General features: G+C 39.5%; 1 protein-coding gene across 2 annotated transcripts; it reads left to right on the top strand.

Moving 5' to 3' along the window:
• Positions 1-13,071: 13,071 nt before the first annotated feature.
• LOC311081620 (uncharacterized protein) lies at positions 13,072-39,575 on the top strand. 2 transcript variants are annotated; one of them, XM_084112196.1, is made up of 3 exons: positions 13,072-13,164; positions 13,751-13,905; positions 36,258-39,575. In XM_084112196.1, the coding sequence occupies exons 2-3, from the start codon at positions 13,821-13,823 to the stop codon at positions 37,094-37,096; spliced, it is 924 nt and encodes a 307-aa protein (XP_083968322.1). In that variant the 5' UTR covers positions 13,072-13,164; positions 13,751-13,820; the 3' UTR covers positions 37,097-39,575. The 2 variants fall into 2 exon arrangements, with proteins under 2 accessions (XP_083968322.1, XP_083968321.1); XM_084112195.1 differs by lacking the exon at positions 13,072-13,164 and adding an exon at positions 13,472-13,576.
• Positions 39,576-72,089: the final 32,514 nt, after the last annotated feature.

Below are 72,089 nucleotides of genomic sequence, written 5' to 3' on the forward strand. Positions count from 1 at the left end.
TGACTAGTAACTAAAAATAATTACTAGTTACTAATGGAATAGTCACTATTAACAAAAAATTAATTACTAGTATGTAATCAATTGTTACTAGTAAAACGGGGATAGTTACTAGTAGCGAATAAATAAGTACTAGTAGTTTTTAAATAGCGACTAGTATGTTTTAAGGAATAAATGTTTAAATGGCTTTCTATAAAGGTTTAAGATAACAGATTGGGATGATACACCTCCTGTGCATTTCATTAGCCAACGCAAAGTCATATCATTAAACCATCATATAGCCTAAGTTAACATTAAAGTTCGGCAGTTAAAATACCGTGCACAACATAGTATTTTAAATCATATCTTATATCAACATATTCTGAATCACAGTCAACCAGTCGTGAAATCTATGGAATTAGTCTTTGTGTTTTGTGGCCTTTTTGTCATGATCCTGGTTCTTTCCTTCTCTTTTTCTTTCCTTTGCCTCCCTCTGCTGGTTGTATTACGCCCTACCCTCTCTCTTCTCACACTCTTACGCACACACCCATTATCTCGCCCTCTCATTACCATCAGCTGGCTCTCATTCACATCTCATCATCACACCTGTTCCCTATCTTTCTCTTTTGTCCACGCTATATCTAGCTCTCTTTTTCGTGACTGTGTTGTCGGATTATTGTTTGACCTTGATGCACGTTGAAGACTGCTACCGTTACTTCTCAGTTGTCTTGTCTTGTCTTGTCTTGTCTTGTCTTGTCTTGTCTTGTCTTGTCTTGTCTTGTCTTGTCTTGTCTTGTCTTGTCTTGTCTTGTCTTGTCTTGTCTTGTCTTGTCTTGTCTTGTCTTGTCTTGTCTTGTCTTGTCTTGTCTTGTCTTGTCTTGTCTTGTCTTGTCTTGTCTTGTCTTGTCTTGTCTTGTCTTGTCTACTGAGCCACAGTTATCTGCTGCTGTGTTTTACCACTTCTGTGCTGTATCTAGTTGCCCCTGTGGACTGTAGCAGAGGGCTCCTCATCTCTCCAGTTGTCCAGTCCACGCTGCTCAAGAGCCGCCCGGATCTACGGCTAATATCATCTATTACTGTATTTAGAGTGAGCAGCGAAGTACCCCTTGGTTACATTTTGTGAAGTGGCTTTGCCTAATTTTCTCATGAAAAAGACTGTACCTGCTTTCGTCTCTGGACCCCTCTGTTTCTTGACACTTTTAACCATGCACATCCAGATAATATTTGTAAATTAATTCTGTGCATTATTGTTTCAACTTAAATATTTGACATGAACTTTTTATGTATTACAGTGGTTACCTTTAGTTTACAGAGTTGTGGGTGATTCTGATGTAATTTCCGTCCTGACAGATGGGATGAGTCCCACAGAGGTCTGCTGGCAGACCCTTCTGGCCATGTAGCCTATACCATGCGCATGTATACCTAATAATACCTAGCCTATATCTAAAGCTGACTAATATATTTTCTTGCTTGTTCCCGTAACTTTAACCCAATCCCATTTAATGCTGAGTATATGGGACACAAGATGCACATGGACCAAAATGAGAAATTGGTCATGTTTGGAGTGACTCATGTGATTGCTGTAGATGGATACAGCAAGAAAATTGTTGCAAATGCAACTATGCCTGTAAAAAACAATCTAGCCATCTATGAAGAGGTGTACAGGTCAGTGTTGTATGTTATGTTTGATCGAACATATTTTATCAATTGTAATAATATTAATAATTGAGCATTTCATATGTGTTTATGTAGACCTGCAGTAACACATTATTGGATGGGGGATCAACTTTGTGTGGATCATGGCAAAGAGTTTTACCTGTGCCTCTACATGCAAGAGAGGCTGTCAGAATATAGACACAACCAGCAAAGACAGCCATACCTACAAACACAGTCAACAAGGGTAATGTCAACCATCTGCATCTACATTACACCATTGGTGAAAAGTAACTAAGTATATTAAGCCAAGTAATTCACTTAAGTACAAGTCTGAGGAACTTGTACTTTACTTGAGCATATCCATGTCCTGCTACTTTATACTCCACTACATAATGAGTAATCTAATCATTTCAAATATATCAATAACCTGGGCCAATTGTCAAGAGTGGTTACAATCAGTACTTCAGATAATACTTATTCTAGGATTTTGAATACAGAACTTTTTCTTATGACATTGTGTGGTCTTGGGGATTTTACACAACAAGGTTATTCTTAAGTCTATTCACTAGTTCCCAACTGTTAATAACATAGAAACACACAGACCTCTATCATCTCCTTTTTTTAAAAACCCACACAGAATCACACAGTGGAAAGGATGTGGCCAGAAATTAACAACAGAGTGAATTATCCACTAAAGGAGGCCCTCATCCAGCTACAAGATCAGGAAGCAATAGATATGGAGGACAGTCTGACAAGGTTCTGCACATCTAATCTGACCAGCCGGATGTGCCAGATTGGCATAAACAGATTTGTGCAATCATGGAATGCTCACAGGATTCCAGGTATGTCACATTTCCCTTACAAGTTATTCAGTTTAAGTGTTTTATCATTGAACATCACAACTAACATTTCTTGTGTTGTTAAAGAGAGAGGGATACCAAATCACCTAGCAGGGACTGGAACACCAAGAGAAATCACAACCGATCTTCTACCAGATGCCACAGTTGCAGCTGACATGTATGACAGGGACATGGGATCCTCCCTCACCAGAGTATCTTCATTCGGAAGTGAACCCTTTCTGTCTGAGGCAGATAAAGTGAGAGCAGAGCAGCACTGTGCACATTATTACCCCGACCTTTCAGTTATTTTTGACAGTGCTATCAGTTACAACTATGCTCCCTTCACAGAGGCCTTGATCTGCCTCATTGATGTAACAAAGACTTGTTCCTAATTTCATGTGCACTGGATTGTGAGGAGCCTTGTTACAGATTGCTGGACACCTGTGTCCATGGACACCATTATGCAGTTACTACCACAACATTAGAGGGTGTAAGTGTACCCTGATAGTATTTACCATATACCATATACCAAGTTTTACTTTATATGCGTATATAAGTGTCACTATAAAAATGTCAACTGCCTATTTTGTTACCATTAATAAATCATTTTACTGTCATTGTATCCATATTCGATATTATTCACAGGGTCGTTTTATGGAGAAAAAATATTTATTTTGCTTTTGTACAGAAAGAATAATCAGAGACACATAAATTGTGTAAACAAAGTAAGTCCAGCTTTGCAAATCTCCACGGAAGAGCCTGTTATGAAGGACTAAAAATGACAAAAGGAAAAATAAATAAATAAATGCATAAATAATAGTGAAAATAAATACATTTTGGTAATATAATGGCTATTTCTGTATTTTTGCATTTATTTATTTATTTATGCATTTCTATATGTATTTATTTATGTATTTATATATTTATGTATTTCTACATTTATTTATTTATTTATTTATATATTTATATATTTCTACATTTATTTATTTCTACATTTATTTATTTCTGTATTTCCACATTTCTACATTTATTTATTTCTGTATTTCCACATTTCTACATTTATTTTTCCCTGCACCTGTATGCTAATTGTGTGGGGGGTGCCAACATCAGTCTGAAGAAGGATTGGTTAGCTGGAGGCCGCATCGCTAACCAGACAGAAGCAAACGATCCATCTATCAGGCTACCTATGAATGCTGCGGTAACATGGCGGTCGGGTCAGGAACTTTCCCATTTTAGAGGTAACAGTACACTCAAATATATTTCTGAAAAGATTTAAGTCGAGAAATAGACAATCCAGCAACATAATCTTGATTCATATTTGATCAACATTGCCTAGTTTTACAGTTTGTTGTGACCCTGATGCTTTGCTTTGGACAGGTCCATCATGCACTGCGCAGTCGGATCTACTGATTGATTGGTGACATCCATCAGCGGATCCCGTGTGTCTCCAGCATTTTATGCATGTGGGATCTCCAGCTGGAGAGACAAAATGGCTTCAAGTGGGAGGCCGTTGGCGGACCTATTGCGCGATGTGGCTGACCAGCTCGAAAGAAGTGAGTTTCTAACTTACTGTAACTTCCTTTAAGATCGACCCCAACACCCAGTGCAACCACATAAAGTGATTTTACGTTAGCAAACGTTAACAGACACATTTTAATGACGTTAACTACCTAACTTATAATATCGGCAAATGTATTAACTTTAATCAAATTTACCAACCATGTGACGTTCACTAAGTTCACATTGCATATCTTTTTGTGCAGCATCGGGTGGTTCATCTAATTCATCACCTCAGCCACCAGATAGGCCTAATGTTAACGTTACACCCAACGTTACACCCAGACACCCAGTGGACGGTAGGTTTCTGCAAGAACATTTTACTTAATTTCAGACTTTAATGCACCCACACTGAAGAATTTGTCCATTGAATATAATGTTAGAAAAATTAAACCATACACTGTCAACTAATGATCTGTAGACCATCGTTCTTTTGTTACTCAGTATAGTTTTTATTAGGGAATGGTGATCGAGACCCGTTTCTGAAAGGACCCAAACTTTCTCTAAAGTCAATAAGGTCCCAGCTTATCGGATACTGCTATCAGTGTTTCTAATGATGGCACCGAAACTCGGTATTAAACGGGCCCGGGACTGTTTATTATCAGGCTGCAGCTTCCGCCTCCATTCTGTCGCGCACACAGCGCCCTGCAGAGACGCAGACGCCGCTTCATCGCTGTGGAGACGGGGAAGTTAAGTTTGCTCCAAACTACTCAATTTGCCGAAAGCTACGCTCCTTATGTGCAATAAAACCTTCGTGAGTAAAAATACTTTTTTCAGTACACCTGTGTGTAAGGTAAACATGTAGAAAGGATTAATTATCTCTGTCCCCAGTCTCTCATCCTGTGTGTTATTTACAAGCACAGCTAACGCTAGCTTGCCAATTAGCCAAACGTTAAGAAATAGAAAGCTGTCTGTAGTCTTAAAAACTCAGCTGCTGGCTGAGACAAACCAGCCGCTTAGTTCTACCTGGTAACATTACCTGCAGCCAGTGAATAACAGCAGAGAGGAGGGAGGGACTGATACAGACTGATTTCTAAATGTCACTCAGTATTGTGGTGTCAGATATTAAGTGACTTTGCTGTTGTAAACATGAATGTGCTGCTCTAGAAACAACATTTAGCTGTATTTAAAACATTAGTCTAACAAGTCTAATCCTATAATTAATTTAAAAACAACCAGGCAGCTAATATGCACACTTCAATACTGTCACATGCCTGTCCTGTCTTGTGCTGCACATGGGTGTTTTGCTGTTTTGTGCCATGTGCTCTCCTGTCTATTGTCTAGCCCCTCCCATCTTGTTATCTGATTATTGGTTAATTTGTCCCACCTGTCTTTCTCGTTACCCTCCTTTGTTTGTTCCCCTATTTAGCCTCCCTGTGTTTGTAGTCCTGGGCTGGTTCGTTCTGTCATGGAATAGTTGAACGGAGACGAGGATTCAAATCCAGAGGAAATTTATTAGACACTGGCAGACAAGATACAAAAACTCTGGTAGCAAGCAGGAAGGAAGGAAGGAAACACCAGGAACAGGTAACTTGGACAACGAACCAGCACAGGACTACAAACACAGGGAGGCTAAATAGGGGAACAACAGTCCTGTGTAGTCCTGTGCTGGTTCGTTGTCCAAGTTACCTGTTCCTGGTGTTTCCTTCCTTCCTTCCTGCTTGCTACCAGAGTTTTTGTATCTTGTCTGCCAGTGTCTAATAAATTTCCTCTGGATTTGAATCCTCGTCTCCGTTCAACTATTCCATGACAGAACGAACCAGCCCAGGACTACAAACACAGGGAGGCTAAATAGGGGAACAAACAAAGGAGGGTAACGAGAAAGACAGGTGGGACAAATTAACCAATAATCAGATAACAAGATGGGAGGGGCTAGACAATAGACAGGAGAGCACATGGCACAAAACAGCAAAACACCCATGTGCAGCACAAGACAGGACAGGCATGTGACAGTACCTCTCCCAGACTAACAGTCCTGGAATTCAGAACAACTAAATTTAGGTTCATTCAAAATTTTGAACATACAAGAGAACATTTATATTTATATTCTATTGACAAGGGCATGGAAATTGAAAAAAAATGTGCCTTACCTTGTAAAGTATTTCAGGGATTGAGCCCTGGGTGGCACTGAGGGGCTTGCTGAGCTAGCCAACCTGGAGAAGCGAAACTGGCTGCTCGTGGAAGGAGTAGGTAGTGGCCCCGCAGCAACGTTAACACCTGCATCCAGCACAGCCCCGGCCCCGTGTACTTCGTAATGGGCCCTGTCCCTGAGGTCGAATGAACTGAAGTGGCCCTCTGCTCCAGGGAAAACTGCCACATTGGTATCGTCAGTGGGGTACAGGCTCTGGCTGGTTACCTAAAAAGAAGTAAGATTTAGGCAAAATCCTGGTAATGGAATTCAATAACCGTATCCACTATTGTTAGGTGCATAAATCCAGTACTACTATTGGTTGCTAGTTTATTAGGTTCACCTAACGTAAGCTAAAATTAATGTAATCCAATACAACAGTCCAGCAAAAAAAGCATGTACAGTAAGTTATTATAATGCATAAGTTATAATGACATAAAGTTATACATTTTTGTTGAAACTGTTTTAGAGAGGCATTCCATCAACTGTATGATCATTTTAGGGGATGGAGCTTGTGGTGCTATTGAACTGTATTGCCTTAAAGGGTAACTAAACCCTAAAACAACTTTTTTTTAGTTAATGTTCTGTAAGACTGGGGCTTTATTAATGCTGTTCATTGATTCAAGTAATTTTTTTGACATTTGGGTATAAAGTGTTTTAATTCTACAATATATGGTGTAAAAACGTCTGAGTGCTGCCCTCTTCAGGCTGAACGGTGGTTACTGCAGTTGAATTTTCCTATTGGAAGTTGTGGTGCCCTGTGATGTCAGAGGGCACCAGCTGACCACACCCTTGCCTACAGAGAGACGGGTCTCATGTGCACGCCCCCTTCCGCTGGGCTCCGCCCACTTTTCCAGCATTTTTCAAATATTGCCAGTGGGTGGAGTCTGACCAGGGGTTTAGTTACCCTTTAAGTTACAGAATACAGAAAGTTACAGGTGATACAGAAACACCTAACTTAACTTATATGTCATTGAGCCTATCCTAATTGACACGATTACGGGTTGGAAAAATAATAGAAACGCCTCTCTGTACAACACAATACTTCAACATCACCACTAACTAACACCTATGCGGCTTCCAACTAAGTTAGCTGTCACAGTTACTTAACAGTTCACCCAATGTCACACATTCAAAACATACTGCTAGCAAACTAGCATTCATTAACTTTAGTTAGCTAGCTAACATTACGTATCTGTGGAAGATAAACTGTGTGAGAATAATAAGCAACATTCGATTGCCATACCTGAAATCTTTTAGAAATCTTTTCCACCGTCATGTCCTCCTCTCTCAGCGTCACTCTTTTGGCGGCGCTGAAAAGCACAAACGATGGATCCATAATATAGCACCACTGAGTGACACTGCTTCGTAGGCTTGTTACCTGTTCCACACGGTTGGAGATTATCCACTGTGCATGCGCAAAACAGAATTGTTGGCACCATGGGAAATGGGAAAACAAATAAAGAAAAAATAAAGACAATTTGATCCATTATTTCATTTTGGTTTCCTTGTTTTTTATATTTCCCGTTTCGAGCTGAAAGCAATGAAACAAACATCAGTTTTCATATTTGGCTCATACAGAAAAACAAAATATTGATTCGTTATTGCGTTTTTGGTTTGCCAGATTAAATGCAATAATTGAATGATCGGATGATACATGGACCTTCTGATTTGTTCAATGTATGGATCTGTTTTTCTTTCGTTGCTATTGCCGGGTATCACAATTTCGTGAATGATTCACAAAACAATAATTTAGCAGATTAAAGACGAGCTTCATCATCATTTTCTGGTGTGATTGGATGATAATCTGCCTTCATCAGCACCTTCGGGTTTTGTCAACTGTGCAGCGGCTCTACTGGAATGTAGCAAATTTATGCTGTAATGTCCATTAATAATTAAACAAAATGCTTAATAAATTGTTACCTGTTTAAGCATCAAGAACGGTAAAACATAAACGCTGACGGCCAACATCGGTTAACAGCATGTATAGCTATAGGGTCTACAATGTTATCGTCTAAACGCGCATTAATAAAAATGACAGACAATGAATAACAAAGCTCCGAAAAGTGTTTAGAATTAAAAAATGCACATTTCAAAAGTTGGATTCTTTGTTTTCGAGAAATATTAAACTTAAGACAAAATTCTGAAATTAGTTTATAGAGCTGAGTTTTGAATTCAGAACGCTTGAAGCTCCGCGAGTTGAAGTGTTGACCACAGAACTATCGTCTTAACGCTCACATGAGCATGAGCTTAAAGGCTCATGCAAAGCTAAAACACAAATGATGCCGACTAACATCGGTTAGCAAGTCCTGATCAATGTTTTAATTTAACGATCATTTAGTTTAATTTATTTTTACTTATGTTTCAGTTAATAAATCTACTGACAAATTAAAATAACACAAAGCAAACTATAATACCTATTATATAGACGCAAAACCTATTGAGATGTATAGCCTTTATAGAAAAACTGGACACACAATGTTAACGTTTAGCCTACTTTGCTTAAATTTGATGCAATAATAGAAGCCTACATTTGTTTCAGTTCTAAATGTGTACTGTAATTTCAGTTTTGTGATTATGAATTCGTTTAACTACAATGTATTCACTTGAATTGATCTGGTATCACAGCTCTCAATGCGGCGCATCAGATCACACAATAGAGAGAATAAACTGACACTTTTCAAAGTCTGTGATTATATTTGCCCTTATAAACTGAGATGAAATAAGGTGGAAATATACATTAATATACGTTAATCAATTACGGCCAAAAGTACGATTTCTTTCTGATCACAAATGTAATTTTTATATACAAATGTTTTATTAGTTTAAAATGTTTATAAATAATTATATTAAATATTTAAATAAAAATATGAAATTAAAATATTTAAGTATTTAGTTCTTTTCATTCTTTTGTAGTATGAAGATCAAAAATAATTTATTCATTGACTTTATTCATAATTATGAATATCACAAATGCTCTGTAATTGGAATCATAATTGGGTCATTCTACGAAAATGGTGGCTTTCCTGTCCCGGCCTCAACCACCAGGAAAAACACTTAAAAGTGTCAGATAATGACACAAAATATATGTGTTTTGTTTTAATTGAAGTGTTTTATTGTTAATGAAACATATGTAAGACAGTTATACAGTATTGCAAACCATTTTTTATATATATTGTAGAACACGGTCAGTACCATGAAATTGGCTTGTCCCTCGGGTCAGGAGTCGTGGTTTAGTGACATATTTTGAGTTAAAAAATATATATTTTTCTCCCCCTTTAAATGTCATAATACAAAGGGAAGTAGTATAGTTATTTAGTGGACTACTTAAAAAACTAAAATACCAACTAAATATTATAAATAATTTACAGGGAATACCTGTCCCTCAATTTCATGTCACTGGTGTTAAAATTTATAAAAACCACCACTTTGAAAAAAATCAACATCCTTGCCAACTTCTTCCTGGGTCAAAGGTTCATTGTAGGCGCATGGTGAGTGTGCACTCTCTCTTCATCTTTTAGCAATTTGATAAATAATTTGATAATTTCATGCGAGGACTTAAGATGTGTCACTGGTGTTCTACAGTTTATAGTAAGGGGAAAGGAAATTTTATTAATATAATTTTTCAAATTGCATGATTAAGTGATTTATTTACAATTTAAGAAGTGTGGTTTGAGCTACTGTGGCCGCCATTTTAGATATGCCATTTTGTCTGCAGATTTGTCACTGGTGTTACTGTTGCTGCTGGTAACACCAGTGACAATCAATAACACCACTAACTTTTTTCTCAACATAAGGTTTCATAAAAGCCTCAACAATTATATTAATAAAGACTTGTTAGCATTTCATTGCTGTTTTAATATTGTAAACACATAATATTGCTTTCCTTTTGACAGATATGGCGAAATTAAGTGCTGCTGAAAAGCAAAGACTCTACAGGCAGCGCAGGGATGCTGACCCAGACCGCAGAGCAGCCTACCTTAAACAGAAACACCAGACTTACTTAAAAGATTTGGAGAATCAAAAAAGAAAGAGAGTGAAGGATCTCACAGAAAGGGAAAAAAGACAGGAGCAAAGGAAATGGCGGGTCAGACAGGCAAAACACAGAGAGAGATTGAGAGCAGGAAAGACAGTGTTGTAAATATACTGACAGGAAAGCTGATAAAGAAATACAAATTCAAAAAGTTGTGCGAGCAGATGATTGGTTTTTCATACAAAGCCTGGAAGCCACAAAACAGAGTTCGACAAACAAGCTTGGCCGAAATAAACAAGAGAGCTGTAAGACAGTTCTACCTAAGAGATGATGTCAGCAGGCAAACCCCTGGCAAGAAAAACACAATCACACTAAGAAAAATTAAGAAACAGAGAAGGCTCCTTTGTGATTCCCAGAAAAACCTTCACAGGAAATTTGTTGCTGAGCATGGGCAAAACATTTCATATGCCTTCTTCTGTAGGGAGAGACCATTTTGGGTGGTGACACCGAAGGAGAGAGACCGAGAAACTTGCCAGTGCAATACCCATGAGAACCTACAGTTTATGGTGGAAAAAATTCACAAACTTGGTCTTTCACTGTCCAGCAATCTGAAGGAGATGGCAGATAGCACAGTCTGTAACAATTCAAAGACATGTGCTTATGGTGAATGCCAAAAATGTGAATACTCCACTGTACCACCGGCCAGACAGCAATCCAACAAAGAGGTGACGCTCACCCAGTGGTGTCTGGAGAAGATAGAGCACACCAGAGCAAATGAAGAACAAGAGAAAAGTAGCTTAATCACTGTGAAGAAGGATATAACCATAACAGAGGAAGAGCTGGTGACCCAATTCCAAAATAGGCTCTTTAAATTCAGGAGACATCTGTTCAACATCAGATGGCAGTACAGCATCTACTGGACCCTGAGGGAAAACCTGACCAATGATTGCCTGATCCATATAGACTTTAGTGAGAACTTCACTTGCAAGTACGCTTCAGAGATCCAGTCAGTTCACTTTGGGGGGTCACACAAGCAAGTGACGCTCTACACTGGTGTCCTCTATGTGGGGGAGGAGCCCCCCCATCTCCTTCTGCACCATCTCACCCAGCAGAAGGCATGATCCAGCAGCCATATGGGCTTACCTGGCCCCCATCCTGGACATGATAAAACACCTGTACCCTGCCGTGCAACACCTTCACTTCTTCAGTGATGGTCCAGCCACACAATATAAACAGAAGGGCAACTTTTACATGGTTTGCACGGAACCTTACAACAAGGGCTTCCAGGGGACTATATGGAACTTTTTCGAGGCCAGTCACGGAAAGGGTGCCCCGGATGGAGTGGGGGGTTCATTAAAGAGGTCAGCCGACCTCTTGGTCCGCCATGGGAGAGACATAACGGATGCAATGTCTTTCTATCAGGAGTTGAGGAACTCTGGCAGTCAAATACAGTTGTATTATGTCAACGAGGAAGAGGTGGAAAGAAAGGCACAGATGATGTCTGGGGTACATCTGTGGAATGTCCATGTTATGGACTCCAAGAAGTCACCCTCCCGACAGTGTTGGCTAATGGCCGTGATCTCTCACCTCCACATCAACCAGGTGTCATCAACCCGGATACCTCAGCTCCACTTCGTCCAGATGTCATCGAGTCTCACCACAGTGGACAGTGGTGCATCGTGAACTATGACGAACAACCATACCCTGCCGTTATACTGGATGTCGAAGAACATAATGTGAAAGTTAAGTGCATGCACAGGAATGGAGTAAACAAGTTCTACTGGCCAAGCCCAAGAGATGATATCAACTGTTATGGAGATGACCAGATTGTTTGTCTGATGCCAGAGCCGCTGCCAGTGAACAAAAGATTGGTTCAGATTGACCACAGTATCTGGAAGTACTTGGAGGAGCACCTGAATGTATGAAAGTGTCAGATGTGAACTGGCTACTAGTGAAGAAGCCATCAGTGGCTTCAATGGAGACTGGCTCGGAAATGATAACAGACGGATGCGACACAATAACATGGCAAAGACAAACATATCTCAGGTAAAAGTGAAGAACAGTTAGTATAGGAAATATTTCATGAACATGTTTTACTGCATACAAAATGTTCGTATCAGTGCTGTTGGGAAAACAGTTTTAGTTTTGCGTTCAATGTTAGTGTTTCTAATGTTCTAGTGGACATGTTTTGTTTGTATGACAATGTTGTGTTATGAAAGACACATTTTAGTCAAAAGGCTTCATCTTTCGGTCTTAATCTGACCAATAACCTTTATTTTATTGTTCATATTAAATTTACACATTTTATGAAATATGCAATTATTTGTAATGTAAAATATTACTAATAAATGTATAAAAAATGTTTTTGAAATAATCTTATGTTTTGTCATTGGTTTCACTTTGCATCACTGGTGTTACATTACGTCACTGGTGTTACCGCATGGCATAATGGTTTTCTGGCATCAGAGTTGCCCAGTTTCATAGAATATGTTTTTTGTATCTACCTAACTGTTGCTGCATTCATTAGTAAGCATTTTAAGGATATGATCATTTAATTTTGATCACTCAACCTCAATTATTTCTAATGTTACAACAAAAAACACAATGGTAGAAATAGAAAAATGTCAATATGTCAAAAAAACATTAAGCTGTCTTTTAAGTTGATTTATAATGTTAAGAGGTTAACTATTATCTGACTATAAGTTTTGGTATAAAAAAAAGAATTACATTTTTAAAAAGTTGTCTGTTCAAAAAGCCACCATTTTCATAGAATGACCCAATTGCGATCTCTTCACACTTAAAAATAATTATATTTAGATACACACCAGAAGCTTTTAAAAAAAATCTCAGTAGTATCAATAGCTTTGGAGATCTGTAATTCATCCTTTAAATAAATCCTTTATCTCTAATTTTAATGTGTTGGCAATGTTTTGATATAATTTCTATTATTTTGAACAGGACTTTTATTTTGGTGTAGGGACTTGATGTCATAAGGCTGCGCCGCGCTCCTGCATCTGTAATTCTGCTGAAGAAAGGTTTGTGCTTTCATTCATTTAAACTAAGATAACCCAAAGACCATTTTATAGAGAACTGTGCAACCAGTTAATTACATTTAACACTATGTTTCTAATAAATTTAATAAACAGTTTGTGTGAGCGCATCCACACGTGACTAACAGAAACAGTGCGTCTCATTTCGCTCCCTATATTTTGAATCAGTTCATCATAAACACGCTGTTTGTTCTCTGGCAAGTTATGACAGAGAAACGGAGCTTTTCGAAACCGGTTCAGATTCAATTGAATCAAATGATTCAGAGTTTGTAAGCGCTCGAATCACCGAATCACGCTGACGACTCCTGCAGTTCACCAGTGTAAATGCAGCAACAACAACAACACACACATGTGGAATGACAACTTCTACAAATCAACTGACAATGTTTTCATCACAGTGAGTTTTGAGTGTTTTTAGTCTAATCAGATCATTTAAGTCCATTAACTCTCTCTCTCTGACTGACTCTCTTACCAGTGAACTGAACTACTGAACTAGATCTGACTGACACACACTCAGAGATTTAGATTTGAGTGTTTTTCTGTTTCGGTTAATTATTCTCCTCTTAAACAGGACAGAGTGTCCAAACACACAGAAAAACTCCTGGTGAAGCGACTGAGATCAATGTGACACTATTATAAAGATGGCGTTTATTAAAGAGGAGAGTGAAGACGTGAAGATTGAAGAAACATTCAGAGTCAAACATGAAGATACTGAGGAACAAACAGGTTAGTCTTTCTTTAGTCATTCTGTGTTTTGTGTCTCTTTATCTATATTTACTACATGCAACTCGTGACTAAATGAATGGCGTCACACATTAAACTTGTGTAACATCAAACCCAATATTTACTTCTGAATTAAAAACACTGAAAATCGTTTATTTCTAGCACTTAATTATGCAACAGTATCTAACAAATACATTTATTTTTGCAAATGTGACTGATCAACTTTACATTTATTGTCTATTATAGATTTTTTACTTTGTCATCCTCAAAATCACTTTATCAAATCAGGGTTTGTAATCATAGCTTTCTTTACAGGCATAGAGATGAAAACACCTTTAACTCCTCAAAATATGAATTGCTGTAATGTAATATGATGTTTTAAATGTTTGGAAGCCACACATGGAAGCTGACAATATTCAAAATTCTTCATAAAAATGTTCTGCAAAACTGAACACAGTTGAGACACTATTTGTCTTATATTTTATAGGTTAATGGCAGATTTGAGATCTGTCTGTAAATAACCAGTTCGCCTGGGTCAGACTGTGGGTTATAGTCCTATAGGACTGTTTTCTTAATCCCACTTATCAACTGGCCAGAATTTTGAGATCCGACTCCCATTTGACAAGTGTTTGACTGAAGTCAAAGGCTCTTAAATAAGAAAAGGATCTTGATATTTTTGGTATTATCAACTGGCCCGGAATTTTGAGATCGCAATAGACATGAAGGATTATAATACGTACTGAGCAGCTAAACCATTTAGTGCTTTGTAAGTAATCAGCAAGACTCTGATTGGTTGTGTTTGATCTCTTCTAAGAGAGGTGAAAAGTAAGCAGATCTAGCAGGTTTTAAAGCCTTTCTGTATGCAATAACACTTTCCTTCCACAAAATGCGATAAACCTCTAGATTTGATTTATTTTAGCTGCACACATTTTTCTGGCAGCTTTCTTGAGGGCCTGAGTCTGCTAATTGTACCATGCCGTTGGACTTTTCAATAGTTTCTGTTTATTTATTTTATTTATTTATTTCGATCTCCATTAGCTGCACACGAGCAGCTATTCTTCCTGTAGTCGATACAATCCAAGTCGTAAGCGGCATGCTTACAAGACTTTTACACCAATATTCAATGCATTACATTTTGCAAAACAAAACACTAATGCAATTAAAAACACCACACCCCTACTCACACATACCTACATACAAATCCAAACACACACTTGTAGCGTTTATACGCCCACGTATAAATATTATTAATTATTATTCATAACGAATTATGATCAATAATTAATAATTTAATTATTTTCAATTATTTACTGTAACAGAATCAATAATATGATAATTTATCAGTTCATCCAATGAACAGAAAGCATAAACAATTATTAACTCTAGGAAATATAATATCTTCCTGGCCAAGAAAGAATAACCCCCTAACAGTAAATTAAGAAATAGGGTAACAGCATAGGTAACTTTTGATCGAAGTTCAAGACAATAAAATTTGATAAGCACATACACAAGCAATCTCTTTTCAAATACAAACAATACTTTATTGATTATATACTAACACGTACAGCTAATGTCTAACACAAACACACACACACGCACACACACACACACACATTCATACGAGTTGCAGAAAGGAAGAGAGTGAGGAAAGAGTGGGTTTAAGAGTGAAAGGATGAAATCTCACGATTCCATAATGCACTTAGACATGACCTGAACGAACCATCAAACATTAATTTAACCCTTCTATCGTTTTAGGCAGGTTATTAAAGTTATATAAATACACCAGTTTAGCTTTCAGTCTGGAGGTTACTTGCTTGTCTTCTCGTTCCTTTTTGGGAATTCCCTTCGTTGCGTAACAGAGGGTTCCCCCGGGTTCGTTCGTCGGCTGTGGTCTCCTTGTGCATGGATAGATGGGGCGAGAACCAGTCACGTGTGGCTGGCGGTTGCTGATGGTTGAATGAGTCTTTGAAGTTGAAAGCGTGCGTTGCATCCGCGAATCGTGGAACGAAACTTTGCAGCAAAACTTAACTTAAAACCGAGACTTTCAATCGGAAAATAAAGGAAGACTTAGAAAAGAAAAGAAGACTTAGACGAGAGTAGTAAGACGGCTTGAATGAAACTGTTTAACCCATGTTCTACAGATCTTGATTTGGGTTATTTCTGCTCGTTTGTTACATGGTACTAGTCTGCCGGAACTTAGAGAGCTTAGAGCTTTGAGCAGCGAGAGAGCTTCGAGAGCAGCGAGAGAGGGAGCTTAGTTTTTGGGTTGTTTTAACTAAAAGTTTGTCCCCCCTCCTGAAGAGAGCGGACCAATTAGACACTGGCTTTGTCTCATCGTAAATCTGGAGTGTTGGTGTGTTCTCTAACTTTTAAGCAGAGAGGACAGAGGCCACAGTTTAGACATGATTTCTAATTAAAAGAAGATCAAAACATATTACACCGATATCATTCAAGCCATCTTGCTAGTTGTGTTCGTAAGATAGCATTGATATGAAACAGTACACACTGTCATTCACACACCTAATAATTATAACAATTACATGAATTATATGGGATTAAAGCATATCTTATTAGAATATGCATATAAGTGGTGGAAACACACAGGATTATGTAGTTGCGTGATTGTTTGATTGTAAGTCCATTGAGAATTGTTCTTAAATGATTTTATGTAGTTTATTGGTAAGAATCAGTTCTCTGGTTTGAAGAGACAGAACACTGTTTGTTCTGTTCAGAGGTCTTAAGGAGGAGGGGTCAGGAATGCTGTGGTGTCATTTCTGAACCAATTTGTCTTTTAAAAACCCCCTCATATTGACAAGTTCTTCCTTTAGCTGGGCTCATAAAAGTTCTTAGTTGGGGGTTTTCGTTGGTTTGGTCATTAGAAGGGTCTTTTGCAGACTCTGTGGCGCCAGGATGGGTGAATTATGGCTCTGGACTGTGAGGACACTGTCTTTATCTTAACCAGTCCGTAGTTGGCCACAAAGCTAGCCATTGACCAGTTATTTAGTTAGTGTTGGGGGAGGCTCTTTTAAATAGCCAGAGTGATGAGGATCATTTGACGTTCTGAACCAATCTTCTGTTTTGTTCGGCAGGAAGTAGAGAGTTTGAATTAATTTTCTGGAAGAAAATTAGTCTGTGGTTGATTTCTTCTCATTGTCGTTACATATCCCCCCTTCGGTCGACGATGTGTTGAGTAGAAGACATCGGTGAACGCTGGAGAAATGGGTAGAGGAAGCAAACACAAACAGCAAACAACAAGACAACACCTCCATGACTGGTCACTTTACTGGTGCAGGGCATTAGATTACCTAGGCATAAACAGGTTCACTCTCTCAATATAGTTAATCACGTTGACTAAAGTTTAGTTCAATTTTAGGACGTTATCCTAATTTGTTTTGGGACGGTGATTAATTAATTTTGTGACTAAATTTGATTTGTTTGTTTTATTCTCTTCTAAATTGTTCTAGGTTTAGACCAATTTACCTTTCAATTTGTGATTCGAATGATGCAGGGAGTTCTCTGGCTCACATTCGTTTTGAGGTGGCTTACAAATATTAGGCGTGGTGTGTCAATCCTATTATTGTGACCTTGACCCTTATGGGGCGGACAGGCATTTTACCTAATAAAAGAAGAAAAGGAAGGAAGGAAGAGGTAAAACAAAACAAAGCAGTTGAGTGTTCCTCCTGATATGAATTGTAACTACTGTTGCACAGCTAAGGTGTCAGGGATCATGATGTAATGATAGGTGTTCTCAGGTGTACTTGTTGGATGAGTAGTTAGTTGCCATGTTTCCTATGGTAAGTGTAGCTAAGTTGTTAAGCTAGTTTCTGAAGTTAGTTTCTACCTGTGGGGGAAAACATGTTTGTTGAATGTTTTGCACAGTAGAGGCGGTTAACTTCTGTATGTTAGTGAGTATGTTAGGGATGTTGTGTAGTGTATGTATGTATGTATTAGGGATGTATGCATGTATGTATGTATGGTCAGATCTGTTTCAGTCTGTTTTGCTCCCCCCTTTGCTTGATGGCTTAGCTTTGATGAGCTTGTTGCCTCTTTGCCTTGGAAAAGGGATCTTCTGTGATCTGCTGGGAGTCAAACCAGTAAGGCAGGAAGTTCTCTGGCAGACATTGGGAGGCAGTTTGGCATGGCTGGATGAAGCTGTGGTGCAAAACTTGGTCTCCGTTGTTGCATTCCTCCGATGATACCTTTTGGTTGTGACAGACTTTCTGACGTTCTGGGCTTACTGTCGTTTCTGTAGCACACATATGGTTCTTGAGTTTGGAGCTCGTTTGGTGGTTTCTTTATGAGTGATGGGTAGCCAGGATGGTGTTTTCTGGTACCTCTGGGTGTTTGTCAGTGGTTGACTGTGAGAGACCACTCTGTTCTGTGTTGTTGTAGAACAAGTGGTTGTCATCTTCATTATGAAGGTGCATCAGATGAATCAGTGGTCTTCCGTGTTCAGCCTGTTTTCTAAGAACACTTCCAGTCGCCTCATTAGTTGCTCCATATCTTCTGAGGGTAAACTGTCTTGTTCTTGGGCATACTCAGTGCTGTGCTTAACTGAGTTGTGCCGAGGTGGGTTTCCTGAGAAGCGTGGCTGGTCCCATGGCTTTTCCATGTGGTTGGTGTGGTATCTGTCATCAGCATGGGAATCACGTTCTCTGTGCTTCTTACGAAGAACTGTGGTGTTGTCATGCCACTGGTTGTCTTCCAGTGCAAGGCTTGTGTCTTGGCTGAAGGAGTTTGAAACTGTGGATGTTTTCAAACCTTTCTTTGAGGACATCTTCTGTTTGATGTGGGCCTTGTGCGTCAGGTCACGTAACTGTTGAATTGTCATTGTGTCTGCGCAGGCCTCGAGACCAAGATGATGACTTAATCCGGGGTGCAGGTTTCTCAGAAAGAGGTTTTTGAAGTTCACATCCTCTTCTTGTTCAGGTGAGTTATGTGCACCAAAGAAGGCTTGTCGAAAACGGTGGTAGTATGCTTGGGGAGTCTCGTGTCGACCTTGTTTGGTTTCCAAGGCGATTAACACACCGTGTTCTGACTCTGGGCCTATGAATTCTTTTATCAGTGTCTTACATAGCAGTTGGTAGTTTGACTTGACATGAGCAGGTTGTCGGTCTAGGAAGCTTCGTACCTCTGAACTGGATGTCGATCTGAGGAGGTAGAACCTGTCTCTGTCAGTCACATGAGGTCTCACCTCTAGGTGGAAGTTGATATCTCGGATGTAGGACTGGATGTCCGGGCATTCCGTGGAGTTCGGGTTGAACGGAGTGATATTCTTAACCAGCTTGTTGAGATCTTTAAAGGTCATCGCCGGTGCAGCTCTGGAGTCTGCCTGGATGAGCTCTCGTTGCTTGTTGGCAGTGAACGATTCTGTGGTGAAGGCCTGTGACGTTTTGGGTTGTGGCCATTCACTTCTTTCACTGTATGGCAGTTCTTGGATGGAGGACTCTGTCCTGCTCGGCAGTGGTGATGCTGAGGGAGGTCTCTCCCTTCTTGGCTCTGGTTTCTGTTGGAAAATGTGCTGGAGTTCATCTCTGACCGCGTAGAGCTCGTCGTTGACGTCATCTCGCTGTTGGGTCAGATGGTTGATTTCAGCATTGCACCTTTCCAGGTGGTCTTTCAGAGCATTAATTTCAGAGTTCTTATCTTCAATGTCAGCTTTAGCTTTCTCTAGCTGATGTTCAGCAGACTGGAGTTGGTTTACCAGGTGTTTCTGGACAGTCTTTAATTCTTGTTTGTCACTTTCAGTGGCTGCAAGGGCTTCTTGGAGCTTGTCAACTTGTTTCTTTGTTTCTTGCTCCACTTCGTCAGGCACTTGAGCTTTCGCTTTGAGCTGGTCTGTGCAGCGTTGGGTGTGCATCAGCTCCCTCAGGAACTCAGTGGTCTGACGCTTGAAGTCGTCCTGGACTTTCACTTCCAGCTTGTCCATGCGGCTCTGGGCACGTGTCAGCTCCTCCCGAAGGTGGGTGATGTGCTTGTCGCTTAGTGTCAGCTGGGCTGTGAAGGCATTGCTTAGGGAACAGATAATCTTGGTTAGTTCCACGTGGTTGTGGTTTTGATTCTGGCTTGAATCATGTGTCAGGAATCTTCTCAGAATTATGATTATTATTAAAAATAATAACAGTTCAATTGTCTTTGGTGTGAGGCAGTCCGTAATGCCTCTGAGCCAGGCGTCCACGTCGGTGGGGTTTGTCGTCCACGGCATGTTGGCACGCTGGGGTGAAGAGACTGACACAGATCTGTGTGGGGTGTAAGCCTATGTGGTTGAACAGCTAAGTGTCGTCTCAGTGACTGTACAACAATAGTGAAGTGTTGTAATGTCTAAGTGTTGGTCTCAGTGTAGACAGGTAGGCTAGTGATGTGGAAACTTTGTCACTCAACTAAGTGAGGAAAAGAGAGAAAAAGGTTAAAACAAATCTCAATTGAAAGAAATTTTTTTTTCAATGGGAGAAATATTTTTTTTAATATTTTCTATCAATGAAAAACTGGTTTAAACTCGTGATGTGTCACTCAACTGAGTAAGGGGGTGGAGAGAGAGAGGTTAAAACCAATTTCAATAAAACAAGAAAGAAAATTCTTAAGTAGGAGAAATATTATTTTTCTCATAAATGCTGCCTATCGGTTAGAATCTGTTTCCAGAAAGGTAAACAATATTATTGTTTATGTTTACAAGGAAAAATAATACAATAATAATGCTGATACCTTTTTCCGAGTTTTACAGGATTGACACCACACACCGTCAGTTGGACTGCTTACAGCTGGGATGCTATGAAGGCGACAGTTGCTCAACACTTGTCTCTGTTAATTTATCTTGGATAAGATGTTAAATTGTAAATTGTGTTTACAAAACAGAGAGAGTATGGAGAACAAGAGAGGGTTTGATTACAAATCAAATACCTATTCATTGTTTTCTTTGGAAAAATTATCTTTCTCTTTCTTTAGACTCGATTGATGGTTCTTCCAGGTTTGTTTCCTACAAATGTGAAGAAAGGGGATGGAATAAAGCCGGACAGAACAGGAAAGACGTGTAAAGGAGGAAGAGGAAGGAGTGAAAGGAGATTGGGTCCACAAATGGCTCTGAAGCCTTTGTGTCGAACTACGAGTGTAGAATTGATAGTTGCCAACAACTAAACATTCAAAAATAAAACTTTGTAAGAGAGGGTTATCTCTGATTTATTTGACACTTGTAGTGAGATACCAATGTCTCCTATTGAGGCTCAGGTGTGTTACTCCCAAGCTTTCAAAGTTCAAAAATGTATTCACCTGAAGTGATTAAATCTAAAAGAGAATTTTAGAAATTAGGAAAAATTATGAAATTAGATTTATTAAAAATAAATCGAGAAATCATTAGAAATTACCCGTTTAGGAAAATAGAATTTAAACCCTTTTTAAATCAAATTAAAATTTGACAATTAATAATCATAAACCAGTATTTTCTTTTCAAGTAAAATGCAGGTAAATGAAATTAATAATTGTGAACCGAAATTTCCTTTTCGCAGAAAAATATGGGTAAAGTATAATATGAGACAGGTAAAATAGGAAAGAAGAAAAGACCAACAGGTGTAAACATCAAGGTGTTTAAATGGTTAAATCCCTTTAACGTTGTTCAAACAGACACTGTATTTAACCACTGTCAATGACAACCGTAAATAATGCTTAAGGCTTTAGTATAGGTTAGGCCTCAATGTAAACAACTACCTAGCTTAGCTTTAGCTTAGCTTAGCTTAGCCACAAATGGGTTTGTTTCAGTTTGTTTACACTGTGGCCAGACGGGCTTTGCTGTGGGGTCCGAGTTCCCCCGGAAGCGTTGGTTAAGACTTCCGTGTCACGATTGTAACTATGGCGACAAAACAAACTCTAGTGGGCGAACTTGTGAATTGCAGCTCGTAAACAGTAATGCATGTTAAGTTACATGAAATTTCGGCACATTTCAAACAATGTTCAAAGAATATGCACGTCGATCATATTATATGAAATGTCGGCGCATTTCAAAAATACAAATAAAGGACACCACTCGTAGCTGTTTTTACGACGTGGGGCTTCACTCGGTTGTTTAAGAGTGATTAACTTTAAAGGACAGCTTTGTGCTGTAATAGATGGAACAAACGATCTCGGCGGATCGTCTCTGTGCAATGTTATCTGAGCACGCAAAAACAACAGGGTTTTTAACTGTTGGTTGAGTTTCAACGTCAAGCTTTACTTGAACACAACTTTAAATAATGCCTATTCAACTACACTCGGACATACGCAGTGTTTACATGAGAATTAATTGAACAGACACAGATAAGCTTATAGTTTATCACGGGGATTGCCGTGGGACACGCACAGACAACCTGATAAATAAAGACTAATCTGTGAGGAGAATATTCGTCCCAGTGGAACACGCACTGAGTCAAAGGACTTTTATGAGGAACACGCTCATTCGTCCTTTACAGGGTTATTTTAATTACTGCAGTTTTAATTTCATTCAGCTCTCTGACTGATACAAACACACATAACGTTATAGCTATTTGAAAGACTCTGGAACACGCAGATGTCTTAAGCTATAATTAAAGTATTTCGGAATCGAGGGACACGCTCAATTGTTACCTTGTCGTTGTGTGAGATCTTATATCTTGGGTTATTTTACTGCAGTTTAAAATAAAATAAAAATAGGCAGGCAGCCTGGACTAGAGTAACAGCTCTCTGTGTATTCACTCAGCAGACAGTCATTCAAACAGAGCGCGCGGCGCGCGCTGCATACGTCACACACAGACTCAGAGGTCCGGATCTCTCTCGAAAAGATAATTACTTCGTATATGCTTACAATTTTAGGTTAAACTTCCCGCATTCGTCTCCACCATAAATGTAGCGTTTATACGCCCACGTATAAATATTATTAATTATTATTCATAACGAATTATGATCAATAATTAATAATTTAATTATTTTCAATTATTTACTGTAACAGAATCAATAATATGATAATTTATCAGTTCATCCAATGAACAGAAAGCATAAACAATTATTAACTCTAGGAAATATAATATCTTCCTGGCCAAGAAAGAATAACCCCCTAACAGTAAATTAAGAAATAGGGTAACAGCATAGGTAACTTTTGATCGAAGTTCAAGACAATAAAATTTGATAAGCACATACACAAGCAATCTCTTTTCAAATACAAACAATACTTTATTGATTATATACTAACACGTACAGCTAATGTCTAACACAAACACACACACACGCACACACACGCACACACATTCATACGAGTTGCAGAAAGGAAGAGAGTGAGGAAAGAGTGGGTTTAAGAGTGAAAGGATGAAATCTCACGATTCCATAATGCACTTAGACATGACCTGAACGAACCATCAAACATTAATTTAACCCTTCTATCGTTTTAGGCAGGTTATTAAAGTTATATAAATACACCAGTTTAGCTTTCAGTCTGGAGGTTACTTGCTTGTCTTCTCGTTCCTTTTTGGGAATTCCCTTCGTTGCGTAACAGAGGGTTCCCCCGGGTTCGTTCGTCGGCTGTGGTCTCCTTGTGCATGGATAGATGGGGCGAGAACCAGTCACGTGTGGCTGGCGGTTGCTGATGGTTGAATGAGTCTTTGAAGTTGAAAGCGTGCGTTGCATCCGCGAATCGTGGAACGAAACTTTGCAGCAAAACTTAACTTAAAACCGAGACTTTCAATCGGAAAATAAAGGAAGACTTAGAAAAGAAAAGAAGACTTAGACGAGAGTAGTAAGACGGCTTGAATGAAACTGTTTAACCCATGTTCTACAGATCTTGATTTGGGTTATTTCTGCTCGTTTGTTACATGGTACTAGTCTGCCGGAACTTAGAGAGCTTAGAGCTTTGAGCAGCGAGAGAGCTTCGAGAGCAGCGAGAGAGGGAGCTTAGTTTTTGGGTTGTTTTAACTAAAAGTTTGTCCCCCCTCCTGAAGAGAGCGGACCAATTAGACACTGGCTTTGTCTCATCGTAAATCTGGAGTGTTGGTGTGTTCTCTAACTTTTAAGCAGAGAGGACAGAGGCCACAGTTTAGACATGATTTCTAATTAAAAGAAGATCAAAACATATTACACCGATATCATTCAAGCCATCTTGCTAGTTGTGTTCGTAAGATAGCATTGATATGAAACAGTACACACTGTCATTCACACACCTAATAATTATAACAATTACATGAATTATATGGGATTAAAGCATATCTTATTAGAATATGCATATAAGTGGTGGAAACACACAGGATTATGTAGTTGCGTGATTGTTTGATTGTAAGTCCATTGAGAATTGTTCTTAAATGATTTTATGTAGTTTATTGGTAAGAATCAGTTCTCTGGTTTGAAGAGACAGAACACTGTTTGTTCTGTTCAGAGGTCTTAAGGAGGAGGGGTCAGGAATGCTGTGGTGTCATTTCTGAACCAATTTGTCTTTTAAAAACCCCCTCATATTGACAAGTTCTTCCTTTAGCTGGGCTCATAAAAGTTCTTAGTTGGGGGTTTTCGTTGGTTTGGTCATTAGAAGGGTCTTTTGCAGACTCTGTGGCGCCAGGATGGGTGACTTATGGCTCTGGACTGTGAGGACACTGTCTTTATCTTAACCAGTCCGTAGTTGGCCACAAAGCTAGCCATTGACCAGTTATTTAGTTAGTGTTGGGGGAGGCTCTTTTAAATAGCCAGAGTGATGAGGATCATTTGACGTTCTGAACCAATCTTCTGTTTTGTTCGGCAGGAAGTAGAGAGTTTGAATTAATTTTCTGGAAGAAAATTAGTCTGTGGTTGATTTCTTCTCATTGTCGTTACATATCCCCCCTTCGGTCGACGATGTGTTGAGTAGAAGACATCGGTGAACGCTGGAGAAATGGGTAGAGGAAGCAAACACAAACAGCAAACAACAAGACAACACCTCCATGACTGGTCACTTTACTGGTGCAGGGCATTAGATTACCTAGGCATAAACAGGTTCACTCTCTCAATATAGTTAATCACGTTGACTAAAGTTTAGTTCAATTTTAGGACGTTATCCTAATTTGTTTTGGGACGGTGATTAATTAATTTTGTGACTAAATTTGATTTGTTTGTTTTATTCTCTTCTAAATTGTTCTAGGTTTAGACCAATTTACCTTTCAATTTGTGATTCGAATGATGCAGGGAGTTCTCTGGCTCACATTCGTTTTGAGGTGGCTTACAAATATTAGGCGTGGTGTGTCAATCCTATTATTGTGACCTTGACCCTTATGGGGCGGACAGGCATTTTACCTAATAAAAGAAGAAAAGGAAGGAAGGAAGAGGTAAAACAAAACAAAGCAGTTGAGTGTTCCTCCTGATATGAATTGTAACTACTGTTGCACAGCTAAGGTGTCAGGGATCATGATGTAATGATAGGTGTTCTCAGGTGTACTTGTTGGATGAGTAGTTAGTTGCCATGTTTCCTATGGTAAGTGTAGCTAAGTTGTTAAGCTAGTTTCTGAAGTTAGTTTCTACCTGTGGGGGAAAACATGTTTGTTGAATGTTTTGCACAGTAGAGGCGGTTAACTTCTGTATGTTAGTGAGTATGTTAGGGATGTTGTGTAGTGTATGTATGTATGTATTAGGGATGTATGCATGTATGTATGTATGGTCAGATCTGTTTCAGTCTGTTTTGCTCCCCCCTTTGCTTGATGGCTTAGCTTTGATGAGCTTGTTGCCTCTTTGCCTTGGAAAAGGGATCTTCTGTGATCTGCTGGGAGTCAAACCAGTAAGGCAGGAAGTTCTCTGGCAGACATTGGGAGGCAGTTTGGCATGGCTGGATGAAGCTGTGGTGCAAAACTTGGTCTCCGTTGTTGCATTCCTCCGATGATACCTTTTGGTTGTGACAGACTTTCTGACGTTCTGGGCTTACTGTCGTTTCTGTAGCACACATATGGTTCTTGAGTTTGGAGCTCGTTTGGTGGTTTCTTTATGAGTGATGGGTAGCCAGGATGGTGTTTTCTGGTACCTCTGGGTGTTTGTCAGTGGTTGACTGTGAGAGACCACTCTGTTCTGTGTTGTTGTAGAACAAGTGGTTGTCATCTTCATTATGAAGGTGCATCAGATGAATCAGTGGTCTTCCGTGTTCAGCCTGTTTTCTAAGAACACTTCCAGTCGCCTCATTAGTTGCTCCATATCTTCTGAGGGTAAACTGTCTTGTTCTTGGGCATACTCAGTGCTGTGCTTAACTGAGTTGTGCCGAGGTGGGTTTCCTGAGAAGCGTGGCTGGTCCCATGGCTTTTCCATGTGGTTGGTGTGGTATCTGTCATCAGCATGGGAATCACGTTCTCTGTGCTTCTTACGAAGAACTGTGGTGTTGTCATGCCACTGGTTGTCTTCCAGTGCAAGGCTTGTGTCTTGGCTGAAGGAGTTTGAAACTGTGGATGTTTTCAAACCTTTCTTTGAGGACATCTTCTGTTTGATGTGGGCCTTGTGCGTCAGGTCACGTAACTGTTGAATTGTCATTGTGTCTGCGCAGGCCTCGAGACCAAGATGATGACTTAATCCGGGGTGCAGGTTTCTCAGAAAGAGGTTTTTGAAGTTCACATCCTCTTCTTGTTCAGGTGAGTTATGTGCACCAAAGAAGGCTTGTCGAAAACGGTGGTAGTATGCTTGGGGAGTCTCGTGTCGACCTTGTTTGGTTTCCAAGGCGATTAACACACCGTGTTCTGACTCTGGGCCTATGAATTCTTTTATCAGTGTCTTACATAGCAGTTGGTAGTTTGACTTGACATGAGCAGGTTGTCGGTCTAGGAAGCTTCGTACCTCTGAACTGGATGTCGATCTGAGGAGGTAGAACCTGTCTCTGTCAGTCACATGAGGTCTCACCTCTAGGTGGAAGTTGATATCTCGGATGTAGGACTGGATGTCCGGGCATTCCGTGGAGTTCGGGTTGAACGGAGTGATATTCTTAACCAGCTTGTTGAGATCTTTAAAGGTCATCGCCGGTGCAGCTCTGGAGTCTGCCTGGATGAGCTCTCGTTGCTTGTTGGCAGTGAACGATTCTGTGGTGAAGGCCTGTGACGTTTTGGGTTGTGGCCATTCACTTCTTTCACTGTATGGCAGTTCTTGGATGGAGGACTCTGTCCTGCTCGGCAGTGGTGATGCTGAGGGAGGTCTCTCCCTTCTTGGCTCTGGTTTCTGTTGGAAAATGTGCTGGAGTTCATCTCTGACCGCGTAGAGCTCGTCGTTGACGTCATCTCGCTGTTGGGTCAGATGGTTGATTTCAGCATTGCACCTTTCCAGGTGGTCTTTCAGAGCATTAATTTCAGAGTTCTTATCTTCAATGTCAGCTTTAGCTTTCTCTAGCTGATGTTCAGCAGACTGGAGTTGGTTTACCAGGTGTTTCTGGACAGTCTTTAATTCTTGTTTGTCACTTTCAGTGGCTGCAAGGGCTTCTTGGAGCTTGTCAACTTGTTTCTTTGTTTCTTGCTCCACTTCGTCAGGCACTTGAGCTTTCGCTTTGAGCTGGTCTGTGCAGCGTTGGGTGTGCATCAGCTCCCTCAGGAACTCAGTGGTCTGACGCTTGAAGTCGTCCTGGACTTTCACTTCCAGCTTGTCCATGCGGCTCTGGGCACGTGTCAGCTCCTCCCGAAGGTGGGTGATGTGCTTGTCGCTTAGTGTCAGCTGGGCTGTGAAGGCATTGCTTAGGGAACAGATAATCTTGGTTAGTTCCACGTGGTTGTGGTTTTGATTCTGGCTTGAATCATGTGTCAGGAATCTTCTCAGAATTATGATTATTATTAAAAATAATAACAGTTCAATTGTCTTTGGTGTGAGGCAGTCCGTAATGCCTCTGAGCCAGGCGTCCACGTCGGTGGGGTTTGTCGTCCACGGCATGTTGGCACGCTGGGGTGAAGAGACTGACACAGATCTGTGTGGGGTGTAAGCCTATGTGGTTGAACAGCTAAGTGTCGTCTCAGTGACTGTACAACAATAGTGAAGTGTTGTAATGTCTAAGTGTTGGTCTCAGTGTAGACAGGTAGGCTAGTGATGTGGAAACTTTGTCACTCAACTAAGTGAGGAAAAGAGAGAAAAAGGTTAAAACAAATCTCAATTGAAAGAAATTTTTTTTTCAATGGGAGAAATATTTTTTTTAATATTTTCTATCAATGAAAAACTGGTTTAAACTCGTGATGTGTCACTCAACTGAGTAAGGGGGTGGAGAGAGAGAGGTTAAAACCAATTTCAATAAAACAAGAAAGAAAATTCTTAAGTAGGAGAAATATTATTTTTCTCATAAATGCTGCCTATCGGTTAGAATCTGTTTCCAGAAAGGTAAACAATATTATTGTTTATGTTTACAAGGAAAAATAATACAATAATAATGCTGATACCTTTTTCCGAGTTTTACAGGATTGACACCACACACCGTCAGTTGGACTGCTTACAGCTGGGATGCTATGAAGGCGACAGTTGCTCAACACTTGTCTCTGTTAATTTATCTTGGATAAGATGTTAAATTGTAAATTGTGTTTACAAAACAGAGAGAGTATGGAGAACAAGAGAGGGTTTGATTACAAATCAAATACCTATTCATTGTTTTCTTTGGAAAAATTATCTTTCTCTTTCTTTAGACTCGATTGATGGTTCTTCCAGGTTTGTTTCCTACAAATGTGAAGAAAGGGGATGGAATAAAGCCGGACAGAACAGGAAAGACGTGTAAAGGAGGAAGAGGAAGGAGTGAAAGGAGATTGGGTCCACAAATGGCTCTGAAGCCTTTGTGTCGAACTACGAGTGTAGAATTGATAGTTGCCAACAACTAAACATTCAAAAATAAAACTTTGTAAGAGAGGGTTATCTCTGATTTATTTGACACTTGTAGTGAGATACCAATGTCTCCTATTGAGGCTCAGGTGTGTTACTCCCAAGCTTTCAAAGTTCAAAAATGTATTCACCTGAAGTGATTAAATCTAAAAGAGAATTTTAGAAATTAGGAAAAATTATGAAATTAGATTTATTAAAAATAAATCGAGAAATCATTAGAAATTACCCGTTTAGGAAAATAGAATTTAAACCCTTTTTAAATCAAATTAAAATTTGACAATTAATAATCATAAACCAGTATTTTCTTTTCAAGTAAAATGCAGGTAAATGAAATTAATAATTGTGAACCGAAATTTCCTTTTCGCAGAAAAATATGGGTAAAGTATAATATGAGACAGGTAAAATAGGAAAGAAGAAAAGACCAACAGGTGTAAACATCAAGGTGTTTAAATGGTTAAATCCCTTTAACGTTGTTCAAACAGACACTGTATTTAACCACTGTCAATGACAACCGTAAATAATGCTTAAGGCTTTAGTATAGGTTAGGCCTCAATGTAAACAACTACCTAGCTTAGCTTTAGCTTAGCTTAGCTTAGCCACAAATGGGTTTGTTTCAGTTTGTTTACACTGTGGCCAGACGGGCTTTGCTGTGGGGTCCGAGTTCCCCCGGAAGCGTTGGTTAAGACTTCCGTGTCACGATTGTAACTATGGCGACAAAACAAACTCTAGTGGGCGAACTTGTGAATTGCAGCTCGTAAACAGTAATGCATGTTAAGTTACATGAAATTTCGGCACATTTCAAACAATGTTCAAAGAATATGCACGTCGATCATATTATATGAAATGTCGGCGCATTTCAAAAATACAAATAAAGGACACCACTCGTAGCTGTTTTTACGACGTGGGGCTTCACTCGGTTGTTTAAGAGTGATTAACTTTAAAGGACAGCTTTGTGCTGTAATAGATGGAACAAACGATCTCGGCGGATCGTCTCTGTGCAATGTTATCTGAGCACGCAAAAACAACAGGGTTTTTAACTGTTGGTTGAGTTTCAACGTCAAGCTTTACTTGAACACAACTTTAAATAATGCCTATTCAACTACACTCGGACATACGCAGTGTTTACATGAGAATTAATTGAACAGACACAGATAAGCTTATAGTTTATCACGGGGATTGCCGTGGGACACGCACAGACAACCTGATAAATAAAGACTAATCTGTGAGGAGAATATTCGTCCCAGTGGAACACGCACTGAGTCAAAGGACTTTTATGAGGAACACGCTCATTCGTCCTTTACAGGGTTATTTTAATTACTGCAGTTTTAATTTCATTCAGCTCTCTGACTGATACAAACACACATAACGTTATAGCTATTTGAAAGACTCTGGAACACGCAGATGTCTTAAGCTATAATTAAAGTATTTCGGAATCGAGGGACACGCTCAATTGTTACCTTGTCGTTGTGTGAGATCTTATATCTTGGGTTATTTTACTGCAGTTTAAAATAAAATAAAAATAGGCAGGCAGCCTGGACTAGAGTAACAGCTCTCTGTGTATTCACTCAGCAGACAGTCATTCAAACAGAGCGCGCGGCGCGCGCTGCATACGTCACACACAGACTCAGAGGTCCGGATCTCTCTCGAAAAGATAATTACTTCGTATATGCTTACAATTTTAGGTTAAACTTCCCGCATTCGTCTCCACCATAAATGTAGCGTTTATACGCCCACGTATAAATATTATTAATTATTATTCATAACGAATTATGATCAATAATTAATAATTTAATTATTTTCAATTATTTACTGTAACAGAATCAATAATATGATAATTTATCAGTTCATCCAATGAACAGAAAGCATAAACAATTATTAACTCTAGGAAATATAATATCTTCCTGGCCAAGAAAGAATAACCCCCTAACAGTAAATTAAGAAATAGGGTAACAGCATAGGTAACTTTTGATCGAAGTTCAAGACAATAAAATTTGATAAGCACATACACAAGCAATCTCTTTTCAAATACAAACAATACTTTATTGATTATATACTAACACGTACAGCTAATGTCTAACACAAACACACACACACGCACACACACACACACACATTCATACGAGTTGCAGAAAGGAAGAGAGTGAGGAAAGAGTGGGTTTAAGAGTGAAAGGATGAAATCTCACGATTCCATAATGCACTTAGACATGACCTGAACGAACCATCAAACATTAATTTAACCCTTCTATCGTTTTAGGCAGGTTATTAAAGTTATATAAATACACCAGTTTAGCTTTCAGTCTGGAGGTTACTTGCTTGTCTTCTCGTTCCTTTTTGGGAATTCCCTTCGTTGCGTAACAGAGGGTTCCCCCGGGTTCGTTCGTCGGCTGTGGTCTCCTTGTGCATGGATAGATGGGGCGAGAACCAGTCACGTGTGGCTGGCGGTTGCTGATGGTTGAATGAGTCTTTGAAGTTGAAAGCGTGCGTTGCATCCGCGAATCGTGGAACGAAACTTTGCAGCAAAACTTAACTTAAAACCGAGACTTTCAATCGGAAAATAAAGGAAGACTTAGAAAAGAAAAGAAGACTTAGACGAGAGTAGTAAGACGGCTTGAATGAAACTGTTTAACCCATGTTCTACAGATCTTGATTTGGGTTATTTCTGCTCGTTTGTTACATGGTACTAGTCTGCCGGAACTTAGAGAGCTTAGAGCTTTGAGCAGCGAGAGAGCTTCGAGAGCAGCGAGAGAGGGAGCTTAGTTTTTGGGTTGTTTTAACTAAAAGTTTGTCCCCCCTCCTGAAGAGAGCGGACCAATTAGACACTGGCTTTGTCTCATCGTAAATCTGGAGTGTTGGTGTGTTCTCTAACTTTTAAGCAGAGAGGACAGAGGCCACAGTTTAGACATGATTTCTAATTAAAAGAAGATCAAAACATATTACACCGATATCATTCAAGCCATCTTGCTAGTTGTGTTCGTAAGATAGCATTGATATGAAACAGTACACACTGTCATTCACACACCTAATAATTATAACAATTACATGAATTATATGGGATTAAAGCATATCTTATTAGAATATGCATATAAGTGGTGGAAACACACAGGATTATGTAGTTGCGTGATTGTTTGATTGTAAGTCCATTGAGAATTGTTCTTAAATGATTTTATGTAGTTTATTGGTAAGAATCAGTTCTCTGGTTTGAAGAGACAGAACACTGTTTGTTCTGTTCAGAGGTCTTAAGGAGGAGGGGTCAGGAATGCTGTGGTGTCATTTCTGAACCAATTTGTCTTTTAAAAACCCCCTCATATTGACAAGTTCTTCCTTTAGCTGGGCTCATAAAAGTTCTTAGTTGGGGGTTTTCGTTGGTTTGGTCATTAGAAGGGTCTTTTGCAGACTCTGTGGCGCCAGGATGGGTGACTTATGGCTCTGGACTGTGAGGACACTGTCTTTATCTTAACCAGTCCGTAGTTGGCCACAAAGCTAGCCATTGACCAGTTATTTAGTTAGTGTTGGGGGAGGCTCTTTTAAATAGCCAGAGTGATGAGGATCATTTGACGTTCTGAACCAATCTTCTGTTTTGTTCGGCAGGAAGTAGAGAGTTTGAATTAATTTTCTGGAAGAAAATTAGTCTGTGGTTGATTTCTTCTCATTGTCGTTACACACTCATATACACCAGACCTAGTTTAGTCATAATTCTGAGATATGAAATAATCTTCTGTTACAATAATACAATGTGGTCATGATACTGTAAGCAAGAATTTATAGTGGAATAACAATTTACTATTTACAATACATTTTAATTTATGATCAAATGCCTTTTTAAAAGGACTTTAAACTGATGTTTACTGTGTGCATTAACAATGTCTCTGAGTCTGGGCAAAGTGTTCCAACCGGACATGGCTCTATACAACATAGTCCTCTTTCCATAATTTGTTTTTACTTTGGGTAGTATAAACCTACCCTCTGTAGCATGTCTAGTGGCATAATGGTGCTCATCAGAACTAAAGCATACCCTACGATAAAGTACTTTTGGTAATTTAGTTAAAATAATGTTCCTTGTTAAATTTAGCAAGGAAACTGTAAATCTTTCTTTTACCTTTAGCCAGGACAGTGTGTTATGCATCCAGTTCACATTAGTTCTGAATGGACACTGAAGTACACATCGCGCTGCTCTATTTTGGACCATTTGTAAATCTATTATATGTGTCACAGCCGCACATGACCAAACCTCTGAGCAATAATCCAACTGTGACAAAACAAGTGATTTCATAACATCTACCATCATGTTAAAAGGCACCATGTAAGAACACCTTCTCACCATAAAAAGACCATTGCACCTCCTGCGCACAACTTTATTGATATGCTTGGACCATGATAAGTGGTTGTCGACTTCGATACCCAGAAGCCTCGTCTGTAGTACCTGCTCAATATACATATCTTTAATTACTAGATTAAATTTGGGTTCACTCAGCAACATGTGTCTGGTACCAAAAACAATACTTTTTGTCTTGCCAACATTTAAGACTAACTTATTATTTGTAACCCACTCGACTAGAGACTTTAGTTCTTCCAATAACACAATTTCAAGGTCTTCAATTGTTTCTTGAGATGAATAGATAGTCGAGTCATCAGCGTACATAGCTATTTTTACTTTCTTTAAGACTAATGGCAAGTCATTTGTATATATAGAAAACAGGAGTGGTCCTAGGCAACTTCCCTGTGGTACACCACAGTCAACTGCTCTTTCATGTGAAAAACTTCCATTGAAAAAAACAGTTTGCCTCCTATTTCCTAAATAACTCTGAAACCAAATTGTTGCTGTTGAGCTGAAACCATAACAGTGCAATTTGCTTAATAGAAGTTTGTGATCAATCAAATCGAAAGCAGAGCTAAAATCTAACAGTACAGCTCCTGCTAACTTTTTTTTATTATCTAATGCTGTTAGCCAGTCATTTGTCATTTGAGCCATAGCAGTGGTGGTTGAATGGCCTGCTCTATAGGCATGTTGAAATTCTGTATTTAAGTTATGATCAGAAAAATATTTCTGAATTTGTTAAACAACAATCTTCTCCATAATTTTACTTAACGCAGGCAACAGACTAATCGGTCTACAGTTGGGTCCACAGAAAGTTGAAGATGTATTTTTTGGTAATGGTACAATTTGGGCTGTTTTCCAAGCCTGAGGATAAACCCCTTTATTTAGACTCAAATTTAAAATATGAGTAATAGGGACAGCAATTAAACTAGCAACACATTTAAACAACTTAGAATCAATATTGTCCATACCAGAAGGTTTTTATGTAGATCATTTACAATGATTTTATGTAGCTAAAGTCGTGTAGTCCCGTGGAGTCTTTGGGATGAGGGACGAGCCAAGACGGAGCCAACGGGCCAAGATGAAAAGAGGGAAATTGAGACCAGAGGCGGGGCTGCAGGATCCTCTGGCTGATGGATGCGCAGCCTGCGGCTTGACGTTTCAGCAGGACATCTCCAGAATCGGTTCAGGGCTGCAAGCTTCTAGCAGCGGCGGGGCTGGAGGACTGGCTGAGCCAGGCGAAAGTGTAAACAAGACTTCACCGTCTCCAAACTAAGCGCTGTCTTGCTCTCTCTCCCTCGCACATATTAATCATAATAAATCAACATGGTGGTAAAAGGTCGGAAGACCAAAGTTTCATGCGGGGCATTCGGAGATTACTGCTGGGTGTGAATTGTGCTAAATAAGTTGCCTTATCTTCTCTGAAAAGCGTTCCAGACATTCAGCTGACATAAAACAACACTTTAATTAAACGAAAAAAAACTATCCAGTGATGAAATGTTTTCTGTGTTGTCAGAAATCTTGGATGTCCATGTCCTAACTGCTGGGATAATCACACAACGTGCATGACATGTCCAATTCGCGAACTAATGACTCCTTTGAACCGATTCATTTTAATGATTGGTTAAAACAACTGATCTTTCCAACAGTGAACTCAGGAGACGTCTGAATCGGTGTATGCCTAATCAGTAACACTTTACAATAAGGTTCTATTTATTACATAAATTACATAAAAAGTACAGTTTGCTTACTCAAGCTTAAGCTTTAAAATAAATAAAACCACTTGTTTTTTTGAAAAGCATATGACTACATTTTTCCACACAGTGCTATCAAGAATCGATAAGAGAATCGTTAAAGAATTGGATCGATAAGCAGAATTGTCAGTGGCATTGATATTGATAAAATCTTATCAATTCCCATCCCTATGTGAAGACAGTAAAATTATAATCAAACATTAAAGAACATACATGTTTTTTAATAGTTTTTTTGAGAGTTAAAAGATTAAAACATTTTGCTAACATGAGGTCTTGTGTCACTGTCAGTCTTTTTACAGCAGTGCAAAACTAGGGTATGCAGATTAAGACCACTGTTCATCAGCATGCATTGATTAATCCCATGGCATGTAGGAAAAAAAAGAAAAAAAGGTGCGACCAAATCATATGCTGGTGCGACCAACTGAGAAAGTTGGTAGCACCAGTGCAACCAGTGGAAAAGTTAGTCTGGAGCCCTAGTGAAGGATGTGATATCAGACTAGACAAGGATGATGGTGAGTAGGGTACAGTCCACAGAAATCAAAGAGAAGAATAAATCAGTGTCCATATCATTCATAATGCTATCTTTAAACATTGATGGAGGAGATGATACAGGGCGGGCTTGGGTGGGAGGAGATTCCTCCTTACAGCAGCCAGTCCTCTGTTCCCGTTCCCTCAGCCGTTGATGTCGTGGGCTCACACCCCTGGTCAGACTCTTCTGGGGCGATGGTGAGCGCTGTCCTCTTGTCCTCGGGCTCTGGCTCACTCGTCACAGTGGGTGGTCCCACAACGTCTGCGGTGGGCTCTCGTGTACTCTCCGTGGTGCAAGAGAAGGAACAACTTAAGTAGTGAACACAAACGAGGATAATTACTTAAACACAGCTGACACATACAAACTAATAATGACGGTAACTATGGAGACAGGAGAGTGGCGGGTGTCAAAACAAGGAAACTCGTGACAAGTGAAAACAACCTGAAAGTCCATTAACAAAACTAAACAAAATGGTGACAGATTACATGTCCTGATAGTATCTTGTTTAGTGTGCAAGATGAAGTGCTTTATCTTTGAAGGAAAGCTTACTTTGACCAAGGAAAATGAATTTACCTCAACCCAGAGGTTTCAGATTTGTGTCTGTTGTATAACAATTTTTTTTTTTTACATTTTTGTTGCAACTTACAAAGTGCAATCCTTCACATTTTTTTTTTCTGTAAAAACTGGGAAATTTGTCTGAATATCAGACTTGACTTGTTTTGGTTTTGTACAGTAAAAACCCACTTTAATGTTTTCTGAACATTTGATTCTTCTCATTAAATCCCGGGACCTGTGGTATATTTTTGACCTCCCACCTGCAGCAACGGTAAACCCGCTATCTGTGATCCCGCTAGATTTGTGTTAGGACCAGCTGGATCCTTATCCAGTGCTCTACTGTATCCTACTGGATATAGGATCTAGTATACATGATGTTGGATTTGATGTTTTACATGTCTAAATGGTATAACTTCTTTTAAATTTCTTTTCACCTTAGGCCTGATGGAGCTGAAAGAGGAGAGTCAAGAACTGAATGAAATGGAAGAGAAAGATCAGTATGAGAAATCTTTTTCAGTGGAAAAATCTCTTAGTTACTCACAGACACATAAAACAAAAACCAGAAACCTCCAGATGAGAGTTCACACTGGAAAGAAGCCATTCACATGCCCACAGTGTGGGAAGAGCTTCACACAGAGAAAACACCTTAATGCTCACTTGAGAGTTCACACTGGAGAGAAGCCTCACACCTGCCAACATTGTGGGAAGAGTTTCTCACTACAAGGAAATCTTAAGACTCACATGAGAATTCACACTGGAGAGAAGCCATTCATATGCTCTCAGTGTGAAAGGAGTTTTAAACGGAAAAGAGACCTCAATGCCCACATAAGAAATCACACTGGAGAGAAGCCTTACACCTGCCTACAGTGTGGGAAGAGCTTCACACTACAAGGAAATCTTAAGATTCACATGAGAATTCACACTGGAGAGAAGCCATTCATATGCTCTCAGTGTGGAAAGAGTTTTAAACAGAAAAAAGAACTTGATGTCCACATGAGAAATCACTCTGGAGAGAAGCCTCACACTTGCAAACTGTGTGGGAAGAGCTTCAGGGATAAAGCATACCTTAATGATCACATGAGAATTCACACTGGAGAAAAGCCTTTCACCTGCCCTCAGTGTGGAAAGAGCTTCAGGGTTAAAGTAAGCCTTAAAATTCACACTGGAGAGAAGCCTTACAAGTGTCTTCAGTGTCAGAAGAGTTTCTCATATCACATAAGCCTGACACGGCATTTGCAAACTCATTCTGGAAAGAAACTGCTGTTTACCTCAGTGTGAAGAGTTTTAGAAAAAGGAGCAATTTCAGCAATCATCAGTGCATTCACTCTGGAGAAAGACAATTCAATTATTATTAGTGTAATAAAAACATCACTATTACAAATACATATAAAAAGTCATGTAAATGTAAGACCCTGTTTGTGTTTTGTTAAAGAGTCCCTGTTACGACCCTTCACTAGTTTTTAGAGGTCTGGTTAGTAAAAGGGAAAAGTAAAAAAAAAATTAGGCCACCCTTAAGAAATTGGTACCATTAAATTACTGGGAGAGCGAATAAGACCCATGGGAAACAGCAGAACATCCGAACATCAGTTTATTACTTATGTTCACCTGTTATGAAATAAAGTCTAAGGCCTTCTCAAGCCGTATGTCAAACCCATCTAATCTGCTGCCTGTTACATGTCAAACTAAGATTGCTATGGAGAAGAAAAAAAAATACTGTTAAGTTAGCACTTTTACACATCCGTTCACTTAAAAATAAATCACTTTTATTCAACGACTTAACCCCCTGAGGTCGGCAAAGATCCGACTGAGCTGAGGAATACTGTAGTAAGTTTTTTTCATTCTCAAGTGAATCGCGTTTCTGTGTGTGAATGAATGAACGGCAGAGATGCGCTGTTTACCAAAGCTCGCAAAAAGACGGTTTAAATTTGAATCGCGTTTCTGTGTGTGAATGAATGATCCGCTTTTAGCAAACTATATTGCTATACTGAGATGAGTAAAAATCGACTGAAATATGTTGAAATAAAATGTATTTGTATAAGCAACGTATTAAACTTTAAATTAACATTTATATCCCTATAATAAAAACGATAGACATATATTACAGACACATGAAAGACAACATTTCGTTGACTAGTTTTGGATGGATTATAAATTTCTACTGTAAAATAGACTGCCACATCAAATAAGCTTTTGTTTGCCAATTTTTGCTCATATGTTAAATATAGTATGTTTTGTCAAAAATGTTATTATAGTGTTTGTTCCAATGTAGGCTATATTCAAGTAATGAATCCTTAACTTTGAAATATGTATGATAAAATGTATACTTTAGTTTTTACAAAGAAAGATTATATATTTATTATTGGATTTTTTTTTTTAGATTATGTCTCTCACAGTGGACATGCACCTACGATGACAATTTCAGAGCCCTCCATGATTTCCAAGTGGGAGAACTTGCAAAATAGCAGGGTGTTCAAATACTTATTTTCCTCACTGTATATATACAGTGTGTGTATATATATATATATATAGTCCTTGCATTCTTGCCTGTGGCTCAGTGACACACCTCAATGAATGGCTCATTATGTATGCGGGCCCCATTGTCTCCTCAGGTGTGAATCACTCAATATGCATGATGGTGTTGGATCATTCACGCCCACTCGCATATTGCCTTTTCAAGCAAAAAGTGTCTTACAAAAGTTAAATCAATGTATTGTTTTATGTGAATGATTAGGCAGGATGATTTTCACATCATTTTGAAGAAAAAGGTGTGAAAATCCATTAGTCAAATGGCGACGACATCCATTAGTCAAAAGTCTTGTGGACACATATTTAATGTGTTTTGTGGCCTTATTTCAGAAACTTTAGTTTTTAGTTTATTCAATAACCATGCATAAACATTATTCTCTCAAAAATACAAACATGTACATACATGTTGTTCACATATTATTGTAGCCCTGTTAGTGCTAAATAGAGTGTAATTACACCTTTGCCATTAATATGTTTATAAGCAACTGAAAAAAGCACAAATGTCGGAACATCTCAAGGACCCTAAAAACACCTCAGACCCCTGAGGGTTAATCTGAACTAAAATAAACCTTTGTTTATAACTACTACAATATTACATTTAATTTTTTCCAAGGAGCTGTTTTGTTTTATATGCTCCTAAGAAGAGTCAAGTATAGTTCTAGAATTGCTCAAAGTAAAAAAAAATCATACTTTATGATGTTAGTTTTAATAAAAAAAAAAAAAAGAATAAAAAAATTAAATCAAGGAAATTTCTCTGGCATTCCAACAAACATTTTTTCCTTGTGTCTAAGGATATAAATAAATATGAGCTGGTGTGTGAATCATTGTGATATGTGATTGCTTTGTTTACTGTGCTTACCTGTAGGCCATATTTTGTACAGGTTGTTCCTGATTGATTTGAGAAGGTGAGGTACATCAAAGATCACTGGAACCCTCTGAACCCCCACCAGGATGCAGTGGGACTCTTCACCTTCACAGAGGGTCCAGGCTAGCCCCGAGATTACACACAGCCTTAACATTAGGGCTTCCCTGGTCACATGTTAATGCTGCTATAAAAAAAAAAAAAAAAAAAACCTACACTACATACATACTGTCAGCCCTATGTGTTGTAGGTGGCGAATGGCATCTTTAATGATGGCCGCAATTTCCTCCACTGGCATTGAACTTGGGAAAAAAGAAATATCCTATGGTGTGTTGAAAGACATGGTTTAGGTAAATGCGTTTGAATATACAAAGCAATATCAAAACAAATGTTTTTTTAAAGTATGGCTTGTCTGCTACTACTTCCCCAAAATGCCCCTAGCCATGACGACCATTTCTTGTTTGGCAGCAGCTTCTGATCCTAATAACGCCATAAATGGCGTAATTTCTCCGGTCGTGATCAAATTGTTTTTTGATTGGGGGGGAGGGGGCTGTGTTATGTATCCTGATTGACTTTATGGTTAAATCTGTTTTGCACATGCATCACCACAGAGTTAACCATTTCAGACAGTACCGGACAGCCTCTGTCTCGTTCACTTCACGTCTGTGGGCGTTGCACCAGTGGCAATTTCTTTAAGACTGCAAGGGAAGCTCGGCTTCCCCTATAATGTCAAAAAATTAATGGTCAAATATGTACTATTGTATTCACATTTATTGACTAAAAATGCGTTAGAAAACATTCAACTCAAAGATGAGTTCGTTCAGAATCAGTTACATATAGCAGGTCGGCTGACTCGATTTCCTTCTCATACATTCCCATAGCGTCACAGTGCATTTCCCTGTTGAAGCCCAGCTTCCATTTACTTCAGTGGGGCTGCTTTGAACAGTTTTTTTCAGCACTTCGAAACTAGACAGTCATTGGATAAACGCTGCGATTATGTCCCGCAGCGGACGCTCAGCTTCTCTGGGGGTGAATGAGGAGTGGGCTGGCCTGGACTCTGGCTTCTGCGTGATGATTGGAGAGTCTGTCGAAAGGCTGCGTCTCCTTTTGATTGACAGCAATTTCATACAATAAAAAGTCGCTGATGTTAAAGCTGTTCGCGCTCAGTCCCATCGCGGATTTTTCAAGTGATAGTCGAAAGACAAACTGCTGCTACCTCTTTCTTGGTATTTGCTTGTCGAAATTGCTAGCCAATTTTCATAATACATTTCACACAATTATACATTTATACCTTTATTATATTATTACTTATTATATTTTTTATATTATTATTAGTAATAATTCAAAAATAATTATTAAAATAATAAAAAAAACCATATTATTAGTATTAGTATTATTATTATTATTATTATACTTTATTATATTATTATTTATACCTTTATTATATTATTACATTCATTTTTCACACAGAATTTTCTTGAAAATGAACGTAGAATTTACGTATAAATAAATGAATAATTTTGATGATGTAGGCCGAAAATGAGCTTCCCCTCTTTGAAAGACCAGCAGCCGCCACTGTTACGCACAGCTCAGTGTGGCCGCTCCAATTTACCTTCAATGAAATCTATGTCAAAACGCGTCAAAAGAGGCAATGCATTTACGCAGAGCAGGGTCATAAACGCGCAGAAAACGTGGCCGTGTGTGTCTGGAGTTCAGCGAGCTCCACGGAGCACATTTTGGTTAATGGTGAATATTGACCTATTGTGCGTACCGTTCGGGCTCCCGCTGGCTACAGGGGATACGCGCTGCATTTGGTTTAAAAAAAACATACATATTGTCTACGGTCGCGAGGCAGGCGAATATATCCGTGACTGGTCGAGTGGCAGGCGAGTATAATGGTGTCTGATCTTTTCTGATCAAGTCCAAAAACTCGTCCTCTCTGTCTCGCCGCCTTCGTGCTGATGTATTATTATTACATAATATGGTGCTGGTGACCTTTAACCTTAACCTTTGGTTAAAACATAGCTTGCATGACAGCACTACAAAAACACATAAAAGTGAAACCCCATTGTTTTATCTACTGCTTTTCTTATTGTTGTGGGCAGGCCAGCTGACAGTCTTGCCTGGGCCCGGGACTAGATAATCTTAGATGGGCCCCGCCCAGATCTCTCCTTTTTCCTTCCTCTCCTCTGCATTAACTATGTTAACAAATACAACTTTTGATTTCAATAATGTAGGCTATTAGAAAAATATTTAGTAGGCTAAATATTAAAATTAACATTAACAATGCTGTAGAAGTGCAGTTTATTAATAGTATGTTAACTAATGTAGTTAACTAGAGTTTAATAAATGGAGCATTATTGTAAAATGTTACCGATTTTCTAATCACCGATTGAGACGTCATTAAAGTGAATGGTTCAAAGGAGTCATTCGTTTGCGTACCGGACGTGTCATTATTAGTCAACGGCACGCATTGTGTGATTATCTCGGCAGTTTAGGACATCGGACAAGATTTCTGTCAACACAGAAAACATTTAATCAATGGATAGGTTTTTCGTTTACTAAAATTGTGGTTTATGTCAGCTGAATGTGCGGAACGCTTTTTAGAGAAGATAAGGCAACGTTTTTTAGCACAATTCACACCCCTCGGTAACTCAGAAGACAAAATCTCCAAATGCTCCACGTGAAACTGCGGTCTTCCAACCTTTTACTATCGTGTCAATTGATTTTGATTAAAATGCGCGAGGGAGAGAGAGCAGGGGCCTCATTTATAAACGTTGCGTACGCACAAAAGAAGGCATACGCCACTCTCTACGCAATAATTGGTATTTATAAAAAGCAAACTTGACGGGAAAATGTGCGGTCCTTCACGCAAACTCTGACGCAGGTGTACACGCAAAAACGGGTGAAATGAGAAATGGCGACACCGTCGGCAGATGGAAGAAACACGTTAAAGTGTGTGAAACTGTAGACCGTTGTGTAAAAGAAATGGCAATACTGCCTCTCATAAATAACATGAAGACTTCACAAAACAAGTCTTACAATTAACAGCCTACATCGATCTGCAGTGTAAAACAAACAAAATCAAACGAAGATTACAACAGAAATGCAAATTAACACACATTTGCAAAAAGAAAAGTGAAATATTTTCTGCAATAATATTGGCATGTTATGCAATTCATCCTCATAACACATCTGTAGCTCGTCAGATGCAATCAAATGGATGGTAATAAAATGCCATGATGCCATCACAATGCGTAATGACGTACAATGGCTGATCATGCGCTTCACGGTTGCACGTGAGTGAAGTTACGTTTCTTGTTTTTTTTATTATTTTTTTTATTAAAGATTCATATATCAAACATACAACAAGGCACATTGCAAACATATTCAGTCAATCTTACAACATGAATTGAACATGGAGTACAACATTGATACATTTTCCCTCTCTGTGTTTGCCATGATTTCGCAATCGATGAATATTAACTTGTGGGCGTTTCACGGACTATTTATGGGCAACTATAGGCGTGACATGAAGCTGCAAAAGCTGCGCTACATTTAGAACTGATTGTGATTTATTAAGGGAAAACTGCGTAGGATGTGCGTGCGCACGGTTTTATAAATCCGAATGTTTCTGTGCGTACGCCACTTCTGACGCAAATCCTACGCAAAGTTTTATAAATGAGGCCCCAAGACAGCGATCGACGTGTTGTTTGAGGACGTGAGGGTGCGCGCGCACGGCCGGGGCGCTTTTCTCTGCTCGTAAGCAGTCATTCTATTCTACATCACTCACCGATCAAATAAGGCTTTGGCGGGACAAAAAATGTGCCTTTTTAATTGTTTAGGACATCTCTAAGGCCTCTATTTTCTTCTTTTCTTTTCTTTTCTTTTCTTTTCTTTTCTGAGCACCGGACTCAAGTGCTGACCAGACATTTTGAGCGTAGCGTTAGCCTACTGAACTTCAAATCAAATGACAACATCAAATTTTGATCAGTGGCCACTGGCCAAACCATTTTTGTGTTGGGGGTGGGGGGGTTCTTGACCACTATTTCAAGGACAATTAGGAAGAAAATAAATAAAAAGCTTTTATGTAACTCAAATATTAGTTATTTTTTCCACAAATATGCCTATTCTATTTATTTTTTAACAATTATTCCATAATTTAATGAGGGCCCAGTTCTGGGCCCCCCCTCTACCCTGGGCCCGGGACAACAGACCCGTTTGTCCCCCCTTATCGGCGGGCGTGGTTGTGGGCTTTATATGGTGAGTGATATTTCTTATAATACACAAGTGAGACAGACTAGTGCAAATATTACAAATAGGTCGTTGTCTTTCCTCCAAGCCATGCTGGCTGAGTTTTTCACCTCTGTAAAGAAATGGTAATTTTCAGACCACAATTTAATAAACTGAGCTGTCTGCTCCTTGCTCCCTGAAACAATTATTAAACTAATATTAGCACAAGTTTTGCCTCACACCACCTGACAGATGAAGCCACGCAATGGTGACGAAGGAGTTAAGATGAAGTTTATAAGAAATAAAAACTTGTGGCTTTTAACTCTGATTTCGCTAGCTATTTGAGTAAATGAAAACATAATACTTACATTTAAATATGCTGACCTCTGTAGGCTGTCCGTGGTCAATGCATTAATAGGTAATAATTCATAATTATAATGATTTTATTAAGGAAAAGCTATGGGTCAATACACAGGAAACACCATATAACAAGTTCATGTACATTTCAGCTCATAAAAATGTTTAATATGCATACAAATGCATTGTCCACGGAAAGCCTATCTGGATCATGTCAAGCTACAGTTGGTATGTTTTGGTGAAATAGATGAGAGATGTAACAGGTGTGATATTAATTTAACGCAAAATCTCTCCTTTTGATATTATCAATTATTTTATATTTACATAATTATTTTGTATTCTGGACATTTAATATTGATTTATTTTATTTGAGATGTCATGTTTCTATAAATATATATTAATCTTTCAGTTTTGTTAAATATGGTGCGTGTCTCCTTTAAGACTCATGTTCCGGTTCCGGTTGCTCTCCTTCAGTTCGCGGTAAATGCGATTGAAGAGAGGTGACTTGTACTGACGCTCTGTCTAAAGTTTTAAATGAGTTTTGTTTATTGTAATAGAACATGTAATTTGTTCTAAAATGCACTTTAATCTTATTCAAACATGTATGAAGTTTGTGTGAATGACGTTATAGCATGTATTTTCGGAGAGAATTCGTTAATTTAAGCATGAGTGCGCAAGCTCTGTTGGCTAAAATAATGCCTTTCACTGACAGGTATGGAATGCCAAAGCTGACTTTATTATAAATAAATAAATACATAAATATACTAAGAAATGTAAAAAAGCAAAAATACATAATTAAATATACAAAGAAATGTAAAAAAGTACAAATAAATGAGTATTTCCCTATTTATGTATAATTGTATTTTTTCACACATTTATTAATTTATACATTTATTTATTTCCACATTTATTTATGTATATATGTTTTTATGTCTACATTCATATGGCTGAACTGTGAGAGAAGGCCACAGACTTCAGCTTGTTTTTCATTCGTCTTTTTATTCATGCAGAATAAAATCCGGCCTGAATTATTTCTGTTGCACGGTCTCCTCCATCTAACAAACACAACGCAGAGTTCAACGAAGACCGGTCACACAGACAAAACCATAATTTTAACATTTTAATTGTTGATTCATGATATACAAACATTGATTTTCCATGATTTCTAAAAGTACAATATTAGATCAGTAGAACAGTAGATATTTAAATAGACAATAGATTTTTGTTATAAAATACAATAAATATAAAACTATGACATAAAATATGTTAACTATATACATTTATAAATTTACAGAAAAAGTTATTTACAAATTAAGTCACTAAGGTCAACAGTGAAGAGGTCAGTGTTTTCCTGCAGAACTTGGCAAATGGAAAAAGGAAAAGGGAAACAAGGAAAAACAATTAAACAAAAAAATAACACAACCACAAAACTTGGTTTCATGCATGTAAACTTATCACCTATTACTTACCTTGCAGACATCTGGTGATCCTCAGCAACCTGCTTGAATAATTAATCTAAGAAGAACAAGAAAAAGTTAATATTTTTTTTCTTAATGTCCTGTTCATGGAAAAAACAATACAGTCCAAGTTTAAACAATTGTTCACCTGATACCTACCTAGGCTTTGAACTTCCTGCTGGGACTCGTCGTCTTTCAGAAGGCGGCTTACAATAAAAAAGGTATTAATGAATTGTTCTTGTATAAACAATATAGCATAATTACACGTTGATCACTTGGCTCTCTGAAGGTTGTGGCTGCTCTCCTCCTTCAGGGACATCCAGAGCGGACAGGACTGGAGGGTCTGGATGGTTACGGTCCCGTAGACTTTTCAGTTGTTCTTCTGTCACCTTCAATTTTAGTTCCTTCATCAAAAACTTCACCCGTTTTCCCTGAAGAGAGAGAGTTATTCAAAACATTTTTTTAAATGAATTCACAAAAACAAGTATGCTAGTTTGAGATTATACTTACTATCAGCTTTGGATGGCCTGATTTAAAGTGGCGCTCCACGTTTTCATACACAATGCCACACTCGGGACACCTGAGGTTTCGCAGTTTGGTCCGCCCCCTTGCCAGTCGCAGCAACACCTGCCTTTCTTCTGCGTCCTCAATTTTATGCTGAGACCTCAAGTGTATTACTTTAGCCGGGCACATTGGACAGTTCAGTAGCATCTTAAAAAAACGTAAACAAAGTTAGTTCACATTGACCTTCTAGAAACATGAAATATTCTCAAAATAACACTTTGAAATGCTTACACCGTCTTTTGAAATGAAGTTTGAGGGTTAGGGTTGCTTTTTACATATTCAAAAATAATTGCATTTTCAAAAAATATTTTAAACAAGAACGTGTATTAATAAAAGGACAATTACAAGGGATAGGTTTAACATATCCACACACAGTAGAGCTCATTAACATGCATTTTTATTTCATAAACATATATTATTTTAATTGTTATTACCTGTCCATGGAAAGCCTGTGTAGGTCACGTCAAACAAGTTACCATACCTGCCAACTTTTCTTACATTCTGTGAAGCAGACATAGCTTAAGGTCCACCCCCAGGAAAGTTTGGATTAAGAAGATGTTATTTCCTGCATTCTAGTGGATTTTTGGGTGGTCTGCTAAAGATGTGCAATACCTGAACTTATTCTGATTCATGTCCGGCATCATGACTTGTAGGGCCTTCTAGACTTGAGCTGAACATTCAACAAGAAAACTATTGTTGTGCCTAAATGACTGCCTATGTACCACAATAAAGCCTTATTCATAGACCAGACTTAAGACTTAAGACATAGACTTAAAGACCAGTGTTTAAGATTTGACCTAGGTAGGTTGATTGGTATTTTGATTAGAATGGTATTAAACTAATTCTTAACTGAAACCTAGCCTATGTTGTGAATAATTGTATTCTTAAGAGCACTTAATGATTTATGTTCAGCCAAAAACGACACAAGATTAGTTAAGGAGGGACATTATTCTTCATTCAAAGCCTCCCAAAGAAACAAATAAAGTGCTTAAACATTACAACTTTTTCAAGCAATAAAACAGATGAATGAATTACAAAAATTACAAAAAATTAGGCATAATCAGTATCAGATGCAGATCAGAAGCTGGGTAAAGTCCTTGTCTATGATCTGTGAGCATGGTTATACTGGCCTTTGGCCTTCTTGGAGGCCTTGATGATATCTGAGGGGGGCTCCCATAATCCCATTTAAAGCAGGGCTCCAGATTGGCCATCTTTATGGTCATTATTGATGACAGGGTGCCATCCAATGCTAGGCTGTTTCTTCTCTTGGTTTTGTTCAGTCCCACAACTGAAAACACCCTCTCAGCGTCTGCGTTTGCATGGGGCAACACTAGGACCAGCTTGGCGACGGCAGCAAGCCTCTCGAATTCTTTGGCTCCTGTCACCTATGGAAAATGCACCAAGAACACAATGGAAAAACATACCTTGATTTTTGATTGACTAATACTGCAAGTATACTGTTTGATCCATTCCAAAGTTCTGATAAAAACATGCATAATTTGCAACATACATGACACGTATATGCATGCAACAATTTTAAGCAACAGATGTAGCCAAGCCACAACTGCCAAAAAGAAAGACAAAAAAAAAAGAAAAAAAAAAAAGTTTACCTTATGTTTCCGGGTTGCCATTTTGTCACAGGTCGGGGTGGGCCAAGCTAGACTGCGCCCACCCCTAAACCACTGTCACCCAGAGGAGTCTATCAAGGAGGAGGCAAGAGGCAGGAGTAAAAGGAATGGCAACTTTATTTTCTATTAAAAAGCAATTAAGAAACCCTAATCTAAAATTCCTTGTCTTCTTCTTCCCAGGAACCCGGAACAGCACCGCCGCGGGTATGGACCGGCGAGAATCTCAGGTGAGTATCACAGGTGAGTAAGGATATCGAGGTTCACTTCCTTCACGGACTGGTGTCAGATTCCCAGTGGGAAAGCGTTGGACATAGGGCTGGGCGATATGACGAAATATATCGTCTGGACGATAGAAAATGTCTATCGTTTTATATAAGGCTCTATCGTTTACGCCACGATAATTCGTTTTACGGCAGAATTAACCTCACAGCATGCCCATGCACGCTGCAATACATAAACAAACATGGAGGAAGACGGTAGTAGACGCGGTTCAGACCAGGGTAAGTTAATTCTCAACTAGATGACCAGCCAACCCAACCCGTTAGTAGCTCCACAACAGCGCGCATCTGTGCATTCATTCATACACACACACACACACAGAGAGAGAGAGAGAGAAACGCGATTCATATTTAAACAGTCTTTTTGCGTGTACAGACACTATTGCGATTAGAACAAAGCAAATATAGAACTGACCTATTCCTCAACCGGATCCGTTGCTCCTCGAAATGAAAACGAGGTGAACCTGAAAGTGAACATATCCAACTGATTGTGGGTGTTCACAGGTGAGGTTTGCGTGGATCGCCTCAGATTATTTGCGTTTGAATACCGCGCGCTCTCCGTAATTAAGATCAAAGTCAACAGAATATTTTGAATCTCTTTTGCACTTATAAGAAAAAAAACCTATCGCGCCGGCGCGATTGTCGAACCCAGGGGGTTAAAAAATAGATTTTCGCCAAAAATCCTCTTTGGCTCCGCGGCTGCCATGGTAAACAACGTTAGCCTACCGGTGACTGAAGTCTCACGTCACGTGCGAGTCAAGAGCGAAGTGATTGACATGACCAGGCTACTGTAGCTATGGTTTGGATTCGTTAGCAAACATTGCCCCCCTGTGGTATTGGCATGTTACTATCACAAGCATAATGTTGTGGCCTGCCCAGAAAAACGTTGGTTCTAATAATTATTTACCTCCGCCAACAGCGAGACCGGCCAATGTTAGAGACCCGGCCGGTAATGGAATACAGGCCAATATTAGAGGATTTACGGTATACTATTCATGAACTGAATTAACAGAAAAATTGCTATATCGTTATGTATATCGTTATCGGGATATCAAATGAGCTATATCGGGATATGAAATTTTGGCCATATCGCCCAGCCCTAGTTGGACAGGTGCGTATCACAAGTGAGTCGAGAGTACGGGGATCACTTCCTTCACAGGTGAGTGTCAGACTTACAGTGAAAGGGCGTTCAACAGGTAAGTGTCACAGGTGAGTAGAGGGATCACGGCTCACTTCCTCACAAACTGGTGCCAGACTCACAATGGGATAGCATTAGACAGGTGGATATCACAGGTGAGTAGAGAAATCACGGCTCACTTCCTCCACAGACTGGTGCCAGACTCGCAGTGGGAGAGCAGTAGACAGGTGAGTATCACAGGTGAGTAAAGGGATCACGGCTCACTTCCTCACAAACTGGTGCCAGACTCACAGTGGGAGAGCGTTAGACAGGTGGATATCACAGGTGAGTAGAGAAATCACGGCTCACTTCCTCCACAGACTGGTGCCAGACTCACAGTGAGAGGGCAGTAGACAGGTGAGTATAACAGGTGAGTAGAGGGTTCAAGGTACACTTCCTTTCCAGACTGGGGCCAGACTCGCAGTGGGAGAGCAGTAGACAGGTGAGTATCACAGGTGAGTAGAGGGATCACGGCTCACTTCCTCACAAACTGGTGCCAGACTCACAGTGGGAGAGCGTTAGACAGGTGGATATCACAGGTGAGTAGAGAAATCACGGCTCACTCCCTCCACAGACTGGTGCCAGACTCACAGTGGGAGAGCAGTAGACAGGTGAGTATCACAGGTGAGTAGAGGGATCACGGCTCACTTCCTCACCAACTGGTGCCAGACTCACAGTGGGAGAGCGTTAGACAGGTGAGTGTCACAGGTGACAGAATCGGCTTCAACAGCAATACACAGTTCTCACATGGGTTGCAAGAGACGGATAACTTCACACCATGCAGGTAGGCTTCAAGGCTGCAGCAGACTCAAGGTCACAGACAGAGCAGAGCTTTCTCTGAAGCAGACAAAATTAAGACTTCACACAGCGGTATACAATTCTCACGTGTGCTGCAGGGGACAGATGACTTCACACCATGCGGTTGGGCTTCAGGGCTGCAGCAGGCTCCAAGTCACAGACAGAGCAGAGCTTTCTCTAAGGCAGACGAAATTAAGACTTCACACAGCAGTATACAGTTCTCACGTGTATTGCAGGGGACAGATAACTTCACACCATGCAGTTGGACTTCAGGGCTGCAGCAGGCTCCAAGTCACAGACAGAGCAGAGCTTTCTCTAAGGCAGACGAAATTAAGACTTCACACAGCAGTATACAGTTCTCACGTGTATTGCAGGGGACAGATAACTTCACACCATGCAGTTGGACTTCAGGGCTGCAGCAGACTCCAAGTCACAGACAGAGCAGAGCTTTCTCTAGAACAGACAGAATCAACTTCAACAACAATACACAGCTCTCACGTGGGTTGCAGGGGACAGATAACTTCACACCGTGCAGTTGGGCTTCAGGGCCGCAGCAGACTCAAAGTCACAGACAGAGCAGAGCTTTCTCTAAGGCAGATGAAATTAAGACTTCACACAGCTGTATACAGTTCTCACGTGTAGTGCAGGGAACAGATAACTTCACACCATGCAGTTGGACTTCAGGGCTGCAGCAGACTCCAAGTCACAGACAGAGCAGAGCTTTCTCTAGAACAGACAGAATCAACTTCAACAACAATACACAGCTCTCACGTGGGTTGCAGGGGACAGATAACTTCACACCGTGCAGTTGGGCTTCAGGGCTGCAGCAGACTCAAAGTCACAGACAGAGCAGAGCTTTCTCTAAGGCAGACGAAATTAAGACTTCACACAGCTGTATACAGTTCTCACGTGTATTGCAGGGGACAGATAACTTCACACCGTGCAGTTGGACTTCAGGGCTGCAGCAGAACTCCAAGCCACAGACAGAGCAGAGCTTTCTCTAAGGCAGACGAAATTAAGACTTCACACAGCAGTATACAGTTCTCACGTGTGTTGCAGGGGACAGATAACTTCACACCATGCAGTTGGACTTCAGGGCTGCAGCAGACTCCAAGTCACAGACAGAGCAGAGCTTTCTCTAGAACAGACAGAATCAACTTCAACAACAATACACAGCTCTCACGTGGTTTGCAGGGGACAGATAACTTCACACCGTGCAGTTGGGTTTAGGACTGCAACAAACTCAAAGTCGCAGGCTGAGCGGGGCTTCTCTAGGACAGACAGAATCAACTTCACCAGCAATACACAGTTCTCAAATGGGGTGATGTTGTCTCGCAGAGGTTCTTCTTTCTAGACACCGCACGTAGATGTAAGCAATCCCACTCAGCTCTCACGGTAGATAGGAGACCCCCAGGACGCATGGGCGGTTGCACAGCAATAAAGATATTCTTCCAAGTCAAGTCAAGTCATTTTCATTTATATAGCGCTTTTAACAATGTAGATTGTCTCAAAGCAGCTTTACAGAGATAAATGTATAATTTAACGTAAGATTGTTTTGGCTTTATAGCGGTTCTTTAATAAAGTTATTTTCCAGCTAAAGTTAGTTTTGATTGATTCGCTTCCGTCGCAACGATCATTTGTTTTTAAATTAGGGCCGCCAAGAAGACACCATTCTCTCTACACAGACTTTAAACGCGAACCTGTGAGAAACGCTGATGGCGTTCAGATGCGCATTAAGAACGGGTTCTATAGTTATGTGCGTTTGAATATATGTGTGCAGGTTTGGAATTCCCTACAAACCAAACCTAAACAAATTACTGGTGTTTCCTTATAGTTTTGATTCAGAATTTTATTTTATTTTATCAATTCGGGGTAGATACGCAAATTGAGTTTTCCCGACGACGCGTTATCTGTAGAGTGGGAAAGGGATCCTCCATAGGGAGAGACTAGTTGGCCCTTCAGCACTGCGTTGACACCGGGTCCAGGCGAAGGTCCTTCATCAGATCTGGAAACGGCCTGGATCCGGCAGGCTGCGGGAAAACCTTGGGATAAACAAAGACACTAAAATTAGCGTAGATGCCATTCTTCTCATGATGTAACAAGTACATCAGGATTTATGGGAAGTGTTCCCGGTTCCAGCTGACCTAATCTATACAGCCTAATATTGAATTATAGAAGTCTATAATGTATTATGTGAACGCTATGTCAAAGAGATGTGTCTTTAATCTAGATTTGAACTGACAGATTGTGTCTGCTTCCCGGACAATGTTAGGAAGGCTGTTCCAAAGTTTTGGTGCTAAATAGGAAAAGGATCTACCGCCAGCAGTTGATTTTGATATTCTAGGTATTATCGACTGGCCGGAATTTTGAGATCGCAATAGACGTGAAGGAGTATAATGCGTTAAGAGCTCGCTCAAGTACTGCGGAGCTAAACCATTTAGTGCTTTGTAAGTAATCAGCAATATTTTAAAATTGATGCGATGTTTAATAGGGAGCCAGTGCAGTTTTGACAGAACCGGGCTAATATGCTCATACTTCCTGGTTCTGGTAAGAACTCGAGCTGCTGCGTTTTGAACTAGCTGTAGTTTGTTTATTAAGCGTGCAGGGCAACCACCCAGTAGAGCATTACAATAATCTAGCCTTGAGGTCATGAACGCATGGACTAATTGTTCCGCATTTGTCAATGAGAGCATATGACGTAATTTAGATATATTTTTAAGATGGAAAAATGCGGTTTTACAGATACTAGACACGTGACTTTCAAATGAAAGATTAGTATCAAAGAGCACACCCAGGTTCCTAACCGACGACGAAGACTTAACAGAGCAGCCATCAAGTGTTAGACAGTATTCTAGGTTATTACGTGAGGAAGTTTTTTGTCCAATAATTAGAATCTCTGTTTTTTCAGAATTTAGAAGTAGGAAATTACGAGTCATCCAATTTTTTATATCCGCTATGCATTCTGTTAATTTAGTTAATTGGTAAGTTTCGTTAGGTTTTGAAGAAATATAGAGCTGAGTATCGTCGGCATAACAGTGGAAGCTAATTCCATGTTTCCTAATGATATCTCCTAATGGCAGCATGTACAGAGTGAACAGCAGCGGTCCTAGTACTGAGCCCTGTGGTACGCCATACTGAACTTGTGATTGATAAGACATCTCTTCATTTACTGCTACAAACTGATAACGGTCAGATAAGTATGATTTAAACCATGCTAGTGCAATTCCACTAATGCCAACATAGTTTTCTAGTCTATTTAAAAGAATGTTGTGGTCAATGGTGTCAAACGCAGCACTAAGATCGAGTAACACTAATAGAGAGACACAACCACGATCGGATGATAAGAGCAAATCATTTGTTACTCTAACGAGAGCAGTCTCAGTACTATGGTATGGTCTAAATCCGGACTGAAAATCCTCGCAGATATCATTTCTTTCTAGAAAGGAACATAGTTGTGAAGATACTGCCTTTTCTAGTATCTTTGACAGAAAAGGTAGATTCGAGATCGGCCTGTAATTGACTAATTCTGAAGGATCAAGTTGCATTTTTTTAACAAGCGGTTTAATCATAGCCAGCTTAAAGTTTTTTGGTACGTATCCTAGAGACAAAGAGGAATTAATGATATTAAGAAGAGGATCTATGACCTCTGGAAGCATCTCTTTCAGTAGCTTAGTCGGTATAGGGTCTAACATACATGTTGTAGATTTAGATGATTTAACGAGTTTAGTAAATTCTTCCTCTCCTATAGCAATGAATGAATCAAATTTTTCCTCAGGGAGACTACAATGCACTGCCTGATGCGATACTGTAGTAGACGGTTGCATAGTTATAATTTTATCCCTGATATTATCAATCTTATAAGTGAAGAAGTTCATAAAATCATTACTGCTGTGCTGCTTGGAACCTTCTGTGTTTGAAGCTTTCTTTTTCGTTAGTTTAGCCACTGTTTCAAATAAATACCTAGGATTATGTTTATTTTCTTCTAATAGGTTTGAAAAATAAGCAGATCTAGCAGCTTTTAAAGCCTCTCTGTAAGCAATCGAGCTCTCTTTCCATGAAATGCGAAATACCTCTAATTTTGTTTTCTTCCAGTTGCGCTCCATTTTTCTGGCTGCTCTCTTAAGGGCCCGAGTGTGCTCGTTGTACCACGGCGTTGGATTATTTTCTTTAATCTTCTTTAAGCGCAAAGGAGCAACTGTGTCTAAAGTGCTGGAAAAGAGAGAGTTAAAAGTTTCTGTTGCAATATCAAGTTTTTCTAAGCTATCCGGGATGCTAAAATGATGAAACTGATCAGGAAGATTATTAATAAAGCAATCTTTAGTAGCAGAAGTGATAGGTCTAACATATTTGTAACACGGAGTCGGCTTTGCAGCCTTGGCTAAATGTAATTTACACGAGACTAGATAATGATCTGAGATGTCATCGCTCTGCTGCAGAATTTCAACGGCATCAACATCTATTCCGTGTGATAATATTAGATCTAGAGTATGATTACGACGATGAGTAGGTCCTGACACGTGTTGTCTAACTCCAATTGAGTTTACAATGTCTTTAAATGCCAAACCCAATGCATCTTTTTCATTATCGATGTGTATATTAAAATCACCAACAATTAGTACTTTATCTGCAGCCAATACTAACTCTGATAGAAAGTCCGCAAATTCTTTGATAAAGTCTGTATGGTGCCCTGGTGGCCTGTATACAGTAGCCAGCACAAATCTCAAACGTGATTTATCATTTTTACTATATATTTTTACATTAAGCACTAACACTTCAAAAGAATTATATTCGAAACTTGATTTCTTAGTGGTTTTGAAAATATTACTATAAATTACAGCAACACCACCCCCTTTGCGTTTCAGACGGGGTTCATGTTTATAACAGTAATCTTGCGGGGTGGACTCATTTAAAGTAATGTAATCGTTTGGTTTTAGCCAGGTTTCTGTCAAACACAGCACATCTAGGTTATTATCTGAAATCATATCATTAACAATGAGTGCTTTTGAAGTAAGCGATCGAATATTCAGCAACCCAAGCTTTATCATTTGCTCATCTGTATTATAGCTGTTTTTTATTTGTTGAACATCAATTAAATTTTTAACCTTAGATAGGTTAAAACATTTTTTGGATTTCCAAAATCGGGGAACAGACACAGTCTCTATATGATGATAGCTAGGTGAAAGAGGCTCTATGTGATGGGATTTATCTGACCTGGGTGACGCGAGGCCGCTAGCAGACGGTTGGTTTAGCCAGTCTGTCTGCTTCCTGACCTGGTGCCCAATTTGTCATGTTTGAGCTCTAAGACTATGAGCCATATTACTAGATAGAAGAGCAGCACCATCCCAGGAGGGATGAATACCAACTCTTTTCAACAGGTCAGGTTTGCCCCAAAAACTTTTCCAATTGTCTATGAATTCTATATTATTACACGGACACCACTCAGACAGCCAGCGATTCAGTGAACACAATCTACTAACTATCTCATCACTCCTGCGAACAGGAAGGGGGCCAGAGCAAATTACAGTGCCTGACATCGTACTTGCAAGTTCACACACCTCTTTAATATTAATTTTGGTGATCTCCGACTGGCGGAGTCGAACATCATTAGTGCCGACATGAATAATGATCTTAGAGAATTTACGATTAGCATTAGCCAGCACTTTTAAATTTGCTTTGATGTCAGGCGCTCTGGCTCCCGGCAAACATGTGACTATGTTCGCTGGTGTCTCTATTTTCACGTTCCGTGTGATCGAATCACCAATTACTAGGGCACAATCAACAGAATTCTCAGTGGGTGTTTCACTGAGCGGGGCAAATCGATTTGTTGTGGTAATCGGAACGGAAGAGTGGTTTTTTGATCCGCGACTAGAGCGATCCCTCACTGATAAAACAGCTGAGCGCACGGGTGGCGCGTTAACAGGCTAGCAGTAGCGAATTAACGTGTTGTGTTAGTAGTAACGGAAGCTAGCGATGTCAATCTGAGATGTTGGGTAAGCTGTATTTAGTATAAACAACTACAAATTGTAGTAAATGATGGTTCAAAACAAAGAAATACGAGGCTAAGACGGAGCTTACAGCACCGAAGCAAACACACTCACAGCAGGCAGCAGGCAGCGAGGCAGACAGGAGCAATCGATCAGCGATCAGCTAACAGCGATCAGCTTCCACACACACACACTGCAATCCAACTCTAAGCATGCAATCGTGAGGGGAAACGTCAATTTAAACACTGCAACTTCACTCTTCTAGTGCGCATAAGGCCAGCACTCACCCGCAAGTCCTGGTCTACCGCACTGATGATCGCCAGGGGCGGACAGAACACTCGAGAGATTTTTCCTCGCGGTCACAGACGGACTTCACTTCGCTGAACTCCAATCGGGGAGAGGAGGTGAGAGATCGACAAAGAATCAGTATTTCACTCGGTGAAGGGTGTACACATGCTCCAAACACTTCAATCCAATACCCAATTTAGTGGAGAACACAATGCAATTATGAGATTCAGTTTGTTAACTACTCATCTCTCTCTTCTCCAGCTCAGTCAGCGCGTTTCATTCCTCTGGGCCGTCCTCGCGTCCTCTCAAACAACGCTCCTCTTCCTTCAAGACAACCCCTCAACTGCAGTGCCCATAACCAATTCCCCACGAGAGAGAAACCACCAACGATCGGGGGGGAGGACGATCCAGATCAACAGGGCAGAAGAACAACACAGCACCACAGCATGGCACAGCACCCCCAGCCTTCTCCTCCTCGTGTGTTTTATCCTCTCTAAAAGCGGGAGTGGCCTCAATCAGACGCTCAGAGTGAAGTCCCCACACCTGTCGCCAATCTGCCGTTTAGTTGTCATGACGACAAACACTCATACAGATCTGGAGCTGTTTGTCACCCCGTGACAATTTCAGCCCAGAAGCTTTCCATTTCAATTTCAACCTGCAGGGATATCATTGGCATGGTCTGATAATTTAGAAACTCCTCACCCAGAAGGTCATGCTCCTCTGGCCCATGGTATGGGAGGAGATGGGGAAACCTATTTATGAAAGTAGAGTTACAAGTTGTTAAGTTTTAGGTATATTGTCATCAACCAGCAGCAGTTTATACGCATCTTTGAGGAGAAGCCACATAAGAATAGCTCATGTGCAGTTTAGGAGTGAACATAGCTCATCATAAAACTAACCTTTTAACAAAGTACTGGACATCTTGAATGTCACTTTCAGCCCTCTGCTGTACATCTACGAATTTTGCATGTTTGATTAGTGGCTCTTCCAGTGGCAGCTTCTTAAGTCCACAGCACTTGTCAGGAAACACAACACAGCTTCATGGAATGAATCCACCTGCTGTGGTGTGATGTCACCCTCATCGAGTAATCTGTTAAGTTTAGCCCTGGTTGTGAACCCAATGTTCAACTTTCTTCCTGTCACAGATAAAGCATATCAGGTTAACATAAATGGTTTAACATGCTGATACGGCAATATCAGCTAGACACATAGGGCAAGAAATCCAACCAGAAGGTCACAGTTAATGGAAGGACTACCACCTTGCCAGGTTTCTACTCATGAAGTGGCAAAAGGCTAGGTACAAGGCTAAATATCACATATCACATTGTTTGATCAAAATAATAGTCAAACACTAACCTGGTAAATGGTTTGCCTTCTCTTTAAAAGCAATTTCACAAGTCTCCTCATAGCCCTGCAGAGCTGCTGGAACCATAAACATAAACTTGGAACATAGCTTGCGTACGAATTTCACCATCTATAACAGACATTTACAAAAATAGTAGGTGAAACCTGTTTTAGAAGATCCCTGCAGATATCAGCAAGAAACACAGAATGGAAAAAACAGCAAAATCCAATCCCACCTCATCATGTAACAAAAATATTGATGACTGCTCTCTCTGAAGAAGCAAGTTGGAAGAAGTGAAAGTTGGTACGGTGGCTTGGAAGAACAGCAGGTACACTTCTGTCATGGGGTCAGTGAATGTCTGCACAAGCCTCTTGAACCTGGCCTGATTTTCATCTTGAATCAATCAATAAATAACACAAAACAAGAGGTTGTCATTAATACAAGTATGTGACTAACAATCCATGTAGTTTCTGCATAATGAAATTGAAAATTGATGACCATACTAGCAGATTTGTAGTAGCTGGCCAGGCTGTTCATACAGCATCAGGATCCTGGTCACACAACGTTCAAGGCTTAGCCAACGAACCGAGTTATCCAGGAGGCTCACAAAACTCTGTTTCAGACATTTAATTCCATTTTTTTCAAGATTTAAAGTTTAAGAGAGTGAGTACTCAATTGGACGACATTTCATTGTAACATACCTAGTCTCAGCTCAGATTCTCATCATCAGACTTCTTGAGGTAGTTTCTCCCTCTGTCTTTCGCGGTATCTCTTCTTCTGTTGCATATATGGGTGCAGAGCATAGGGTTCAGTGGCGCTCATCAGCGCCATCTACGGTCGGGGAGTTTTAAAAGGAACGGCCCAAGATCGGATTTTTTTTGCGAGAGAAATTGGATGTGTGGTGTGAGTGCGTGTGAAAACAGGCAAAACCGTGTGTCACACAGGTGTCACTTCTCCAACTATAATTTACCTAGTGGGATCCACACAGGCTTTCCGTGGACAGGGCATTCGCGAGTCATATTTTAATGGTTTTATAACAGGTTATAACAGGTATAAATGTGTGGGGGTTTTTTTTGTTGTTGTTTTACAATGAAACTAAAAAATAAATAAATAAATTAAAATTTAAAATAAAACTAATAACAACCTGTAATGGTTCCAGTCTGACCATGGAAAGCCTATTAAGCTATAGCTGGGGTGATCCACTCCATTTACAGGTAAGTGTACAGTAAATTACTTTAAATCACACTCCATTTACAGGTAAGTGTACAGTAAGAGGCTTTAGGCAGTGAGTCGACCCTAGTCAGTCCACACTAGACCTCCAACTACTGAGTCCGTGAGACCGTTGTCTGCTGTGCTGTGTCAAGATGCCCGATGAAACATGCCCGCTGTGTGTGCGCATGTATCCCCGCCTCGGCCAGCACCTGGTTCTCACCAACAATGTGAAGAACCAAGAGGAGAGGAAGCTGCTCTTGGCCATGGAGTCGGGGCGAGTGAATGCCCGTGCCCTCTGCCCAGTTCTGACGTGGAAAATTCTCCAACTGGCTTGACCGCCACATCCGTACCCACTCCGAGATCTCGGTGGGTCACAGGACGAAGCGCTCCTCCACTGCAAGAGGAAGGCATGCCTGGCCAAGCTGACTGCCCCGAGGGCCTCCGACCCGGCCGTCCCGATGGTGTCTACTCTCGACCTGGAGGTGCACCAGCTTCTGGAAGAGGATCCATCGAACCCCCGAGACCCAAAGGAGCTGGAGGAGGAGGAGTGTGACAAGCCGGGCTGCACCAAGCATAAAGAGCTCCTGAGAATGCAGGTGGCCGACCTGAACAAACAGGTCGACACTCTCAGCGAGACGCTTCAGATGGTCACCAGGCGGTACCGTATTTTGAAAAGGAGGTCGACCTCCTTGGGCAGAAATTACCCAGTTCGGAGAGGCAAGCCGACGGTGCTGCTGACTCCCTTGAAGTCGTTGAGCTTGAAGCACAGACATGTGTCGCCGCTCAAGGTCAAGAAGGCCATCTTTCCCCCGAGCTCCACGACGCTCATTGGGATTAGCCGCCAAAAAAAGGCCTCAGAAAAGGTGAAGAAGGCCATCAAGAAGTGCAGAATAAAAAAATAGGCGTTGCGTTCATTTTTTGCTTGCTTGTTCCAGTTCGAGTGTTTGGGGTTTTTTTTGAGATTTTGAGTTTTTTGTTCCAGTGTTTGTTTTTTGAGAGACTTTTTGTTCCCGCTCCAGTGTTCGTTTTTTGATAGACTTTTTGTTCCTGTTCCAGTGTTTGTTTTTTTGTGAGAGACTTTGAGTTCCTTTTTCCAGTTGATTGATCACTGTTTTCATCAAAATTTCACTTTTTTTCTTACCTGTCTATTGATGTTTGTTGTTCTGAATAAAGTTGTTTTTGTTGATTGAAATTTTAACTTCTTGTCTGCCTTTTTTCACATGGAGAAATTTGCAGTCCATTTTTCAAGTTTCTTGAATTTTCTCAAAATTTAAAATTAATACCTACTAAAAAAGCAAATAAGAAAGCAAAAGACAACTCTCATGGCATATTGTCCATCGGCTGCCAGTTTTGTGTCATATCAGTGAATGTGCCATGTGGTCCTGGTGATACTTGTAAAGTGGTGGTGGAAACAGAGGGGAAACTGGTGTTTGGGGTCACTGTAGGGAAGTTTATAGCGGGGGCAGATTGCACAATTTGTTTGGGTGGTGGGGCAGACTCATCCTCAGAGTCTAACAAACACGCCTCCTGACCTCCAGGTGGACCAATACGGACATTCTTGCTATTTTAATAATAAACAAAATTGATCAAAATGAAATTAACTATATTGACAAATTCTACAATGTTTCATGATAAATATTGCTTAAAATACAGTATGAAAGCATCAAGGAATAGTAATGTGCTGAAAAAAATATCCATACATTTTACGCCTTGGTGGTGTTTGCCAAGACACTTCTGCCTCTGACTGGAGATCTGACCAGGTCTCTGCCTCTTTGGCCTTCCTCCTGCCCTCTTCATAACTCTCTGTATAATTTTTTTTTTAAAACTTGCTAAACACTAATCAATCCTCTCAGATTCATTCAGGGAGGCAAAAATGTATTACTTTGCAAGACTCAGGCTAATAATTTTACAAACAGCATACAAAACACATTGTTAAGCCTAACAACGGTCTGTTATACTGCTGGTTGGACAATATAATCTAATAATGAACCACTTGCTCGATCAAATGCTGCAATCGACCAATCAGAGTCACACATTCCAGAGGGTTGTGTAATAATGTAACTTAGCCAGTGGTCATGTATACACTAAAATGGCAGATTAAGTAAAATTTAGCATGACAATATCAAATTTACCTGTTGAAAACAATGTTCGGACATCCCACCGATCCCAGTCAAGGTTGGGAGCCATCTTGTTTTTGATGGCCTGGTAGAGGGCCATGCCCCTTAAGCACCTGTACGTTATTTCGAAAACAATTTAAGAGCATAATTATTTTATACTTCATTATTGTCAGGTTTGTGCAGGTTGCTGAAGACTAGTGATGTTACGTCTGACACCGACGCTCCGAAGCTTGCTTCAAACTCGAACGGTCCTTGCAATGAACCACTGCTTCGGAGCTTGTATCATTACGTCACTAGTCACGTGAAAATGACTTCTGAAGCAAACACACTGGTTCACTCCTGTAGTAAACCACCTGACTGCTTTGACAGCCCAATCCAGTGTTGACAGGTTTGAAACCTGGCGGCTGTATTTCTTATAAAAGTGAAGGTAAAAAAAACTATAGAAACCATTACAGAAATTCTATTGGATTTAATGGTTTTCATGGGAATTTTATTGGTTGTAATGGAAATTATAGTGGTCTCTGTGGGTCTACTGATATGTGTTGGGTTGTATTGGTGGGGGCATTAAATCCTAATGGAATATGTCCCTAACACACTACAAAAAAGAATTATGTAGTGGTTTAAATGGTAAAAGCCAATGGTTCCTATTTTAATATAAACCATTAGAATTTCTGTGATGGTTTCCAACTTTTTTTTAAGCTGGTCTGATCTTCTGTCCTTGTCTAAAGAAATAATTACACACACACTCATCATGCTTAATGTTTTATTATCAAGGTCAGTGCTTTAAGTGGGCCGGTACGCGCCGGTACTCAGTACCGCCACTTCCAAATATAGCTCTTGAGCGTACCGCCACCTGTCCGTGCGCCCAGAACGTGCTTTTAGCGTACCGGTACGCTCGTTTGCACATCTGTTTTAATCCTTTGTCTGCGCTGCCGCTTTACTTCACAATGCACGCTTCCTCGTTGTTTATACTTTCGCCTGGCTCCGCAGCGCGAGTCTCCGCAGACTGCGCGCGCAATCCGCGAACCTCCCCAACCGGACAAGGTGTTTATACTTGACGCGCTCGCCGTTGAACTATTCTTTGAAACGATAGGGGCGACTCGAGTAATTGTCCTCTGTCTAAACCATCAGGAATCAGCAGTGAGAAGATGAAAGCTATACACACGTGACAATGTTTATTTTAGTACACCACCACCAATAACACACTACAAACAGAATCGTGTAAAACCCAGTAAACCCTGAGATTATTACTCGTGACAATAAAACAAAATATATGGATATGAGAATGTGTATACAAAATAAATTAACAATATCTTATATTTTCTAATTTCACTAAATATTTCATTAAGTTTCGTGAAGATTTTTACTAAACATGGACCTTTATGTTCATTAAAAATACTTTTTATGCTATTGTATGCTCATTTTTTAAATGTAAGCAACTAATTTAGACTTGCAAACTGGGTGCCGGTGTGGTGAGAAGTTCGAGCTCGTTATTTATGTTCAGTAGCTCTTTCTACAGTAGCTCTTTCTAAGGGTATTTTTTCAATACCATTTTGCACATTTTATTTATGTTCAGTAGCTCTTTCTAGCTCAAACAAATCCACAAACTAATAAAAGGATTTATTATTTTTTATAAGGTCGTCTGTTGACTGCTGTATATAAAACCCCTTCAGTTGTTGTTACCTCAGGGGAGGAGGGGAGTCAGCAAAAAAATTAAAAATAAAAAAAATTAATAGAGTACCGGCACCTCTTTTGGGCCACTTAAAGCACTGATCAAGGTGAACACGTGGAATTCATCAGTATCTGTAAAATTCACCTACATAAATGAGTTTCACAGCACTAACACTGTTTCAGCTTTGATCGCCTCGGTAAACGTAATAAACGGGGCGTTACTTGCATTTTATGGTTGTCAGCTTTGTTGCATTACATTTACTTCACCAGGAGATGGTGCTGCAATTTCTATCTGAATGAAGCTTCGAGTAATGAACCATTTTCGACACAATTGTATCAGAAAGCAATAATGCTTCGAAACGCTTCATTTGGCCATCACTACTGAAGACGAGGGAACAGTATTTCAATGCAGCTGGTTTATTCACAAACTCGGGTTACAGGAAAATACAGGAACTCAGGAAAATACAGGAACTCAGGAACACACAACCATACAAAGACGAGAACCGACAAACACTGAGGGAAAACACAGGGCTTAAATACACTGGGGCTAACAGGATAATTAACAAGGTGATTGACAGGACACAGGTGAAAGACATGACTAATTAGAACATAGGAGAAACTAATTAACAGGACTAAACCAAAATAACAAAAGACAGGGGAAAACTAGATAACAAAACTAAACCAAAACACAGAAACGTGACAATTATATACTGCAGTTGTACTTTTTTGTACTGCAGTTTTACTGCTGTTGTGTCTATGATTCAAAATACTTCAAATTTAATTTTACTGCAGTTATACTACTTAGTACTGCAGTTATTTTTTGTAAGCGAAACTTCCTGAGAGTGATGGTGCGTGATATAACCCGAGTGCCTCTACTGAAACTAGTAATTCATGTTTTACAGAAAAAAAGAACTTTAAATGTGCAACCCCCTCTGTGCGTTCTTCACTGCGGCACAGAGGAAAAGACGCCTTACATTCTTTCCACTGCTGAGTGACAGACTCTAGACATGGGCTATGTATAAAGAGTAAGATTCTTGCTCATGTACATGTCCACTCATGCTGAAGGGATCTGCTGAATGCTGCTGGGACCATGATCGAGAGATCCCACTAGCATTAAATATCTAAATAACTTTATATACTGTAGGTAATACTTTAACTATGTAGGAAGTAATTCATGACAAATGAGTAGTTACTACATTAACACTTCAGCTACTACTATTAACTAATATGGAAACAAGATTAATTAATCAGTAAGTAATATCAAATTTAGGACTGAGATAGTTCCTTATTTGTTAATCAACAATTACTGAATGAGATTGACCTTATTAATAACTATCAACTAACAATGACAAATTATAAAGAATTAATTACTAATCACACTTTTGTTTTTTACTCAGAACGTGGTCATAAAATGCATCACTAATTGTTACCTAATCACTCTGCAGGAACTACTAGTTGTTTTTCAGTTTACAATACTGGTCCAGATCACTAGTATTTCTTGAAGAATGACTAGGTAACACTTGTGTAATTAGTGATCAATGACCACGTTGAGAGTAAAAAAAGGCAATTGCTCACATATCTCAGATGTGTTAATGTTGTGATTAGCATTTAATTAGTCATTCTTTGTCATTTGTCATAACTAGTTAAAAATTAGGTTAGTTTCATTCCGTGATTATTGATTACCTAATAAGGAAGTATCTCATTCCTAAATTCGATATTACTGATTAGTTAGTTAATCTTGTTTCCATATTAGTTAATAGTAGTAGCTGAAGTGTTAAAGTAGTAACTACTCATTTGTCCTGCATTACTTCCTGCATAGTTACCTATTAATGACAGACCATTATTCTAAAGTGTTACCAATGTATATATATATCAATCCCAATTTAATTTACTTTTATACCATGGGCTGTTTAAATACTCGATTCTGATTGGCTGGAAGGTGTGCAGCAAAACCGTTTAATGCACAGGTAGTTCCAGTCAGTTTGATTACAGTTCGAAATTAATCCGCTACATTGGTAACCATAGTAACACAGATACACTTGCAAGCAGAGTGAGAGACGCATATGAAAACGTTTAGGTAGGCTAAATGGATGATTTTTGAATATCGTTTAATTTGTATCAGTGTTGCCTGTCAGTGTCATTCATAAATAATTGTAATAAATCCATTAAAGAATCATTAAGTTAGCTATATGCTTAAGCAATGAGGGGACTGTAGCTGCTAGACTTTAAAGAAGAGATCGACGCACACAGGTAACTCGTGCACGCATCTCTCTCTCTCTCTCTCTCTCTCTGTTCCTTCTCCTTCAGTTCTCTGTCTCTCTCTTTTAATAATGAATTTAAATAAATGTGAATTCATTCAAATAAAAGCAATCCGATGGCTCTACTTTATTTAAAGCGGACGGAGTGCAAGAACTGACGAGCCTTAACTTAAGAAATAACCGTCATTTTTACACGTCTGTTAAAAAATTACACTGTAAACATCAGTTACAGCTTTAACTTATTTTTAACTTGGCAAATAACCAAGGTATAAGCGGGATAATCCACGGCTAGCCATGCATTAAAGAATTTTAATGCACTTCGTAGAGGCAACCACCCTCCGCTTCGCGTCGGGTGGTTCTTCGCCTCTACGTCGTGCATTAAAATCCTTTAATGCATGGCTAGCCGTGGATTATCCCTTACTTATACCATGGGCTGTTTAAATACTCGATTCTGATTGGCTGGAAGGTGTGCAGTAAAACCGTTTAATGCACAGGTAGTTCCAGTCAGTTTGATTACAGTTCGAAATTAATCCGCTACATTGGTAACCATAGTAACACAGATACACTTGCAAGCAGAGTGAGAGACGCATATGAAAACGTTTAGGTAGGCTAAATGGATGATTTTTGAATATCGTTTAATTTGTATCAGTGTTGCCTGTCAGTGTCATTCATAAATAATTGTAATAAATCCATTAAAGAATCATTAAGTTAGCTATATGCTTAAGCAATGAGGGGACTGTAGCTGCTAGACTTTAAAGAAGAGATTGACGCACACAGGTAACTCGCGCACGCATCTCTCTCTCTCTCTCTCTCTGTTCCTTCTCCTTCAGTTCTCTGTCTCTCTCTTTTAATAATGAATTTAAATAAATGTGAATTCATTCAAATAAAAGCAATCCGATGGCTCTACTTTATTTAAAGCGGACGGAGTGCAAGAACTGACGAGCCTTAACTTAAGAAATAACCGTCATTTTTACACGTCTGTTAAAAAATTACACTGTAAACATCAGTTACAGCTTTAACTTATTTTTAACTTGGCAAATAACCAAGGTATAAGCGGGATAATCCACGGCTAGCCATGCATTAAAGAATTTTAATGCACTTCGTAGAGGCAACCACCCTCCGCTTCGCGTCGGGTGGTTCTTCGCCTCTACGTCGTGCATTAAAATCCTTTAATGCATGGCTAGCCGTGGATTATCCCTTACATATTCATGTATTTCCTGAAAATACAAATTAAGGCACAGGTGGTTTTTTTTCCTGCTCATTTCACATTGAAAAGCAGACTATGAAAACATGCACTGACCCACCTGATACACTTTTAATGTCTAAAACACATTTTCACAAACTTGTAAAACTGCTTCTAAGTAATGTTTAGCACTTTTTCCTGAGAAAGAGCCTTTCTGGGGAACAAACCAGATAAGAGTGAGATGAGATTTCGTACTGTCATTCTTCTAATTCTTGCGTCTCTACATGAAAACGGTAGCTTGTTCTGTTGAAGTCAGAGATATTCCAGAGCTGCTGCTCAACACGACAGTTCAGAGGAGGAAAAAGACAGACAAGTATTATCTGAGGTGAGCGTTTCATCTTTCTTTACATGTTTTCTTGTATGAGTGTCATCTTATGATGTGTCATTGGTCACTTTGAGCTTCTGAGGCTTGAATGCTGTGCTGAAAAAAATGTGATGATTTTATTTAAACCTCTATGTCATGATCTAAAGCCGGGTGCGCACTGTGCGATTTTGGCCACGATTTGGCTGTCTGAGACAAATTTTGCAAATCCTAAAAGAATCCTATGACTAGGCTAAAATCTTAAGTCTTTGATCGTTAGTTTGACATGTTCACCGACAGCCGATTAATGACCGTTGCAATCAGATTTTATGAAATTTGGCAGTGTCAGAAGATTTAACTCTCAATCCTGCAGTGTCTCTTACGACGACCGTCATATTGCCTTTGTTTTTCAAGCCATGACCAAAATTAACGTTAGAGATTTCTTGGTAACCATCATTTCTATCCCGCGTGTAATGCAGCTCACAGTCACCGAACGAGTCATTGATTGATGATGTAAAACTCTGGATGCGTTTTCTTGTGTGCGTCCGTTTTTAACGCATCTCGACTGTCGTACAGTCTGACATTAATGACAACTGAGATCTTACAGTGTGGCATGACTTACAGCGAGGATCAGGTTCGTACGGTCTGACAAGCAACAATCGTAAAGGATGATAATAAATCGCTCAGTGTGCATCCGGCTTAACAGGTGATCAAGTGTGTCTTTGTGAGTGAATCACTGCTGCACATTCACATTGTGTGAAATCACTATTTTTTTTCTTTTTCTCATTTTAATGTGTTTGTCATGTTATGGTTTAAGTAATAAAATGCACAATGAAGGACTACTCAAACAAAGAATAGTCAAGTCAAGCCACTTTTTTAAAAATAGTGCTTTATACAATATAATATTTCATATGAGGGTCAAAATAGGGTAGAAAAATCGCCTTTTGTTGACTAAATTATGATTGCTTTTGATGTAAAAATCTTACCAGTAGTGGTGGACCTTTGAAAAAAATATAAAAAAAATGCAATTTATGACCATTTAAACTATAACATACTCTGAAACTGGGAAAAAGTAAATCTGTGTTCTTGATCTCTCACTCAAATTTACACATTTAACACCTTTACGGTGCATAATATATTCACTAGGTAATGCTAATAATTCATACTCGTTTTAACCCAATATTCAAAATTGTGTGTGTTGAGGTTTTGCAAAGGATTATTTTTACATTAAAATTATATTAAAATCAAAAATATTATTATTAATAAAATTATGCATACAATTTCTGATTATTCATTGTGTACTGGAAGTCTCACAAAGTGCCTTGGGATATAGTGTATTGTGAATTGGTACACGTTTAGTTTTCTCCCAACTCTTATGTTCACTTAAGACATAACTGACTGTGTTTACTTGATCCAGAGTTTGTGATTTAAGTCGTGCAGCTGAAAGTGAGACATTTGCGGCAGAGAGAGAGAGAGAGAGATTTATCTTTATGTTGATACATCTCTCACTTTTCAGGAGAGAGATGTGCAAAGATTAGGAGATCGTTATGAAAATGTTATTATGAAATCAAAAGCATTTACAAGGCAAGAATAAACTGCTACTGCAGCGAAAGTTTGAGAAGCAGCTGATTGAAAATATCTGACTATATCACAGCAAGTGAATCAAACATATAGGCCTTGTAATTTATATAGTTTCAAAAATAGCTCAAAATAATATGCGTGTCGTGGAAAAAAAATAAACTTTAATAATTATCATGGAGAGACTGGATTTGAAAAACAATCAAAATGTCTTAAGCTTTTATTCTTGCCAATAAGCTGACACCAAAGAACTAGCACTGATGAAAGACTGGGTTGTCACTTCGCGCCGCCTGACTTTCATTTCCAACAAAACTCAAGGACCTTGAGAAAAGGGAAGCCGACTGTGCAGGCTGCAGATACACACACCACAAACAAAGCAGTGCTTGCTTACTGTTTTGACAATACATCCTGCTGATCACTTTCTTTATTCCACTCTGCTTTCACTCTTATGTTTAAAATATACGGCCAGGAACACTCGGGTAAGATGAGCTTCTATCTGTACCGTTTTGACTTCTTTGCTCGCTGTTTTGCTCTTCTTCTTGTGCACTGACTCATTTGCTAAACTGGACAGCCAATCAGAGTTCACTCACTCACTGACAGCTCGACACCGATTCTACATGCGAAAGACGGCGTCCGACTAGAGCCAACGGTGAAAAAACTACGTCGGCCGACGCTCAAAAACGACCCGGCGGCTGACAAACTTGTTCAAGACTACAGACAACAAACACACAAGCTTTCTGAGAAACTTGTTAAATGCTACAGACAACAAACACACAAGCTTTCTGAGAAACTGTTCAAGGCTACAGGCAAAAATGTTTATCACAGATTAAAGGTGCAGTCAGTCGCCGCTGGTGTGGATCCTGTCATTCGCAATCACAGATTCTACTTTTTGGAATTGTAACCAACATAAGAATTTTCACCGGAAAATGTCGTCTGAACAAGTAACATCCACTTTTGTTCTGACCAACTAAGGATAAAAAAATCATTATTACAAGCTTACCGTTTAGAATCGAGCTAAGGCAAGAAGATAGTGTTGAACACTGGCTGGTTATGTACTTGCTCAAAAATGTTGGATAATTTTTAACCAAAAAAAGCTACAGACTGCAGCTTTAAGCTAGAGTTTTCCTTTGTGGAAGACAAAAACATCTTTTATATGGTTTGCTATGTTCAAAAACATTATAAAGATGGATTGTCTCTAAAATTCTTTCACTCAAATCTTCAATTTGGAGTGAGAGATATAGGGGGTGTGGCTTTATTGCATCACATGTCACTTTACTCGCAGTTGATTGGTCCAGTGTTGGTCTGCAATCTCTAACCCAAAATAAAACCAGGGGTGAGTTTTCAAAAAGCATCGTTCGCCAACTATGGTGGCAAGCTCCGTCGTTATCCGCATAGTTAAACGAGTCAGTGTTTCCCGAAACCATTGTTCCAACGAACATTCACAAACAGCATCGCAAAGTTGGGTGTTTGTAGCGACAGCTCTCGACCTGTGGTTAGAAGCAGAGTTTCTTGTTTCTTATTCATGACATGTGGGCTCAATAAATCCTTATCTTGAGCCAAATAAACAAGCTGACATTCGGTACAATCTGTATCTTTTATTTAGAATACATACAAAAGTTGATTACGTCTTTTAGTTAGTCAAGTGATTAAAAACATCATTCTTGGAAAGTGTACATGTGCGAATGTGCTCTAGTACTAAAAACGAGCCTATGATTGAATCTGGAAATAAAGCAAAATAACTGAGAAAAATTATAAATAGTCCTCAGATGCCATGTCCGTAATTTATAGCAAAACATCTAGCATTAATTCCATCTCAAACAGATTCATTAACAGTAGTTATTACTCCATTACCAGCGTGACATCATTAACCAACGTCGTTGAACGACCAATTTGCGACAATACGGTTGTAGAATTGCTGTTTTCAGTGTTGGTGGTACGAGGGGGGTAAAATGACAGGTCAAATATTTTTTTTTTTTTTTTGTCCAGAAGAAGTGAGTCAGTGACAGATGATGACATCTGCTCCAGACCAGCTTCAGGAGACACTGGAGGATCTAAGCTGTGAAAAACTGAAGAAGTTTAGATGGCACTTACAGACTGATGGTCTTGCTTCAACTGCTGCTCTGGAGAAGCCCAACATCACTGACACGGTGGATCAAATGGTGGCACGTTGTGGACCAGAAGGAGCTGTGAAGATCACAGTGGACATCCTGAGAAAGATGAACGAAAACCATTTGGCTGAGCAGTTAGCGAACAAATTTAGAGGTAAATACAGCTGGAAGCCGAAGCTGACGTTACACTTATTACAATGCAAACAGTCACTGAACAACGTGTACATGCTGGACTTGCATACATAACACAATCTCTGAATTGTCAGCCATGAATGACTGTCACTCCACTTAAAGGTTTAGCCTGTTTCAGAGTTGAGTCATTTTACAGATACTGTACCAGTTGAAGAGGGCTGAAGTTCAAAACTTATTGAGCCCTTTGTAGTGCTATAAAGAAATAGCTCACTTAATATTTATCTTTAACTTCTGTTTATTTCTAACCTTCTCTATTTCTCCTTTCTCCTCACAGATCAACAAAAATGCTTGGAGACAGCAGAGAAACACAGAGTAAAACCAGGTAAACCAGCATTAGCATAACAGTAAGACGGGGCTTCCCAAACTGTGGGCCGTAGCGATATTGCAAGGGTGGGGGTGGTTTTGTTGTTGTTTTTTCCCCCTCATAACTTCAGTATAAAACATTTCAAAACTATTTTTCTATTACAAATGAGATGAGATAAATTAAAGAAATATTTTGGTATGTTCTAATAAAAAAAAAGACTTTTTCTTTGACTTCTATGCAAGTAATCTTGTGAATCTCTAACTGTACATCTTGTTATGGTGGTGCTTAGGAGCCATATCTTTCCTCCTTTCAAACTCAAAAATAAAAATGTACAGATACAACACCGAATTAATATTCCCTATATAGAGAATAATATATCACTCTGGTGTTTTATCAATATAACAGATAATAGGATGGACAGTAAATACACAAAATGCCCCAAATATCACCAAAACATGAATGTGTTGATTTAATTCTCAGGTCCAACGATTCCTTGTTGTCTCAACACACTGATTACCGTTCACATAAACATCCCACCCCAGTAATCAAAACACCTGGGTGTCAATGTTCAAAATTGCAACAAATAAAATAAATACCCTGTTGCAGGCCTGATACGATGCTGGGGTTCGTTGAGGCACAAAACAGATTGCCGCTTTGCTCAATGAGCAAACAAAACAAGCAGCTGTCTTACGCCTCGTTCACACGGGGCATCAGTGTCAACGCTTCCCATTGACTTTGAATGGGTGACGTCAAGCGTTGCCGAAAAGAATTGTGGATCCGTCGGTGGCACTTCACTGGCGTTGCTCGCGGCAGAAGTTGAGAATTTTTCAACTTCTGCCGCGAGCAACGCCAGTGAAGCGCCGCCGACGGAAGCGTCAGCCAATCAGGATCGCTCTATGCAAATACAGTAGCCAGGCGGCAGCCAATCACGTTCATCCTGTTCAAGAGCAGCAAACTGAGGATACATTTTAAAATGGAGGAGAAACTAATTATTGCGGTGGGCAATCACCCGGTCCTTTATGACCAATCACTTTTTATGTACCGGGATTCATACCGGAGAGACCAGGCTTGGAAGGAGGTGGCAGAGGCCGTTGGTGAATCTGGTGTGTATTGGACCCGTGAATGACAACTAGCATACATATAATGTACCGGCAAGAATAGCGGCCCATCAGAAATTTAGGTTTAATTTCATATAAAAAAAAATATACATGATCAGAGTGGTGGGTGATTTTTTACTATTTATTATATATAATTTATATACAAATATATACAGGATTTTTTTATTATTAACGTTATTAAACTGTTATTTTCCCCAATATTCATATTTATTTCATAACTACACATTTTATAAATAATTGACAAACACGTGTATATGAAGGAACTGTTTATTTCTCTTTTTTGCATCTCAGAGGACATATGCAAGACCAGGTGGAAGTCTTTGAGAGACAAGTTCAAAAAAGAAAAAAACAAAGAAAGGGAGATGAGAAGGAGTGGAGCAGGGTCCTCGGTCACACAGCCATGGCGATTTATGGCGGTGATGGGGTTTCTCACTCCATTTATCACTGATAGGGAGACATCTAGTAATGTCCAGAGGCCTCCATCCTTTTTACCCAGCTCATCTTCTGTCCGAGAATCCCTCAATCCAGATCCAGAGGACAGCCAGGCCGAGGGAAGCAGTCAGAGCAATTCCCAGCAAGCACCTGCAGGCAGAGATGAGACAGGGAATGAGGAAGACAGTCAGGCAGACAGAGGCAGACAGACAGAGGCAGGCAGACAGACCATGGTAGCAA

This window comes from Abramis brama (genome assembly GCF_963993115.1).
Source record: "Abramis brama genome assembly, chromosome: 4".
Lineage (NCBI taxonomy): Eukaryota > Metazoa > Chordata > Actinopteri > Cypriniformes > Leuciscidae > Abramis > Abramis brama.

Bases quoted from the DNA above. Each gene is read 5' to 3' on its own strand.
- LOC311081620 (XM_084112196.1), top strand. From the start codon at position 13,821: ATGGCGTTTATTAAAGAGGAGAGTGAAGACGTGAAGATTGAAGAAACA. The intron at 13,906-36,257 runs GTTAGTCTTTCT...TTTTCACCTTAG, and splicing joins AGATACTGAGGAACAAACAG to GCCTGATGGAGCTGAAAGAG.